Here is a 72,089-nt window from a genome sequence, read left to right on the forward strand (position 1 = left end):
AACATCATACCAGTTCTTCACTGACTACTACAACCTATTCAAATGCCAGGACAACACTTCAAAATACAGATGGTGATCAGTACTACAAACTGTCTACAGGTCACATCAACCGCCAAAACTATACACACAACACAGTCCAGGGCAAAATTAATAGCTATCAAAATACATACAACTTATAAAGTCGATACGACAACACCTATACAACATAAAAACCAGATCTGTTAAAACATCATCCAAATTACAGGGAAAATCACATGCATTCAACTTGTCTGGACTGGATGATGTACCCATTGAGATCTACACACCTAAAATCTGCCGAACCAGATCTGCAAGACACATGAACAAAAATTAGGGATCTGACCTATTTCAGAAACGAAGCACGCCATACAAAGCAAAACTCTTACAAGCAAACACAAAATCTGCCACGGACTCAAGTATCACTATCGCCAACCGCTCATTCAAGAGCAAAGGAACCCTAGCGAATCCATCCCGAGACAGCAATAGAGCAAGAGCTTAGAAATAGAGGGAAAATATGTACATAAGAGGACGCAAGGGAAGTCAATCGCAGACCAAAAGGAGCAAATAGAGCACCGAGACCTCCACCCCTGGGGTTCAACCCGTCGGCCGACGCTCCCGTAGCGAAACAGGAGAAGCAACTTCTCTGTGAGAAGAGGGGAACGAAGAAGGAATCGATTTGAAGAGGGGAGCGGAGCGGAACGGGGGGAGCGGAGGTTAAAAGGTGAGTGGGAGAAAACCGGCGGCTAAAGCCCAGAACCGTGGCGAAGCCCACTATCTCTGGGCAGTTACCAAAGATATTCTCAAATATTCCAGAAAAAAACATATTAAATTTTCAGGGCATTTGGAGAACTTTTATTTTCGAGGTATTTTTTTATTGCACGGAAAACTGATAGAAATTACTATTTTTGCTTTATTTAATATAAATAACAGAAAGTAAAAAGAGGGCACAAAGGGTTGTATTTTCTAAATTCATCCATCTCATGCTCATCAAAAGGAATCCACTAGCAAGGTTGATCAGGTCTTGTTAACAAACTCATTTCGAATAACATGAAACTTGAGAATTTTCGAATAACACTAGGTTACCTCGACGGGGATATGCATATCCCCAATAATAACAATATCATATTTCTTCTTGACAGTAGGAAGAGGAAATTCAAGACCTCCAATAGTGATTGTTGAACTTTTTCCAATAGAATTGATACTGTGGACTTGAGGGTTTCCTTGGAAAGTGTACTGTATGCTCATTCCCATTAACATGAAAAGTGACATTGCCTTTGGTGCAATCAATAACAGCCCCTGCAGTATTCAAAAAGGGTCTTCCAAGAATAATAGACATACTATCATCCTCGGGAATATCAAGAATAACAAAGTCCATTAAAATAGTAACGTTTGCAACCACAACATGCACATCCTCACAAATATCGATAGGTATAGCAGTTGATTTGTCAGCCATTAGCAAAGATACTTCAGTAGGTGTCAACTTATTCAAATCAAGTATACGATATAAAGAGAGAGGCATAACACTAACACCGGCTCCAAGATCACATAAAGCAGTTTTAACATAGTTTCTTTTAATGGAGCATGGTATAGTTGGTACTCCTGGATCTCCAAGTTTCTTTGGTATTCCACCCTTAAAAGTATAATTAGCCAGCATAGTGGAAATTTCAGCTTCTGGTATCTTTCTTTTATTAATAACAATTTCCTTCATATACTTAGCATAAGGATTCATTTTAAGCATATCAGTCAAACGCATACGCAAAAATATAGGTCTAATCATTTCAGCAAATCGCTCAAAATCATCATCATCCTTTTTCTTGGATGGTTTAGAAGGAAAAGGCATGGGTTTCTGAACCCATGGTTCTCTTTATTTACCGTGCTTCCTAGAAACAAAGTCTCTCTTATCATAACGTTCATTCTTTGATTGTGGGTTATCAAGATCAATAGCAGGTTCAATCTCTACATCATTGTTATTGCTAGGTTGAGCATCAACATGAACATCATCATTAACATTATCACTAGGTTCATGTGCATTACCAGATTATGTTTCAGCATCAGAAATAGAAATATCATTGGGATTCTCAGGTGTGTCAACAACGGGTTCACTAGAAGCATGCAAAGTCCTATCATTTTTCTTTTTCTTCCTCTTAGAAGGACTAGGTGTATCTATAGTAGTTCTCTGAGAATCATGCTCAATTCTCTTAGGGTGGCCCTCATGATACAAACGTTCCTGAGTCATTTTAGCACCTCTAGTCATAACTCTAACAACATTATCATTATTCTTATTATTTAATTCATTGAGAAAATCATTCTGAGCTTTAAGTACTTGTTCTACTTGAGTGGTGACCATAGAAGCATGTTCACTAATAAGTCTAAGTTCACCTTTAACATTAGCCATATAATCACCCAAGTGTTCAAGCATATCAGCATTGTGTTTCAATTGTCTACCAACATAAGCATTGAAGTTTTCTTGTTTAACCATAAAGTCATCAAACTCATACAAGCATAAGAATTTACCTTTACTACCTGTCTCGGGTTATCAAGACCATGTATTTCTTCAAAAGGCGGCAAATTAAGACCATGTATTTCTTCAATAGGTGGTAAATTCTTAAGATCTTCAGCTTTAATACCTTTTTCTTTCATAGATTTCTTTGCCTCTTGCATATCTTCAGGACTAAGAAATAGAATACCCCTTTTCTTCGGAGTTGGCTTAGGAGTTGGTTCAGGAAGTGTCCAATTATTTTCATTAGTCAACATATTATTCAATAGTAATTCAGCTTGATCAACAGTTCTTTCCCTGAAAACACAACCAGCACAACTATCCATGTAATCTCTCGAAGCATCGGTTAGTCCATTATAAAAGATATCAAGTATTTCATTTTTCTTGAGAGGATGATTAGGCAAAGCACTAAGTAATCGGAGAAGCCTCCCCCAAGCTTGTGGGAGACTCTCTTCTTCAATTTGCACAAAATTATATATTTCCCTTAAAGCAGCTTGTTTCTTATGAGCGGGGAAATATTTAGCAGAGATGTAATAAATCATATCCTGGGGACTACGCACACAACCAGGATCAAGAGAATTAAACCATGTTTTAGCATCACCCTTTAATGAGAACGGAAACAACTTAAGGACAAAGTAATAGTGAGTTTTCTCATCATTAGTAAATAGGGTGGCTATATCATTTAATTTAGTAAGATGTGCCACAATAGTTTCAGATTCATAGCCATAAAAAGGATCAGATTCAACCAAAGTGATTAACTCAGGATCGACAGAGAAATCATAATCCTTATTAGTAATAAAGATAGGTGAAGTAGCAAAAGCAGGGTAATATTTCATTCTAGCATTCAAAGACTTTTCTTTCAGCTTAGCTAATAATTTCTCGAGATCAGGTCTATCATTGCAAGCTAAGAAGTCTCTAGCAGTTTGTTCATCCATAACATAACCCTCAGGCACAACAGGCAATTCACATCTAGGGGGAGAATCTTCATCATCACTTTCATCAATATTATCAGTTTCAATAATTTCATTCTCTCTAGCCCTAGCAAGTTGTTCATCGAGAAATTCACCTAGTGGTATAGTAGTATCAAGCATAGAAGTAGTTTCATTGTAAGTATCATGCAAAGCAGAAGTGGCATCATCAATAACATGCGACCTATCAGAATCAATAGCATGTGTAGGTGTCGCAAGTTTATTGATAACAGAAGGTGAATCAAGTGCAGAGCTAGAGGCAGTTCCTTACCTCCCCTCGTAGTTGAGGGACAGATCTTGGTTCTTTGATCTTTCAAGTTCTTCATAGTGACCAGCAGATATAAATCCCAAGTGACTTCAAGAATAGAGCTATGCTCCCTGGAAACGACGCCATAAAATAGTCTTGAGAACCCACAAGTATAGGGGATCGCAACAGTTTTCGAGGGTAGAGTATTCAACCCAAATTTATTGATTCGACACAAGGGGAGCCAAACAATATTATCAAGTATTTGCAGCTGAGTTGTCAATTTAACTACACCTGGAAACTTAATATCCGCAGCAAGGTATTTCGTAGCAAAGTAATATGATAGTAGTGGTAATGGTGGCAAAAAGTAATGGTAGCAAAAGTAAATTTTTTTGGGATTTATAGTGATGGTAACAGTAGCAACGGAAAAGTAAATAAGCGAAGAACAATATATTGCTTGGTGTCACTTTACCTCAGTCTCTGCTAGCTTCTCTAGATCGTCCGCCTCGTCCATCCGGAGTTTCAAAGTCAGTGGTTCCACTCGCTACTCCCATAGCTTCCTCATCAGTTCACGAGCGTTTTCTCAAGCGTAGGTAGTCCTTCGTGTAGCGCTTGTGCATCCGCTGTAGTATCATGCTTGTGTGTGTCTGTGTGGAGAAGCTTTGTAGCTTGTTTGATGTGTGCTTTGTTGCAATAAATCTTTTTCTCGTGCTTCTTTATTTTGAATTCTCGGTGTTACCCCCTTATGGAAATTACTCAACCGACACCGGATCAGAAGAAGCCGTGAGCAGTACATATATACACCAAGGAATTCAGTTAAAACCAATGAGATTTTCAGCTGACAACATTGGAGACATCCGTCCGGATACGAATTGTATTTTGATCAGACTTTCAGCAACAAGTACCTGTTAGAGATACACTTTATCGCAGCAAAGATTAAATCAGAAAGAGGACAAAATTGGATCAACAGTGCATTTCAAGTCACAGGTATGGGCTATGCACAATGAATTCAGCAAGGATAGTCAGACAATTCTTGCCATATAAATAATCAGCTGCCGGATTGACAAAAATATATATATGTCATTCCATTCACCAAGAAAATCGGTTCCGTCCATCTCCACAATTTATTGAAGAAGTATACAAAGATATGGTTCCCAATCTGCATCGGTAGGGAATGAATGGATTCCCATGCAAGATATTTAGTCTTCCCGATAAAATGCTGCAAAAGCTTCTGGCATAAGGTACCGAGTCTTCTCTAGCAATGTCTTTAAGGGGGGAGAGCTTATGAGGTATGGTATCCCGTTTTCCTCAATAAGATATCCACCGTAGGTTTTGAGCATAAGCCACCCAGTCTTCCTCAACACGATATCCTAATGGCTCCCAACGCAAGCTACCCAATCTTCTTCTGTACGACGCTGGTACAAGGCATTAAATTATGAATTGTCAGCATATGAAAGTGTTTTCCAAATGACGTATCTGCGAGAATTTGGTCTAAAAAAATCTGTCAGAACAAAGGTATGCCTCGAGAATCAGATATTTGTTCATTCAGTATGCTGCCAAGTCCATGCAAGTCTCTCGCACAAGGAAGAATTCACGGTACACATCCGGCAACCTCACCGGTTATTCAAGAAACAAAAACCAGTGGGTGATGCCATAATCAGCAAGTCTTTAAGGAAAGACAACATTGAGACAATAATCTTGACAGTGATTATCAATATCAGTCTCGCATGTCCAACAATATGATGTTATTAACCCTGTCATTTCCCGGCATAATCCACAACGGTATTGAGATCTGTATAACCACATGTGAGCCGGATAAATATACTGAGGCCCAAAAAAGGAACCAGAACAAGGTATGATTGCCAGATATTGTACGTAACAGTATTCAGGGCCGCGAAAATAATCGAGGATATATAAAAGGCCCCGCTCTTTCAGTTGAGGATCGAGATGAAGAAAGTAATAATGAAGGAGCAAGAACAACAATACAGGTATGTCGGTTATTATCTGAAAAATGTGGATGCCCAAGACCGTCTTATTCCACGACAAACCCAAGCAAAGATCCACCTAAGAGGTATACTCCATTGTGGTAAGGACATCATAGCGAGGCAACCAGCTCAGTCCACGGTATGCTCAGAACTATCAGCATGGAATACCCAAGTCTGTCCGGTCAGACTCATGGACAAATCAATATATTGACCTCAACACCCGCAATGGAGCATCGCACAGACTATTATTCCCAGGCAGATACTGGCAAAAATGAAGAATTAGTGTGAAAACATACACTTTGAGGATTGTTATCTCTCGCATAGGGGAAGTAATTAAAAGAATAGCCTGTGTGGATGGGAGTCTTTGCCAAGATCACCGCCAGTCAAGTCTGCAAATTTTATCATCAGGAGATGGTGCATTTTTCTATCAGTCACGAAAAGTGACAGTCAAAAATTTTGTACAACTTGGATACTCAAGACTGTGAATCTAGTCAAGATAAGTCAGAAACTCCTGCAAGATGTCAGAATCCGTTAGCAAAACAGGCATGATCCACCTCACTGGTTTGAACCTGAAGGCATGTCTATATTCGAGGAATCCGATGCCTAGATAGAAGCGATTCCTTGTTCCACGAGAAGATAGGTTCCCCAACTCCATGGAATATTCTCGATACTCGATAATAGAATAAAATTTCCAGCAAGGATCAATATCAGGAAGGACAAGTATGTCCGTAAAAATAATATTTCGGATGCTAGCTCAGCCAACAGATATGAAAAGAAAATTTGAGTTAGTATAAACAGCAACCTATGAGGTAAGTCCTGTCAGTATGTCCGATCCAGTGAAGCAAACCACACCAGATCAAGACAGTCAGTCAGATCCAATTCAGTCGAAATATTATGAATAAAATAATCCTGAGTTGGAAACGGTTTCTTCAAGTCAAAAAGATTATTTAACCCCGAGCAACCAAATCTCTAGGACGAGATTTCTTTAAGGGGGAAGGTTTGTAATAGCCTGGATTTTGCCCTTTCCTTTTTCCTTTGATTTTCTCGAATTTCCTGTTTGATTTGCTTTTCCGTGGCTATGTGGTTCTGAAACTTGGGAAGATCATGTCTTCCTAGGTTTTATAGTGGCTTGTCACCCTCTTCATCATCCCAATATCATGTCATTTCCATCCTTGACCTAACCCAAAAATTCTTTTGTTGGGAATATTCCTTTTCTGATAAAGGAATAGCCCTTAAAATCCTAGGTTGTGAACCAACCTATATTTTTGTCACTCCTAAAATTCCCAAATAAGACTCAACATTTTTTTGGGTCTTATCTTCCTCAAATATGGTAAAATACTTCATTGCCATGTTGAAAACTAATCCTCCAATAATTCTTTTCCTATTCTGTCCTAAATGGCACTTTGCAAAGGAAGTGCTATTTATATTTGACCATTTCTACCCAAACTTCTTGGACATCTTTTCCTATACAAATAATTGACCTGTGATAAAATTCAACTCAATTTGCCTAGAAAATATTCATGAACAATTTTTCAAAGTTCTTGTGTGAGGGAAGTGATTGTGAAGGAAGTACAAGCTAGACATATCCAAATGAGTTGAAATTTTGCAAGGACCTGCATATGATCAAATCACGACTATCCACCAAATATGAGCTCATGTAAATCATCTATGTGAGCCCAGATCCAAATCTTAGTTTCTGGTTAGATTTTCAATTTGTGAAGCAACTATATTTTATATTGCCTCAGATGAGCTGAAAATTTACCAGGACATGATTCTACCTATATCAACTCCTTCCACCAAGTTTTACTTAAATTGGTTAATCCAATTACCCTGTGTAATTTTTTCAAGTTTCTGTCCAGAATGAAGCTTTGTGAAGCAAGTGCCACTTTGGTATTTCCAAATGGCATGAAACTTTTACATCAGCTTCATATCATCATATAACCCCTCTCTGACAAATTCCAGCTCACAGAGATCAAGTATGTGACTGCATCATCCAAATCCCCAATTCTAGCCAGTATTGCACTTTCTACTGCAACCACCATCTAAACTCCTCCTCTTAGTCTGACTTTTGGTGATCAACATCACCTTAGCATGTGATCATCATCAGACAAACTAGTTACCACGTTACCTAGCTGGTTTAACCACAAAGAGTTACAAACAACTTCTTACTGATTTACTTTTGGAGCTAAGTGCAAATCTCTTCTTTGCCCCTGGACCGATTTATTTCTATAGTTGGACTAAGGGCACCAAGGTCCATCCACTGGACATGGTTGTCCATGCCAAAGAGCGCTGCTTGTGCCAGTGCACGTGGTGATCACGCCAGCATCATGGCTGCAGGCGTGCTCTGGCTTGTTCCGGCCACTATGCTCGTCTCCTACCTCCTCGTCTCGACCTCAAACCTTGTCCAGGAGCTCTCCCGTGATGCCCTGCGTCTCCCTACATCGGTGCCCCGTCGTGGTTTGCCATTAATGAGGCGCAAACACCATGCCCGTTCTATGCCCTGCCTTTGTCCGCCATTAAAGCTTGGTTGGGAGCTCGCCCGTGAGCTCGAGAAGCCTCCCCGTGGCTATATAAGGAGTGACCGAGTCCCTGCGCACCTCACCAGCCTCTCCCCAAGCTTCCTAGCCCACCAGAACCCTCGGCCCGTTCCTCTTTTCGCCAGAGGTCGCCATGGCCGCCTTGGCCTTGGCATGATTCCGGCCAAGCCAAGCCTTCTCTCGCCTCCCCTCCACGTCCACTGTCTCCCCTTCGTTCCACTCAGCCGCCCCACCTACTTGACCCCTCGCCGGAGTGCGTGCTTCGCCGAGAGCCGCTGCCGCACGAAGCTCCTGGCGCCTCCTGTCGCCACAACCGCCCCTCCTCTCCACTCCTCCCTGGCACCGCCTTACCCTCTGAACGGGTGCGCCATGGCCTCCCGCATACGCTGGAGGCCTCGGCTCGGCCGGAGATGACCGGAGCCGGCCGGCCCCCTCGCCTGAGCACTCCTGCCAGGCCTCGTTCCTCCTCTGTTCCTCGCATGAGCGAACAGAGGAAGGAGACGACAGAGCCTGGCCCCTCCCCCTGCATCTGGACCCCACCTGTAAGCCTCTTCTCCCCTGGTCCACGTGTTTAAGTGGAGACGTATTCCCGGAAATATGTTTTCTTCTCTGGAAAGTGTACTCCCATTCTAGTTTAACCCAGAATATGTTTGCTCAGTCTGAAAATGCATTTCTCGTTATGCGCTTTATGTTTTTCCTCCCAGGGACCCGTTGGTGATAAAGTTTTCTCAGATTGGTCCCTGTTCTTCCAACCTTCACCACTTTTCAACTGTAACTCCGATTGAGGTGAAACCAATGCTCACTTCTTCGTATCGTCGAGCTCTATCTTTTCGTAACATTTTCACTAGGTGTTCTCACTGTGATAATTACCATTTTTCCCTTGCGTCTAATCCGTCCCCTCCGAGAACATACCGTCCGACGTTTCGTTCTGCGGCTTCACCGCACTTCTTCCTGGAGTCTCCGTCACACCAGGCAAGCCACAATACCCACTTGCATGATAGTCATGCAGTAGCGATGGTTTTCAACTTGAATATTTATTAAATGTTTGATTGCTAAAGATATGGTTATAGTTGTTTTGATAATGCTTATGGATTCATCCTTACTTTCTTGCTATGTTGTTTTGCACCTAGTTGTCATGCCTTGCTAGTTGCTAGTACTCTTTTCATATGCTTATGCTTTCTAGTAGTACATGTTGATGTTGGTAATGGTCTTCGGTGTATGACTGCCGTCTGTCCCGAGTACCGTTGTTATGCATGTTCCATTGCATCAAGTTTGTTAAATGCTTGCATGATGGCATTGTTGATATGTTCTTGCATGATGTTTATTGTTGATGCTAGTGGTCATGTTATGCTATGAGTAGTGTTGTACTGGTAATATTCATGCTCTTCATTATGCCATGCTCAGTTGGAGATGATTCATTGTTGATATGGTGGATAGTTATGTTGTACCCTCATGACTATGTTGATATCATGCTCATGCTCATGCATTGTAATTGTATCATGTTATTTTATCATGGCTCAGCATATTTGCATTCAAGTTTAACCGGATTAAATTGAACTTGAACACCTGTTGGCTGAGTCATGGTGCCACCATATCAAACTGACCAGTGCAACCACACTTACCTTTATGGGAAGGTCCTAACTGGGTCTATTGTCGTGCCTCTCGCCGGTGCCTCCAACTAGGGAAGGTTATGTGCGTGCGGTACCCTGGCCCGGTAAGCAGACATAACCTTGTGTGCCTGTTGTTGTTATTATGGATCCGGTCCCCGTGAGTGACGGTCCCCATGAGCACTACTAGGAAAATGCTTATACGTAGAACTTTACCAGTAGCGCCTATTTAGGCCCCCACGCTACTGGTAAGTACCAGTAGCGCTTGGTACAAAACACGCTACTAGTATAACTTAGCAGCAGTGTTGGTTTTGCTCGAACGCGCTACTGGTAAGTGTGCCACACTGGACCCCCAGGTCAAGATATATTAACAGCATGGGTTTGCTAGGCCACACTAGCACTAGCAATGTAGTGGTAGCGCGGGTCACTACATTGGGCTATAACTAAGCCCAGCCCACCTCCTTTGTAGACAACGCCTAGAGAAGAGCCTCTGCCACCGCTCAAAAAAAAGAAGCGAACAACCTCTCTGCCTCCCACGAACCTCGCCGCCGCCACCAACGTCGGACGATTCCGGCTACTTCCGGCGGCCCTCGCCGGGGCGCAGCACACCCACGAGCTCTCCTCACGATGGTGCTTCCTTCCCTCCAGCCAGATCCACTCCTCGCGGCCACAAGCGCTCGCGCGTGACCCCTCCCCGTGATTAGGGTTTCGGCTACCTCCAACTCCGGCGCGATGAGCTCTCCTCTTCCCTTGATTCATGCTCTCTCCTCTCACCTTCTTCCTTCTCTCCCCACCCCCTCACTTATTTCTTCAATTCGGTGCAGCAGCCACCCTTCTCCATGGACGAGGACGATCACCATGGCCCGCACATGGTCAAGATCGCCGTCATCTGCTCCGGTGCGGTGCTGAGCCAACAACCTCCACCTCCATGGCTCCTAGCTTGGGTAAGCACCCCCAATCCAGTTTGATAATATTTTATGCCAAGCAGATGGCTATGGAGTAAAAAAATAAGAATATACTTAACGACAACGTCCAGGATTCGATTGGTGTCTGATGATTAATTACTAGTGGTATTTATTGAGCAAGTTCTAGTAGGATCTGAATGAAGTTGCCGTTCTTGTTTTCTTGCTCTATTTGGTTCATGGGTTCAGGAGTAGGAATAAAATGACTGCATTACCTCTTTGCCTGTTGTATAATGCCTGAATATATATGTGCCCGTCTTGAGAAGTAGAATATGAGGATTATTCATGCACTGAACTTGTCTCGTCGCATGATACGTCTCCAACATATCTATAATTTTTGATTGCTCCATGCTATATTATCTACTGTTTTGGACTACATTGGGCTTTATTTTCCACTTTTATATTATTTTTGGGATTAACCTATTAACCGGAGGCCCAACCCAGAATTGATATTTTTTGCCTATTTCAGTATTTCGGAGAAACAGAATATCAGATGGAGTCCAAACGTAATAAAACCTTCGGGAACGTGATTTTCTCTCCGAATGTGATCCAGGAGACTTGGACCCTACTCCAAGGAGTCAAAGAGGTGGTCACGAGGGTGGGGGCGCCCCCCTAGGGCGCGCCCCCTGCCTCGTGGGCCCCTCGGTGCTCCACCGATGTACTCGTTCCTCCTATATATACCTACGTACCGCCAAACGATCAGAACAGGAGCGAAAAACGTAATTCCACCGCCGCAACTTTCTGTATCCACGAGATCCCATCTTGGGTCCTCTTCCGGAGCTCCGCCGGAGAGGGCCGTCATCACGGAGGGCTTCTACATCATCATAGCCTCTCCGATGAAGTGTGAGTAGTTTAGTAGCTAGATGGCTTCTTCTCTCTTTTTGGATCTCAATACAAAGTTCTTCCACTCTCTTGTGGAGATCTATTCGATGTAATCTTCTTTTTGCGGTGTGTTTGTTGAGACCGATGAATTATGGGTTTATGATCAAGTCTATCTATGAATAATATTTGAATCTTCTCTGAATTCTTTTATGTATGATTGGTTATCTTTGCAAGTCTCTTCGAATTATCTGTTTGGTTTGGCCAACTAGATTGGTAGTTCTTGCCATGGGAGAAGTGCTTAGCTTTGGGTTCAATCTTGGGGTGTCCTTTCCCAGTGACAGATGGGGCAGCAAGGCATGTATTATATCATTGCCATCGAGGATAACAAGATGGGGTTTATTTCATATTGCATGAATTTATCTCTCTACATCGTGTCATCTTGCTTAAAGCGTTACTCTGTTTTTAACTTAATACTCTAGATGCATGGTGGATAGCGGTCAATGAGTGGAGTAATAGTAGTAGATGCAGAATTGTTTCGGTCTACTTGTCACGGACGTGATGCCTATATACATGATCATGCCTAGATATTCTCATAACTATGCTCAATTCTGTCAATTGCTCAACAGTAATTTGTTCACCCATCGTAGAATACTTATGCTCTTGAGAGAAGCCACTAGTGAAACCTATGGCCCCCGGATCTATTCTCATCATATCAATATCCATCACTTTAATCTTGTTTTGCTTTTTTACTTTGCCTTTTACTTTTCACTTTGCATCTCTATACCAAAAATACCAAAAATATTATATCTATCAGACCTCACTCTCGTAAGTGACCATGAAGGGATTGACAACCCCTAATCGCGTTGATTGCGAGTAGCTATCGTTTTGTGCAGGTACGAGGTGTTGGGGAACGTAGCATAAATTCAAAATTTTCTACGCATCACCAAGATCAATCTATGGAGTAATCTAGCAACGAGGGAAGGAGAGTGCGTCTACATACCCTTGTAGATCGCTAAGCGGAAGCATTCAAGTGAACGGGGTTGATGGAGTCGTACTCGTCATGATCCAAATCACCGATGATCCTAGTGCCGAACGGACGGCACCTCAGTGTTCAACACACGTACAGCCCGGTGACGTCTCCTACGCCTTGATCCAGCAAGGGGAGAAGGAGAGGTTGGGGAAGACTCCATCCAGCAGCACGATGGCGTGGTGGTGGTGGAGGAGCGTGGTACTCTCGCAGGGCTTTGCCAAGCACCGCAAGAGACGAGGAGGGAGAGGGGTAGGGTTGCGCCAAGATGGAGATGTTCTCGTGTGTATGGCAGCCCAAAACCTGAAGTATATATAGGGGGAGGGGAGGGGCTGCGCCCCCACCTAGGTTTCCACCCCTAGGGGTGGCGGCCAGCCCTAGATCCCATCTAGGGGGGGTGGCCAAGGGGGGAGAGAGGGGGCGCACCACTAGGTGGGCCTTAGGCCCATCTGAGCCTAGGGTTTCCCCCTTTTCCCTTCTCTCTTCGCCTTGGCCCTGGTGGGGGGGCGCACCAGCCCACCTGGGGCTGGTCCCCTCTCACACTTGGCCCACACAACCCTCTGGGGCAGGTAGCCCCACCTGGTGGACCCCCGGGACCCTCCCGGTGGTCCCGGTACGTTACCGATAGCACCCGAAACTTTTCCGGTGACCAAAACAGGACTTCCCATATATAAATCTTTACCTCCGGACCATTCCGGAACTCCTCGTGATGTCCGGGATCTCATCCGGGACTCCGAACAACATTCGGTAACCACGTATATCTATTCGCTATAACCCTAGCATCATCGAACCTTAAGTGTGTAGACCCTACGGGTTTGGGAGTCATGCAGACATGGCCGAGACAACTCTCCGGTCAATAACCAACAGCGGGATCTGGATACCCATGTTGGCTCCCACATGTTCCACGATGATCTCATCGGATGAACCACGATGTCAGGGATTTAATCAATCCCGTATACAATTCCCTTTATCCATCGGTAGGATACTTGCCCGAGATTCGATCGTCGGTATCCCGATACCTTGTTCAATCTCGTTACCGGCAAGTCTCTTTACTCGTGCCGTAACACATCATCCCATGATCAACTCCTTGGTCACATTGTGCACATTATGATGATGTCCTATCGAGTGGGCCCAGAGATACCTCTCCGTTTACACGGAGTGACAAATCCCAGTCTCGATTCGTGCCAACTCAACAGATACTTTCGGAGATACCTGTAGTGTACCTTTATAGCCACCCAGTTACGTTGTGACGTTTGGCACACCCAAAGCACTCCTACGGTATCCGAGAGTTGCACTATCTCATGGTCTAAGGAAATGATACTTGACATTAGAAAAGCTTTAGCATACGAACTACACGATCTTTGTGCTAGGCTTAGGATTGGGTCTTGTCCATCACATCATTCTCCTAATGATGTGATCCCATTATCAACGACATTCAATTTCCATGGTCAGGAAACCGTAACCATCTATTGATCAACGAGCTAGTCAACTAGAGGCTTACTAGGGACATGGTGTTGTCTATGTATCCACACATGTATCTGAGTTTCCTATCAATACAATTCTAGCATGGATAATAAACGATTATCATGAACAAGGAAATATAATAATAACCAATTTATTATTGCCTCTAGGGCATATTTCCAACAGTCTCCCACTTGCACTAGAGTCAATAATCTAGTTCACATCGCCATGTGATTAACACTCACAGGTCACATCGCCATGTGACCAACATCCAAGAGTCTACTAGACTCAATGATCTAGTTCACATCACTATGTGATAAACACTCAAAGAGTTCTGGGTTTGATCATGTTATGCTTTTGACAGAGGTTGTACTCAACGGGTCTTGCCATATTTAGATCCCTATGTATTTCGCAAAACTTTATGTCATATCGTAGATGCTGCTACCACGTTCCACTTGGAGCTATTCCAAATTGTTGCTCCATTATACGTATCCGATATCTCTACTCAGAGCTATCCGGATAGGTGTTAAGCTTGCATCGACGTAACTCTTTACTTCGAACTCTTTATCACCTCCATAACTGAGAAACATTTCCTTATTCTTCTAAGGATAATTTTTGACCGCTATCCGGTGATCTACTCCTAGATCACCTTTGTACCCTCTTGCCAGACATGTGGCAAGGCACACATCAGGTGCGGTACTCAGCATGCCATACCGTATAGAGCCTATGACAAGAGCATAGGGGACGACCTTCGTCCTTCCTCTTTCTTTTGTCGTGGTCAAGCTTTGAGTCTTACTCAACTTCACACCTTACAACTCAGGTAAGAACCCCTTATTTGACTGATCTATTTTGAACTCCTTCAAAAACATGTCAAGGTGTGCGTTCTTTGAAAGTACCATCAGGCGTCTTGATCCATCTCTATAGATCTTGATGCCCAATATGTAAGCCGCTTTATCAAGGTCTTCCTTTGAAAATCACTCTTCAAACAACTGTTTATGCTTTCCAAAAATTCTACATTATTTCGGATCAACAATATGTCATCCACATATACTTATCAGAAATGTTGTAGTGCCCACTCACTTTCTTGTAAATACAAGTTTCTAGCAAACATTGTATAAACCTAAAAGCTTTGATCACTCCATCAAAGCATATATTCCGCTTCCGAGATGCTTGCTCTAGTCCATAGAAGGATTGTTGGAGCCAGCATACCTTTTAGCATCCTTAGGATTGTCAAAACCTTTTATTGTATCACATACAACTTTTCTTACGAAAACTAGTAAGAAAACTTGTTTTGACATCCATCTGTAAGATTTCATAATCGAAAAACACAGCTAATGCTAACATGATTCCGACGGACTTAAGCATCGCTAAGGGTGATAAATTCTCATCGTAGTCAACTCCTTGAACTTGTGAAAAGACTCTTTCCCACAAGTCGAGCTTCATAGAAGGTAACATTACCGCCCACGTCCATCTTCTTCTCAAAGATCCATTTATCTCGATGGCTTGCCGACCAACGGGCAAGTCCACCAAAGTCCATACATGGATCCTATCTCGGATTTTATGGTTTCTAACCATTTGTCGGAATACGGGCCCACCATCGCTTCTCCATAGCTCGTAGGTTCATTGTTGTCTAACAACATGATATCTAAGACAGGATTACCGTACCACTTAGGAGTAGTACATATCCTTGTCGACCTACGAGGTTCAATAGCAACTTGATCCGAAGCTTCATGATCACTATCATTAACTTCCTATTCAACAGACGTAGGCTCCACAGAAAACATCTTTCTATGTTGCATCACTCTCTAGTTGAAATAAAGGTTCGACAACCTCATCAAGTTCTATCTTCCTCCTACTCAATTCTTTCGAGAGAAACTCCTTCTCGAGAAAGGACCCGTTCTTAGTGACAAACAATTTGCCCTCGGATCTGAGATAGAAGGTATACCCTACTGTCACCTTTGGGTATCCTATGAAGATGTGTTTGTCCGCTTTGGGTTCGAGCTTCTCTGGCTGACTTAAGCATTACAGCCCCAAACATTAAGAAACGACAACTTTGGTTTCTTGCCAAACCAATGTTCATACGACGTCGTCTCAATGGACTTAGATGGTGTCCTATCTAAAGTGAATGCAGCTGTCTCTAATGCATGACCTCAAAATGAAAACGGTAGATTGGTAAGAGACATCATAGATCGCACCATATCTCATAGTGTTCAATTACGACGTCCGGATACACCATTACCTTGTGGTGTTCCAGGTGGCTTCAACTGTGAAACAATTCCACAATGTCTTAAGTGATTGGCAAACTCATAACTCAGAAAATCCCCTTTTGATCAGATCGTAGGAACATGATCTTATTGTTATGATGATTCTTAACTTCACTCTGAAATCGCTTGAACTTTTCAAATGTTTCAGACTTGTGCTTCATTAAGTAGATATACCTATATCTACTCAAATCGTCAGTGAAGATGAGAAAATAGCGATATCCACTACACGCTTAAATTCTCATTGGATCACACGCATCAGCATGCATGATCTCCAACAAGTCACTTGCCCGTTTCATTGTACCTGAAAGCGGGGTCTTGGTCATCCTACCCATGAGGCATGGCTCGCATGTGTCAAGCGATTCAAAATCAAGTGACTCCAAACATCCATCGACATGGAGTTTCTTCATGCATCTTACGCCAATATGACCTAGGCGGCAGTGCCACGAGAAATTGGTACTATCATTATTAACTCTACATCTTTTGGCGTGAACATGTGTATTACCACGACCGAGATTCAATGAACCATTCACATAGGGTGCATGACCATGAAATGTATCATTCATGTAAACAGAATAACCATTATTCTCTAACTTAAATGAATGACCGTATTGCAATGAACATGATCTAATCATATTCATGCTCCGTAGACACCTGATAACATTTATCTAGGTTCAATACTAATCCCGAAGGCAAATGGAGCGTGCGATGGTGATCTCATCAACTTTGGAAACACTTCCAACACACATCGTCACCTCGCCCTTAGCCAGTCTCCGTTTAGTCCGTAGCTTTTGCTTCAAGTCACCAGTAATAGCAACTGAACCGGTATCCAATACCCAGGTGCTACCAGGAGTACTAGCGAGGTACACATTAATAACACGTATATACTTTGTTGAAGTTGCCAGCCTTCTTATCTACCATGCATTTGGGGTAATTCCGCTACCAGTGACCGTCCCCTTTGTTGAAGCACTTAGTCTCGGGTTTGGGTTCAACCTTGGGTTCCTTTACTGGAGCGGCAACTCGTTTGCCATCCATGAAGTTTCCCTTCTAGCCCTTGCCCTTGTTGAAACCAGTGGTCTTATTAAACCATCAACACTTGATGCTCCTTCTTGATTTCTACCTTTTGCGGTCTTAAGCACCGCGAACATCTCCGGGATCAACTCCATCCCTTGCATGTCATAGTTCATCACGAAGATCTAGTAGCTTAGTGATAGTGGCTAGAGAACTCTATCAATCACTATCTTATCTGGAAGTTTAACTCCCACTTGATTTAAGTGAATGTAGCACCCAGACATTCTGAGCACATGCTCACTAGTTGAGCTATTCTCCTCCATCTTGTTGGCAAAAGAACTTGTCAGAGGTCTCACACCTCTTAACACGGGCATGATCCTGAAATCCCAATTTCATCTCTTGGAACATCTCATATGTTCTATGGCGTTCAAAACGTCATTGGAATCCCGATTCTATGCCGTAAAGTATGGTGCACTAAACTATCAAGTAGTCATCAGGATGTGTCTGTCAGGTGTTTACAACATCCACAGATGACGTTGTAGGGGTTTGCACATCGAGCGGTGCATCAAAGACGTAAGCCCTCTGTGTAGCAGTGAGGACACTCCTCGGACTACGGACCTAGTTCGCATTAGTGCTTACAATATCTTTCAACTTGGTCTTTCTCTAGGAACGTATTGAAACAGGGAGATACAACATGACCTATTTATCTACAACATATTTGCAAAGACAATTTAGACTATGTTCATGATAATTGAGTTCATTTAATGAAATCCCACTCAGATAGACATCCCTGTAGTCATCTAAGTGAAACATGATCCGAGTCAACTAGGCCATGTCCGATCATCACGTGAGACGGACTAGTCAACATCGGTGAACATCTTCATGTTGATCGTATCTTCTATACGACTCATGCTCGACCTTTCGGTCTTTCGTGTTCCGAGGCCATGTCTGTACATGCTAGGCTCGTCAAGTCAACCTAAGTGTTTTTGCTGTGTAAATCTGGCTTACACCCGTTGTATTCGAACATTACAATCTATCACACCCGATCATCACGTGGTGCTTCGAAACAACGAACCTTTGCAAGGTGCACAGTTAGGGGGAACACCTTTCTTGAAATTTTAGTGAGGCATCATCTTATTTAAGCTACCGTCGTTCTAAGAAAATAAGATGTAAAACATGATAAACATCACATGCAATCAAATAGTGACATGATATGGCCAATATCATTTTGCTCCTTTTGATCTCCATCTTTGGGGCTCCATGATTATCGTTGTCACCGGCATGACACCATGATCTCCATCATCATGATCTCCATCATCGTATCTTCTTGAAGTTGTCACGTCATCTATTACTTCTACTACTATGGCTAACGCTTTAGCAATAAAGTAAAGTAATTACATGACATTTATGTTGACACGCTGGTCATAAATAAATAAAGACAACTCCTATAGCTCCTGCCGGTTGTCATACTCATCGACATGCAAGTCGTGATTCCTATTACAAGAACATGATCATCTAATACATTACATATATCATTCATCACATCCTTTGGCCATATCACGTCACAAAACACTTGCTGCAAAAACAAGTTAGACGTCCTCTAATTGTTGTTGCAAGCTTTTTACGTGGCTGCTATAGGTTTCTAGCAAGAACGTTTCTTACCTACGCCAAAACCACAACGTGATATGCCAATTTCTATTTACCCTTCATAAGGACCCTTTTCATCGAATCCGATCCGACTAAAGTGGGAGAGACAGACACCCGCTAGCCACCTTATGCAACTAGTGCATGTCAGTCGGTGGAACAAGTCTCACGTAAGAGTACGTGTAAGGTCGGTCCGGGCCGCTTCATCCCACGATGCCGCCGAATCAAGATAAGACTAGTAATGGCAAGTAAATTGACAAAATCAATGCCCACAACTACTTTGTGTTCTACTCGTGCATAGAAAGTATGCATAGACCTAGCTCATGATGCCACTGTTGGGGAACGTAGCATAAATTCAAAATTTTCTATGCATCACCAAGATCAATCTATGGAGTAATCTAGCAACGAGGGAAGGAGAGTGCATCTACATACCCTTGTAGATCGCTAAGCGGAAGCGTTCAAGTGAACGGGGTTGATGGAGTCGTACTCGTCGTGATCCAAATCACCGATGATCCTAGTCCCGAACGGACGGCACCTTCGTGTTCAACACACGTACAGCCCGGTGACGTCTCCTACGCCTTGATCCAGCAAGGGGAGAAGGAGAGGTTGGGGAAGACTCCATCCAGCAGCAACACAATGGCGTGGTGGTGGTGGAGGAGCGTGGTACTCCAGCAGGGCTTCGCCAAGCACCGCAAGAGACGAGGAGGGGGAGGGGTAGGGCTGCGCCAAGAAGGAGATGTTCTCGTGTGTATGGCAGCCCAAAAACTGAAGTATATATAGGGGGAGGGGAGGGGCTGCGCCCCCACCTAGGTTTCCACCCCTAGGGGTGGCGGCCAGCCATAGATCCCATCTAGGGGGGGCGGCCAAGGGGGGAGAGAGGGGGGTGCACCACTAGGTGGGCCTTAGGCCCATATGATCCTAGGGTTTCCCCCTTTTCCCCTCTCTCTTTGCCTTGGGCCCTGGTGGGGGGCGCACCAGCCCACCTGGGGCTGGTCCCCTCTCACACTTGGCCCATGCAACCCTATGGGGCAGGTAACCCCACCTGGTGGACCCCCGGGACCCTCCCGGTGGTCCCGGTACGTTACCGATAGCACCCGAAACTTTTTCGGTGACCAAAACAGGACTTCCCATATATAAATCTTTACCTCCGGACCATTCCGGAACTCCTCGTGATGTCTGGGATCTCATCCGGGACTCCGAACAACATTCGGTAACCACGTATATCTATTCCCTATAACCCTAGCGTCATCGAACCTTAAGTGTGTAGACCCTACGGGTTTGGGAGTCATGCAGACATGGCCGAGACAACTCTCCGGTCAATAACCAACAGCGGGATCTGGATACCCATGTTGGCTCCCACATGTTCCACGATGATCTCATCGGATGAACCACGATGTCAAGGATTTAATCAATCCCGTATACAATTCCCTTTGTCCATCGGTACGATACTTGTCCGAGATTCGATCGTCGGTATCCCGATACCTTGTTCAATCTCGTTACCGGCAAGTCTCTTTACTCGTTCCATAACACATCATCCCGTGATCAACTCCTTGGTCACATTGTGCACATTATGATGATGTCCTACCGAGTGGGCCCAGAGATACCTCTCCGTTTACACGGAGTGACAAATCCCAGTCTCGATTCGTGCCAACCCAACAGATACTTTCGGAGATACCTGTAGTGTACCTTTATAGCCACCCAGTTACGTTGTGACGTTTGGCACACCCAAAGCACTCCTACGGTATCAGGGAGTTGCACAATCTCATGGTCTAAGGAAATGATACTTGACATTAGAAAAGCTTTAGCATACGAACTACACGATCTTTGTGCTAGGCTTAGGATTGGGTCTTGTCCATCACATCATTCTCCTAATGATGTGATCCCGTTATCAACGACATCCAATGTCCATGGTCAGGAAACCGTAACCATCTATTGATCAATGAGCTAGTCAACTAGAGGCTTACTAGGGACATGATGTTGTCTATGTATCCACACATGTATCTGAGTTTCCTATCAATACAATTCTAGCATGGATAATAAACGATTATCATGAACAAGGAAATATAATAATAACCAATTTATTATTGCCTCTAGGGCATATTTCCAACACGAGGGACTTGAGTGTGGCCTCCTACTGGATTGATACCTTGGTTCTCAAAAACCGAGGGAAATACTTACGCTACTCTGCTGCATCATCCCTTCCTCTTTGGGGAAATCCAACGCAAGATCAAGAGGTAGCAAGAAGGATTTCTGGCGTCGTTACTGGGGAGTCTACGCAAAAGTCAACATACCAAGTACCCATCACAATCCCTATCTCTCGCATTACAGTATTTCCCATTTGCCTCTCGTTTTCCTCTCCCCCACTTCACCCTTCCCGTTTTATTCACCCTCTCTCTCTCTCTCTATCCTCCCTCTCCTTTTTCGCTTGCCTTTTTGTTTGCTCATGTGTTGGATTGCTTGTTTGTCGCGATGGCTCAAGATACTACCAAATTGTGTGACTTCACCAATACCAACAATAATGATTTCCTTAGCACTCTGATTGCTCCTCTTGCCAATACCGAATCTTGTGAAATCAATACTACTTTGTTGAATCTTGTTATGAAAGATCAATTTACTGGCCTTCCTAGTGAAGATGCCGCTACTCATCTGAATAGCTTCATTGATTTATATGATATGCAAAAGAAAAAAGATGTCGATAATGATGTCGTTAAATTGAAGCTATTTCCTTTTTCGCTTAGAGATCGTGCTAAAGCTTGGTTTTCGTCTTTGCCTAAAAATAGTATTGATTCTTGGAACAAGTGCAAAGATGCTTTTATCTCTAAGTATTTCCCTCCCGCTAAGATCATCTCTCTTAGAAACGATATTATGAACTTTAAGCAACTTGATCATGAACATGTTGCACAAGCTTGGGAGAGAATGAAATTAATGATACTGTCGGAGTAATCGACCACGGGTACCCCGAGGACGACAAGACGATATTTCAAGACATCGGGGCTAGCAAAGCCCCTCAGTCCAACTGTCCAGCCGCTCCTACCGGCTCCCCGTCCGACTGCTCTGCCCGGCCGGCTGCCGACTCCCGGCTACCGACTGCAGCCCGACCTGACACCGACAAGACATCGACGAGACGGTCATACCGCGACGTCATCTACAGTGTATCTGTCCCTTGGCACTATTTTGTAAAGTGCCCCAGGGACAAGGAGACATGCACGTCACATACACATCTCTCATGGGCATGGTGTCCCATGACCACTTGTCCCCCACGCCACTACCTAGCTTAGGTAGTAAGCTAGCTCACCTATATATATATGCCACCCATCCATCCATCCACCACATGCTCACACTCATGCATGGACACACATGCCCTCACGGCAATGCATGCCATGAGACTAGCCGGCCACAAGGCACTCAGGCTACACATATATACGAGATCAGATGCCTTTGGCACTGATCTCAGATACAGCTCCAGGAGCACTTTGTACTGCCCGATGTACACCCCACCAATATACTCAGACATGCAGGAGTAGGGGTATTATCTCTCCGGAGAGCCCCGAACCTGGGTAACTAGCGTGTGCTACTCGCATACCCGCTCCCGGGCCTATCAGCAGCAGTCTTACCCTCACACTAAGCCCTTGTGGCATCTGTCGACTCGCAAGCCCCCCGTGAGAAATACCACGACAGTTGGCGCCCACCGTGGGGCGGTACTATGCTACCACGCTGCTGCTGGTTTCGCAGTCTGGGCGGGACCATCTTCGTCATCTCCGCCGCAACATCGCCATCGTCTCTCCGTTAGCGCTCGGGGGCCCGACATCGACACGCCCCCAGAGCAGTCGCGAGGGGCGGTGCGTCCTCACCATCGGCCTCGCCATATTCATCATCACTGCGACGTCTCCACCTCCCCCGCGCCGGTTGAGGGCTCGACATCAGCACGCCCTCAGCGCGTCCGTGCTGGGCGGTGCATCTTCATCACCACCGTTCCAACGCCGACAGTTCGTCCGCACGCGCGCCGTGCGCGGGCTCACTTCGGTCGGCCGTGTCCATCCACACGTCGTTCGCATCTGCTCCCCTCCGCGCTGCGCCTTGCTTCCGACCGGAACACGCGTTTGCCACTCCATATCCCATCTATACGAGCTAGCTAGATTCAAGTCAACAATGGTCAAACCATTAGCCAACACGCATCAAACCATAGCCATGAGCATCCCAGACTATGGCCATACCCAAGCCAGATAATCACCGTATAATCCCTGGACAGTGGCCGTACAATGGTCGTGCACTAGGCCTGCTACGCAGCTCGTCTGGCTTCACCTGCTGACCACGGGCAACTTCTGCGCCCGCTCGTTGCCAGCGCACGAGCCGCCGGCCTCCCGGTCTGCTGCCGCTCCCCCGTCCGCGTCCACATCGCCCGCGGCTACGCTAGCTCGCCTCTGCTCTGCGCGTGTGCGCGCGGCTATCCGGCCTGACTCCACCCCACCGCGCCGGGCCGCTCGCCCCGACCCCCGCTGCGTTGCGCGGACGCTGCTTGGGGCCTCTCGTGCGCGCTCGGCTGTGGCCGGCTGCCCATGCGCCTTCGTCCCCACGCGCCGCTCCGGCTCCCGCGGCTACGCGCGCGCCGGCTGCTGGCTGGCCGGTCCCCCACCGCCGTGTCACCTCTGGCTGCGCCCGTGTGCCGGCCCATATCCGCGTCGCGGGGCTGCCTCTTCCTTCGCACACGGCCTCCGTGCCCGGCCGACTACCGGCTCTCGCGCCGCTGCAGAGCCCCGCGTCGGCCTCGCTCTCCCTTGCGCCGACCCGCGGTCGGGTGCCCCTCGCCGGCTTGCCGCGGCCGGCTCCGGCTCGTGCCTTGATCAGTCCGGCTGGCTCCACTTCCGTAAGACGGCGGCCAGGTTCTCCGCCCCCGTGCCGACTTCTCCATGCGCGTTGGCGGTGCCACGCCTCCGCTCTCGTCGGCTGCCGGGTACGGCTCCTCCCGCATCGCCGCACCAGGTCCCGGCTCCTGCGTCGCCTCGCCCTCCCGCATGTCGACTCTGCCCCGCGCGCCGCGCCTCCCGTGCTCGGTCGGGTCGTCGTGCACCCGCTAGCCGGCTCCTCCAGGTCGCCTCCCCGCGCTAGGCCCGGGCCGGGCTCCGGGTGGCCGGATCGCCGCCTCCGCCTCCCCTCGGCTGCGCCTCGCGCGCTCGGCTTGGTGCGCCCGCGACCCGCCCCTGGCCGACTCCGCCACTCAGCCCCGCCTCGCCGGCTATAGCTCCCGCTGCGAGCGCCGTGGCCGGCTGTGCCCCGCCAGGTCCCCGCTCCGGCCGTCTGCTGTGAGCGACACCTAAAAAAAGATGTTGAAGAAAGAAAGGGGCTGGGTGCCCATCCGGCTAGAGAAAAGAAAGAAGAGGCCGGCTGCTGCGCTCCCACTATGGCCGGCTGCTACGGTTGCGTGCCCGAAGAAGAAAAGAAAAAGAAAAGCCAGATGAGGTCGGGTGCTCGGGGAAAATAGAAGAGGCTGAGTGCCCAATCCGGCTGGGAAGAGGCCGAGTGCCCAATCTAGCTGAGAAGGGCCGACTGCAAAAAAAACAGCTGTGTCCGATTGTTCTCAGCCGACGCAAATGAAGAAAAAAGAAGAAGACGAAGTAGTTGCCGGGAGATCCGGCCCGACTGCTCAGCAGTCGGCCCGAATCTCGGGGGCTACACCCAGCGGGTGCGCTGACGCACCCCCGCGAAGAAGAAGACAAAGTAGTTGCCGGAAGATCCGGCCCGACTGCTCAGCAGTCGGCCCAGATCTCGGGGGCTACACCCAGCGGATGCGCTGACGCGTCCCCGCGCGAGAGAGAAGACAAAGTAGTCGTCGGGAGATCCGGCCCGACTACTCAGCAGTCGGCCCGAATCTCGGGGGCTACACCCAGCGGGTGCACTGACGCGCTCCCGCGAAGATGAAGACAAAGTAGTTGCCGGAAGATCCGGCCCGATTGCTCAGCAGTCGGCCCGAATCTCGGGGGCTACACCCAGCGGGTGCGCTGACGCACCCCCGCGAAGAAGAAGACAAAGTAGTTGCCGGAAGATCCGGCCCGACTGCTCAGCAGTCGGCCCAGATCTCGAGGGCTACACCCAGCGGGTGCGCTGACACGCCCCCACGAGAGAGAGAAGACAAAGTAGTCGTCGGGAGATCCGGCCCGACTGCTCAGCAGTTGGCCCGAATCTCGGGGGCTACACCCAGCGGGTGCGCTGGCGCGCCCCCACGAAGATTGTAGACAAGAGAAGAGTTCTGTCCGGCTACCAGCAGCCGGAAGAAGAGGAAAAGAAGAAAAAGGGCGTTGCAAGACGCCTCGCCGCCCGGCCGGTCGAGCCTAACCGGCCGGGACCCCCCTTTGAGAACCCGGGGGCTCGAAGGCTACACCCAGCGAGTGCGCCGACGCGCTCCGCGAGCGCCGAGTCGCGCCGGCTGTTTTCAGCGACCGCGACTACACAAAAATCAATGTGAGCTCCTCGCCCGCATATTTTTGCATCACGCAAGCACGGATAACCCCGAGCGATGCTCGGGTGCTATCTCCGCATTTTTTATTACAGTTGCATCACTGTTTGCCCCGGCGCCAGCCAGAGTTGGCCCGAGGCTGGCCGCTTGGCCTGAGATGTTAGTTCCCGCAGACGGCTTAGTAGCGTGCATAGTACCAAAGGCTCACTCTTAGTCACAGACCGCAGAGCGGCTGTCCGGCTAGCAAGGGTGAATGCTGGAGGCCACCCACGCGAAAAACGTCTGGGAAGAAAAACGGTTTGGGCGACCCGGCCGTTTTCCTTTACAAGTATCTACTCGGTTGAATCTGCTCCTAGACTCTAAGTACTGTACACTCCACTTCGCGGCCCACTCTTAGCCACAGACCGCAGAGCGACTGTTCGGCAAGCAAGAGCACAAGCCAAAAAGCGGAGGGAACACAAAAAAGATTAAGGGGGCTCGGACGAAACCGAGTCGGCACCCTCCGCATAAAACTTGCAATGCTAAAAGCAAACATTTGATATATCTCCATGGACTAACTTTGTCTTTTTTCTTGACAATTTCCATGAACACTCGCCAAAAAAACCTCCGCCCAACTTTGCCAAGTTGCCCGGAGGCTTGGGGGCTACTGTCGGAGTAATCGACCACGGGTACCCCGAGGACGGCAAGACGATATTTCAAGACATCGGGGCTAGCAAAGCCCCTCAGTCCGACTGTCCGGCCGCTCCTGCCGGCTCCCCGCCCGACTGCTCTGCCCGGCCGGCTGCCGACTACGCCAACCAGCCGGCTGCCGACTGCACCAACCAGCCGGCTCCCGACTGCAGCCCGACCTGACACCGACAAGACATCGATGAGACGGTCATACCGCGACGTCATCTACAGTGTATCTGTCCCTGGGCACTGTTTTATAAAGTGCCCCAGGGACAAGGAGGCATGCACGTCACATACACATGTCTCATGGGCATGGTGTCCCATGCCCACTTGTCCCCCACGCCATTACCTAGCTTAGGTAGTAAGCTAGCTCACCTATATATATGCCACCCGTCCATCCATCCACCACATGCTCACACTCACGCATGGACACACATGCCCTCACGACCATGCATGCCATGAGACTAGCCGGCCACAAGGCACTCAGGCTACACATATACGAGATCAGATGCCTTTGGCACTGATCTCAGATACAGCTCCAGGAACACTTTGTACTGCCCGATGTACACCCCACATATATACTCAGACATGCAGAAGTAGGGGTATTATCTCTCCGGAGAGCCCCGAACCTGGGTAACTAGCGCGTGCTACTCGCATACCCGCTCCCGGGCCTATCAGCAGCAGTCTTACCCTCACACTAAGACCTTGTGGCATCTGTCGACTCGCAAGCCCCCCGTGAGAAATACCACGACAGAGACGTAATTGCCCTACTCATGGTTTGAATTTGTGGATGATTATACAAAAATTTTATGCCGGATTGAATTTCGCTTCTAGCAATCTTTTAGATTCGGCCGCGGGAGGCACTTTTATGGAAATCACTTTAGGAGATGCTACTAAATTCCTAGATAATATTATGGTTAATTATTCTCAATGGCATACTAAAAGATATTCTAATAAAAAAGTGCATGCGATAGAAGAAATCAATGTTTTGAGTGGAAAGATGGATGAACTTATGAAATTATTTGCTACTAAGAGTGTTTTGTCTGATCCTAATGATATGCCTTTGTCTACTTTGATTGAGAATAACAATGAATCTATGGATGTGAATTTTGTTGGTAGGAATAATTTTGGTAACAACGCTTATAGAGGGAATTTTAATTCTAGGCCATATCCTAGTAATCCTTCTAATAATTATGGGAATTGCTACAACAACTCTTATGGAAATTATAATAAGATGCCCTCTGAATTTGAGAATAGTGTTAAAGAGTTTATGAATTCACAAAAGAATTTTAATGCTTTGCTTGAAGAGAAATTGCTTAAAGTTGATGATTTGGCTAGGAACGTTGATAGAATTTCTCTTGAGATTGATTCTTTAAAGCTTAGATCTATTCCTCCTAAGCATGATATCAATGAGTCTCTCAAATCCATGAGAATTTCCATTGATGAGTGCAAGGAAAGAACCGCTAGGTTGCGTGCTTCCAAAGATGCCTTTATTAAAGCATGTTCTTCCAATTCCTATGAAAATCAAGATGAAGATCTAAAAGTTATTGATGTGTCTCCTATTAAATCTTTGTTTTGCAATATGAATCTTGATGAAACTGAATATGATCTTCCTTTACCTAGAAGGCATTCTAAAAATACGGAGTATTTAGATCTTTATGATGAAATTGATGAAAGTGGGATTGAAAGGAATAAAAATCTAGATGTTGCTAAACCCACTATATTGGATTTCAAGGAATTTAATTATGAATGTTGCTCTTTAATTGATTTTATTTCCTTGTTGCAATCCGTGCTAAATCCTCCACATGCTTATAGTCAAAAGAAAGCCTTCACTGAACATATTGTTGATGCCTTGATGCAATCTTATGAAGAAAAACTTGAGTTGAAAGTTTCTATCTCTAGAAAACTCTATGATGAGTGGGAACCAACTATTAAAATTAAAATTAAAGATCATGAGTTTTATGCTTTGTGTGATTTGGGTGCTACTGTCTCTACTATTCCCAAGACTTTGTGTGATTTGCTACATTTCCGTAATTTTGATGATTGCTCTCTAAACTTGCATCTTGCAAATTCTACTATTAAGAAACATATGGGAAGGATTAATGATGTTATTATTGTTGCAAATAGGAATTATGTGCCCGTAGATTTCATTGTTCTTGATATAGATTGCAATCCTTCTTGCCCTATTATTCTTGGTAGACCTTTCCTTAGAACGGTTGGTGCGATTATTGATATGAAGGAAGGGAATATTAGATTCCAATTTCCATTAAAAAAGGGCATGGAACACTTTCCTAGAAAGAAAATAAAATTTCCATATGAAACTATCATGACAGCCACTTATGGATTGCCTACTAAAGATGGCAATACCTAGATCTATCCTCACTTTTATGCCTAGCTAGGGGCGTTAAACGATAGCGCTTGTTGGGAGGCAACCCAATTTTATTTTTATTCCTTGATTTTTGCTCCTGTTTAGTAATAAATAAATTATTTATCCTCTGTTTTGGTTGTGTTTTTTGTGTTTAATTAGTGTTTGTGCCAAGTAGAACCGTTGGGAAGACTTGGGGAAAGTCTTGCTGAACTTGCTGTAAAAAACAGAAACTTTAGCGCTCACGAGAACTGCTGTCATTTTTATTTGAAGAGTGATATTTAGTTAATTCTTTTTCAAGATGATTAATAGATAAATTCCTCACTTCCAGAAATTTATTTTAGAATTTTTGGGGTTACATATATTGCGCTAGCTACAGATTACTACAGACTGTTCTGTTTTTGACAGATTCTGTTTTTCGTGTGTTGTTTGCTTATTTTGATGAATCTATGGTTAGTAAAATAGTTTATAATCCATAGAGAAGTTGGAATACAGTAGGTTTAACACCCATATAAATAAATAATGAGTTCATTACAGTACCTTGAAGTGGTTTTTTGTTTTCTTTCGCTAACGGAGCTCACGTGTTTTCTACTTTAAGTATTGTGTTGTGAAGTTTTCAAGTTTTGGGTGAATTCTTTTGATGGATTATGGAACAAGGAGTGGCAAGACCCTAAGCTTGGGGATGCCCATGGCACACCCAATATAATACAAGGACACCAAAAAGTCAAAGCTTGGGGATGCCCCGGAAGGCATCCCCTCTTTCGTCCACTTCCATCGGTAATTTACTTGGAGCTATATTTTTTATTCACCAACATGATATGTGTTTTGCTTGGAGCGTCTTGTATTATTTGTGTCTTTGTGTTTTAGTATGCCACAATAATCCTTGCTGTACACACCTTTTGAGAGAGCCATACATGAATTAAAATTTGATAGAATACTCTATGTGCTTCACTTATATCTATTAAGCTAAGTAGTTTTGCTCTATGTGCTTCACTTATATATTTTGAGCGTTATAATTTTGCTCTATGTGCTTCACTTAGATCTTTTAGAGCACGGTGGTGGATTTGTTTTAAAGAAACTATTGATCACTCATGCTTCACTTAAATTATTTTGAGAGTCTCTTAATAGCATGGTAATTTGCTTAATAATAATATGCTTGGTATTCAAGATTTGTGAAACTTTCTTTTGAGTGTGTTGAATACTAAGAAAAGATTGAAGCATGATAATTGTTTTGAGATATGGAGGTGATAATATTAGAGTCATGCTAGTTGAGTAGTTGTGAATTTAAAGAATACTTGTGTTAAAGTTTGTGATTCCCGTAGCATGCACGTATGGTGAACCGTTATGTGATGAAGTCGGAGCAAGATTTATTTATTGATTGTCTTCCTTATGAGTGGCAGTCGGGGACGAGCAATGGTCTTTTCCTACCAATATATCCCCCTAGGAGCATGCGCGTAATACTTTGCTTTGATAACTTCTAGATTTTTGCAATAAGTATACGAGTTCTTTATGACTAATGTTGATTCCATGGATTATACACACTCTCACCCTTCCACCTTTGCTAGCCTCTCTAATACTGCGCACCTTTCGCCGGTATCATACACCCACCATATACCTTCCTCAAAACAGCCACCATACCTACCTATCCATGGCATTTCCATAGCCATTCCAAAATATATTACCATGCAACTTTCCACCGTTCCGTTCATGACACATTCATCATTGTCATATTGCATATCCCGGTACACCGCCGGAGGCATTCATATAGAGTCATATTTTGTTCTAAGTATCGAGTTGTAATTGTTGAGTTGTAAGAAAAATAAAAGTGTGATGATCATCATTATTAGAGCATTGTCCCAAGTGAGGAAAGAATGATGGAGACTATGATCCCCCCATAAGTCGGGATGAAACTCCGGACGAAAAAAGAGAGGCCAAAGAAGCCCAAAAAAAGAGGCCATAAAAAAGAGAAGGCCCGAATAAAAAAATAAAAATAAAAAAATGAGAGAAAAAGAGAGAAGGGACAATGTTACTATCCTTTTACCACACTTGTGCTTCAAAGTAGCACCATGATCTTCATAGTAGAGAGTCTCTCATGTTATCACTTTCATATACTAGTGGGAATCTTTCATTATAGAACTTGGCTTGTATATTCCAATGATGGGCTTCCTCAAATTGCCCTAGGTCTTCATGAGCAAGCAAGTTGGATGCACACCCACTTAGTTTCTTTTTGAGCTTTCATATACTTATAGCTCTAGTGCATCGATCCGTTGCATGGCAATCCCTACTCACTCACATTGATATCTATTGATGGGCATTTCCATAGCCCGTTGATACGCCTAGTTGATGTGAGACTATCTTCTCCTTTTTTTCTTCTCCACAACCACCATTCTATTCCACCTATAGTGCTATATCCATGGCTCACGCTCATGTATTGCGTGAAGATTGAAAAAGTTTTGAAAAAGCTAGAGTATGAAACAATTGCTTGGCTTGTCATCGGGGTTGTGCATGATTTAAATACTTTGTGTGGTGAAGATAGAGCATAGCCAGAATATATGATTTTGTAGGGATAACTTTCTTTGGCCATGATATTTTGAGAAGACATAATTGCTTTGTTAGTATGCTTGAAGTATTATTATTTTTATGTCAATATAAACTTTTGTCTTGAATCTTTCGAATCTGAATATTCATATCACAATTAAGAAGATTTACATTGAAATTATGCCATGTAGCACTCCGCATCAAAAATTCTCTTTTTATCATTTACCTACTCGAGGACGAGCAGAATTAAGCTTGGGGATGCCTGATACGTCTCCAACATATCTATAATTTTTGATTGCTCCATGCTATATTATCTACTGTTTTGGACTATATTGGGCTTTATTTTCCACTTTTATATTATTTTTGGGACTAACCTATTAACTGGAGGCCTAGCCCAGAATTGTTGTTTTTTGCCTATTTCAGTATTTTGGAGAAACAGAATATCAGACGGAGTCCAAATGGAATAGAACCTTCGGGAACATGATTTTCTCACCGAACGTGATCGAGGAGACTTGGACCCTACTCCAAGGAGTCAAAGAGGCGACCACGAGGGTGGGGGGCGCGCCCCCCTAGGGCGCGCCCCCTGCCTCGTGGGCCCCTCGGTGCTCCACCGACGTACTCCTTCCTCCTATATATACCTACGTACCCCCAAATGATTAGAACAGGAGCCAAAAACCTAATTCCACTGCCGCAACTTTCTATATCCATGAGATCCCATCTTGGGGCCTGTTCCGGAGCTCCGCCAGAGAGGGTCGTCATCACGGAGGGATTCTACATCATCATAGCCTCTCCGATGAAGTGTGAGTAGTTTACCTCAGACCTTGAGGTCCATAGTTAGTAGCTAGATGGCTTCTTCTCTCTTTTTGGATCTCAATACAAAGTTCTCCCCCTCTCTTGTGGAGATCTATTCGATGTAATCTTCTTTTTGTGGTGTGTTTATTGAGACCGATGAATTGTGGGTTTATGATCAAGTCTATCTATGAATAATATTTGAATCTTCTCTGAATTATTTTATGTATGATTGGTTATCTTTGCAAGTCTCTTCGAATTATCCGTTTGGTTTGGCCAACTGGATTGGTAGTTCTTGCCATGGGAGAAGTGCTTAGCTTTGGGTTCGATCTTGCGGTGTCCTTTCCCAGTGACAAAAGGGGCAGGAAGGCACGTATTGTATCGTTGCCATCGAGGATAACAAGATGAGGTTTATTTCATATTGGATGAATTTATCTCTCTACATCATGTCATCTTGCTTAAAGCGTTACTCTGTTTTTAACTTAATACCCTAGATGCATGCTGGATAGCGGTCGTTGACTGGAGTAATAGTAGTAGATGCAGAATCGTTTCGGTCTACTTGTCACGGACGTGATGCCTATATACATGATCATGCCTAGATATTCTCATAACTATGCTCAATTCTGTCAATTGCTCAACAGTAATTTGTTCACCCACCATAGAATACTTATGCTGTTGAGAGAAGCCACTAGTGAAACCTATGGCCCCGGGGTCTATTCTCATCATATCAATCTCCATCACTTTAATCTTGTTTTCTTTTTTACTTTGCCTTTTACTTTTCACTTTGCATCTCTATACCAAAAATACCAAAAATATTATATCTATCAGATCTCACTCTCGTCAGTGACTGTGAAGGGATTAACAACCCCTAATCGCGTTGGTCGCGAGTAGCTATCGTTTTGTGCAGGTACGAGGGACTTGAGCATGGACTCCTACTGGATTGATACCTTGGTTCTCAAAATCCGAGGGAAATACTTACGCTACTTTGCTGCATCATCCCTTCCTCTTCCGAGAAATCCAACGCAAGCTCAAGAGGTAGCATCGCGGGATGTGGGCAAACAAAACAGGGATACTTAGGATATCGTAACACCACTTTCCTCTCCCTCCATCGAGTTTGCACTTTAGCATATGCAACCTAACGGTGTATGACACACAACAGTACCTGCCGGTGTTTAGCAAAGTGTTTCAGTTTCAGTTGTGCAAGTTGTAGCCTCTAATTCTGAAATTTCCTGAACATAGGGGTTGGCCATCAAGTAACCAATATGCAGCTACATCACAGTTCCAAGGTTCTCATGCGCCCGGGTCTCCAGAACGACCTTGTACAACAGTTACATAGTTCATCCATCGTCGCAACTAGCTATCTGAATTGTGCTACCTACAACTATTTGAAGCTTCCATGGCTCCTAGCTTGGGTAAGCACCCCGATCCCCATGGCCATCTGCTTGGCAGAAAATAGCATGCACTGTTATTTAAGCCAAATCGACTTCTTGGTGCATTCTTTAGCCCTTATGGTGTAACAGAACAAATATTTGCATCATGGCCCTTTACTCTACCCAATTCTAATCATGTCTCCTTTGTCTAACTGCTAGAACTCGGACCGGCTCGCCATGTGTTTGAGATAATATTGAAAGGAATAATTATGCAATGGATATTTCTTTCCATATCATTATGGGGATTTATAGTTGATAAATGATTATTTTATATACAGAGCCTAACATCATATTGTCCGGAGCAAGGCTGAAGATAGTGAATTTAGGAAACACAATACATCACATATTATACACTCCCAGTAGCAGTAGCTACTGTTTTGTGCAGTTTCTTTTTTGAATAGGATAAGATGCTACATGCAAGTATTTTTGAATCTCTGGGATTATTGTATAGTTTTGAAGTAATAGTAGTGTTGTTGTATGTCTGCAGATTATTTTCTAAATATGCTATATACAAATCCTTTCTCTGCAATTTTCTGTCTCTACACATCTTTGATCATTTTCATAGAAATGCCCTAGGCCAGTACAACTAATTCATTCCAGCAGGTTCGTCCTGCACACACGAGCACAGTCCAATTTATTTGCATGTATAAGATGGCCGCAAGTACATCTGGCTGCCGGATAAGAAATAGTTTATCCGTCGCTAGCATTGGCATTATCCACCATTTGTTGATGTGTCTAATAATTACAGCAGGTACTCCCTCATGCTCTCACCGAATATATAGTTTTATTTTTGTAGAATTTTATGGATGAAATTGGGGATTACATATTGAAAGCATGACTCATAGATATGTATAGTTTTTCTCTACAAACGGTGTGTTGGACTACTATAATGAATTTTTTAAATTTTTCGCACAAATATTGCATCAAGAAATGTTTAAAAAAGTTGAACCTATGTACATCTATCTAAAATTGGCTAGCCCGTGTGGAAATATATGTAGCAAAACTTAATTATGTTTTATGCAAACACGCATTGTAGATATGTTGAACAAACATAGGTAGAGAAAACTTCCCAAAAAGGAAATATAGGAATTCTAGCCGCGCAAATGTGACGGTCACCTCGCTAGTTCTTTGAAGATGATACAAGTAATTGTTTCTATTTGGGTGTACCTATATATGTGTGTGTAACTGTGTACATTGCCACCTATACTTTTACAAGTGTCTGCACTCTGCCTATTTTCCATGCATATTTTGCAGTCAAATTTGATTACGTAATTAGCAAGTTGTGTTTGTGAACAGAGTTTAGGAAGAAACATCACCTTCATCAAACAATGGTCCTTCTGTTGATAATACAAGGTAATATGAATTTCTTTACAAAACATCAGTCTTTTTTTAGTGCTTTCAGAAATGAACTTGCTACTCTGTTGTCTTGTAGTACTAATGGATCACAGGCCACACAATACTTCACCACCAGCAATCCTAAACACTCGGATCCTTTCTCTACCAAAGAGAAGTTTATTCATGCCAAGGTGCTTGCGAGTTGTTCTTTTGCAATTGCTTCTCTGCACTTCTCCCATTATTAGCAAATAAGTGTTGAGGACAAAGTTGTCTCCAAATATCCCAATGGGAAACTGATTGGGTAAATGATTCATGGTAGTTTATAACTCGAACATTTCTTAGGCTAAATATAGTTGTTGCCCGTCACGATTAGTTGCCATATGGTACTTGTGCGATCCACGGATCATTTTAAGCCCTTGCAAATATTTTTGTTCTTTATAGTTGCAACCTCAGAGTTCCAGAAAAATTGTCTGTAGGTTGTATCCACATTTACAAAGTTGCTTCAAGTGCTTTTATTTAGCTTTCGTGGTCTACAAACTACATCAGGATTGACTTGTTATGTAAACTCACTTCATGCAGTTCATTTATACTACAGATGCTATATGTGAACTATCGAAGTTGACTTCTTCCATGATGCCCATGAAGCTAAGTGAGCATTATAATGCATGGACTAGAATTTATATAGCCTGTTAGCTGGTTTAGAATGCATTTCGTAGTTTAGAATGCATTTTGTAAAGTCAATATCTATCCTTCAGTTTCATGTATCATATTGTCATATATTGAGCTCTTTAGTAGTAAATGTATCATCTTAAGAGTGTACTGAAGCTAGATTTGGATGCTGACGCGTACTAACAAGTTTTCACTTTCCCGACGTGGGCGCAGGGGTGATCGACGCGGACTATCGTGGCCCGGTGGGCCTCGTGCTCTTCAACCACTCTGAGGTGGACTTTGCCGTGAAGCCCGGCGGCCACATATTGCACAGATGATCGTCCAGGTGATTGCGACGCCGAAGGTCGTCGAGGTGGAGGACCTCGACACTACCGTCCGGGGGGAGGAAGGATTCGGGTCCACCTGCGTGTGAACTCCGAGCCTTGGTAGATACATCTAGAGTTTTTTGTTTAGGTTGGTGGTGAACACTAGGGAAGGTACCCACGTTTCTGATTATTGTGTGCGTCTGTTAAATGGATTCTTGTGATCTCTTTCAGTTGAGATGGTTCTGTGACCTTAGTTTATTTTGCACTGGATGTGTCTCTAATTTCCATCCATTGAGTACTGCATCTAATTTTTATTTTTTTAATTCCTAATTAGCTAGTAGTAGCGTGGGGGAAAAGGTGCACGCTACTAGTCCTAATTGGCTAGTAGTAGTGTGGGGGAAAAGTGCACGCTACTAGTACATAGGATAGTAGTAGCGTGGGTTACTAAAAAGCGCTATTGCTATCTTCAGTTACCAGTAGCACTGGGACAAACAAGCGCTACTGCTAAAAAATAGCTGTAGCGCCGTAGCAGTAGCGCGTTTGCCAGCGCTACTGGTAGCAAAAAACCAACGCTACTAGTAAGCATTTTCCTAGTAGTGGAGGGACGTTTTGCCATGACGGTGGTCGTTGTGTCTTTGGTAGACACGGGGCCACCCAGGACTAGCCCAGTTGGGAGTGGGTCGGAGTGGCCAGGAGAGTGTCATGGCAGTAGATCGGTTTTGTCGGAACGCCGTTGGTCCACCCGAATGGGAGCGCAAGGCCATGGGTTCCATGGTGTGGGTACAGTGTACTAACCTCTGCAGAGTGTATATTAAATCTACCGATAGCCGCGCTCACGGATAAGGGCCCAGTTCGTAGTTGGTCACACTATGAGTCAACAGTAATAATAATAATAATAATAATGAGCTTAATAACAACCACGGGTTGATGAGGAGATAAGTTGGTTGTGATCGCCGGAAGGATCACGGTTTGAGACGAAGTGTTGGTCGTGGTTGTGATCACCGGAATGATCATCGTGGTATCGAGGATACCGAGTGGTTGGATATTCGTGATGTTGTGCGAGAATCATGGGTAAAGATCAAGCTCCTTGTGGTCATTTGATGATTACTACGGTATTGTTTATACTAAGCTTGATTCGATCCTAAGATGATCGTGTAATGTCCTAAGTTGGTATGTGATGCATGTGATGGTTACGAGGTAACCCGAGCAGAATAAATGGTGCATGTAGTGTCATCATGTTGCATGCTAGTGTCATCAGATTTATATGGTCATGTCATGATCATATTGTTCTAGCAGTATTATGTTCATGTTGTTCATGCCATGTTATCCTGATGATCTCATGATTATTCCTGCTTAACATGTAATTGCCATGCTGTTGTTTGTCTTGAATGTTTCTGGTTATTGTGAGCTTGCAAGTACATTCAATGTTCTGACTTGGCGTGTCATCCCAGCTTGCAGGTCGTGCCTAGATTGCTTGCTTGTTTGGTGTTGTTCCTGTGTTCGCAAGCTAGGATAAACGTTCCAGCCAGAGTCCCTACGGATTGGAGTCCATCATCGCCGTTCGTTGTTCCGCTGCCAGTAGTTGTTCCGCTGCTTCGAGTTGTTACACTGCTTGTTTAGAGCAACCGTGGTTGGCGTAATGTTGCCATGCCGATGTTATTCATTGTAATATCAGAACACTGGTATTCATATTTGTGTTGTAATAGAGAGCTGGTTTGTTCTATACTAAGCAGTGCCGTATTTCAGAAGACTTCACCTCGATCTCTGGGCTGGAATACGGGGCGTTCCGGTTTTCTCTGATCCGGGGTGCCACAGGCTTGGTATCAGAGCAGGTTTGGCTGCAGAGCTTCCTAGTCTGCTGGAACGTTAGAAAACGGTAGTATAGGGTATGGTTGTTTCCCTTGCTTGCTGCATTTGGTTGTTGCATTTGTTTGCTGCATATAGTCTTATTTCTGAGTTATTCCGAGATGCCATTTGAGCCAGGAGATAGCTTGTTGTCACTTTACCTTAGTGTCCGCTAGCTTCTCTAGATCGTCCGCCTCGTCCATCCGGAGTTTTAGAGTTAGCGGTTCCACTCGCTACTCTCGTAGCTTCCTCGTCAGTTCCCGAGCATTTTCTCAAGCATAGGATGTAGTCCTTCATGTAGCGCTTGTTCATCCGCTGTAGTATCGTGCTTGTGTGTGTCTGTGTGGAGAAGCTTTGTAGCTTGTTTGCTGTGTGCTTTGTTGCAATAAATCATTTTCTCGTGCTTCTTTGTTTTGAATCCTTGGTGTTACCCCCTTATGGAAATTACTCCTCGAACGACACCGGATCAGAAGAAGCCGTGAGCAGTATAGATATACACCAAGGAATTTAGTTAAAACCAATGAGATTTTCAGCTGACAGCATTCGAGACATCCGTCCGGATGCAAATTGTATTTTGATCAGACTTTCAGCAACAAGTACCTGTCAGAGATACACTTTATCGCAGCAAAGATTAAATCAGAAAGAGGACAAAATTGGATCAACATTGCATTTCAAGTTAGAGGTATGGGTATGCACAATGAATTCAGCAAGGATAGTCAGACAATTCTTGCCATATAAATAATCAACTGCCGGATTGACAAAAATATATATATGTCATTTCATTCACCAAGAAAATCAGTTCCGTCCATCTCCACAATTTATTGATGAAGTATACAAAGATAAGGTTCCTAGTCTGCATCGGTAGGCAATGAACGGATTCCCATGCATGATATTCAGTCTTCCCAATAAAATACTGCAAAAGCTTCTGGCATAAGGTACCGAGTCTTCCCTAGCAAAGTCTTTAAGGGGCGAGCTTATGAGGTAGGATATCCCGTTTTCTTCAATAACATATCCACCGAAGGTTTCGAGCATAAGCCACCCAGTCTTCCTCAGCACGGTACCCCGACGGCTCCCAACGCAAGCTGCCCAATCTTCTTCTGTACGACGCTGGTACAAGGCATTAAATTATGAATTGTCAGCATATGGAAGTGTTTTCCAAATGGCAGATCTACGACAATTTGGTCTTTAAAAAATCTGTTAGAACAAAGGTATGCCTCGAGAATCAGATATTTGTTCATTCAGTATGCTGCCATGTCCATGCAAGTCTCTCGCACAAGGAAGAATTCATGGTACACATCCGGCAACCTCACCAGTTATTCAAGAAACAAAAACTAGTGGGTGATGCCATAGTCAGTAAGTCTTGAAGGAAAGACAACATTGAGACAATAATCTTGGCAGTGATTATCAATATCAATCCTGCACATCCAACAATATGATGTTATTAACCCTGTCACTGCCCGGCATAATCCACAACAGTATTGAGATCTGTATAACCACACGCGAGCCGGATAAATATACTAAGGCCCAAAACAGGAACCAGACCAAGGTATGACTGCCAGATATTGTACGTAACAGTATTCAGGGCCGCCAAAATAATCAAGGATATATAAAAGGCCCTGCTCTTTCAGTTGAGGATCCAGATGAAGAATGTAATAATGAAGGCGCAAGACCCACAATACAGGTATGCCAGTTATTATGTGAAAAATGTGGATGCCTAAGACCGTCTTATTCCACGGCAAACCCAAGCAAAGATCCACCTAAGAGGTATACACCATTGTGGTAAGAACCTCATAGCGAGGCAACCAGCTCAGTCCACAGTATGCTCAGAACTGTCAGCATGGAATACCCAAGTCTGTCCGGTCAGACTCATGGACAACTCAATATATTGACCTCAACACCTGCGATGGAGCATCACACAGACTATTATTCCCAGGCAGATACTGGCAAAAATGAAGAATCAGTGTGAAAACATACACTTTGAGGATTGTTATCTCGCATGGGGGAAGTAATTAAAAGAATAACCTGTGTGGATGGGAGTCTTTGCCAAGATCACCGCTAGTCAAGTCTGCAAATCTTATCATCAGGAGATGCTGCATTTTTCTATCAGTCACGACAAGCGACAGTCAAACCTTTGGTACTACTTGGATACTCAAGACTGTGAAGCCAGTCAAGATAAGTCAGAAACTCCAGCAAGATGTCAGAATCCGTTAGCAAAACATGTATGATCCACCTCACTGTTTTGAAACCAAAGGCATGTCTATATTCGAGGAATCCGATGCCTAGATAGAAGCGATTCCTTGTTCCACGGGAAGATAGGTTCCCCAACTCCGTGGAATATTATCAGTACTCGATAATATAATAACATTTCCAGCAAGGATCAATATCAGGAAGGACAAGTATGTCCGTAAAAATAATATTTCGGATGCTAGCTCAGCCAACATATATGAAAAGAAAATTTGAGTTAGTATAAACAGCAACCTTTGAGGTAAGTCCTGTCAGTATGTCCGATCCAGTGAAGCAAACCACCCCAGATCAAGACAGTCAGTCAGATCCAATTCAGTGGAAATATTATGAATAAAAGAAACCTGAGTTCAAACGGTTTCTTCAAGTCAGAAAGATTATTTAACCCTGAGCAAGCAAATCTCGAGGATGAGATTTCTTTAATGGGGGAAGGTTTGTAACAACCGGGATTTTTGCCCTTTTCTTTTTTCCTTTGATTTTCTTGAATTTCCTGTTTGATTTGCTTTTCCGTGGCTATGTGGTTCTGAAACTTGGGAAGATAATGTCTTCCTAGGTTTTATAGTGGCTTGTCACCCTCTTCATCATCCCAATGTCATGTCATTTCCATCCTTGACCTAACCCAAAAATTCTTTTGTTGGGAATATTCCTTTTCTGGTAAAGGAATAACCCTTAAAACCCTAGGTTATGAAGAAACCTATATTTGTGTCACTCCTACAATTCTCAAATAATTCTCATAAATTGTTTGGGTCCTATCTTCCTCAAATATGGCAAAATATTTCATTGCCATGTTCAAAAATAATCCTCCAATAATTCTTTTCCTGTTCTGTCCTAAATGGCACTTTGCAAAGGAAGTGCTATTTATCTTTGCCCATTTGAACCCAAACTTCTTGGACATCTTTTCCTGTTCAAATAACTGATCTGTACCAAAATTCAACTCAATTTGCCTAGAAAATATTCCTGAACAAGTTTTCAAAGTTCATGTCTAAGGGAAGTGATTGTGAAGGAAGTACAAGCTAGACCTATCCAAATGAGTTGAAATTTTGCAAGGCCATGCATATGATCAAATCATGACTCTCCACCGAATATGAGCTCATATAACTCATCTATGTGAGCCCAGCTCCAAATCTTAGTTTCTGGTCAGATTTTCAGTTTGTGAAGCAACTATATTTTATATTGCTTCAATTGAGCTGAAAATTTACCAGGATATGCTTACCTTTATCAACTCCTTCAACCATGTTTTACCTCAATTGGTTAATCCAATTACCCTGTGTAATTTTTCCAAATGTATGTCCAGAATGAAGCTTTGTGAAGTAAGCGCCACTTTGGTATTTCCAAATGGCATGAAACTTTTAAAGCAGCTTCATATCATCATATAACCCCTCTCTAACAAATTTCAGCTCACAGCGATCAAGTATGTGTGTGCATCATCCAAATCCCCAATTCTGACCAGTATTGCACTTTCTACTGCAACCACCATCTAAACTCCTCCTCTTAGTCTGAGTTTTGGTTATCAGCATCACCTTAGCATGTTATCATCATCAGACAAACTATTTACCATGTTACCTAGCTGGTATAACCACAGAGAGTTACAAACACCTTCTTACTGATTTACTTTTGGAGCTAAGTGCAAATCTCTTCTTTGCCCTTGGACCAATTTATTTCTTCAGTTGGACTAAGGGCACCAAGGTCCATCCACAGGACATGGTTGGCCATGCCAAAGAGTGCCTCTTGCACCAGTGAGCGTGGTGATCACGCTGGCGTCGTGGCTGCAGGCGTGCTCTGGCTTGTTCCGGCCACTATGCTCATCTCCTCCCTCCTCGTGTCGACCTCAAACCTTGTCCAGGAGCTCCCCCGTGATGCCTTGCATCGCCCTACATCGGTGCCCCGTCATGATTCGCCATTAATGAGTCGCAAACGCCATGCCCGTGCCATGCCATGCCTTTGCCCGCCATTAAAGCTTGGTCCGGAGCTCGCCCGTGAGCTCGAGAAGCCTCCCCGCGGCTATATAAGGAGTGCCCGAGTCCCTCCGCACCTCACCAGCCTCTCCCCAAGCCTCCTCGCCCACCAGAACCCTCGCCCTGCTCCTCTTTTCGCCGTAGGTCGCCATAGCCGCCTCGGCCTCTGCATGATTCCGACCAAGCCAAGCCTCCTCTCGCCTCCCCTCCACATCCACTGTCTCCCCTTCGTTCCACTCAGCCGCCCCACCTACTTTCCCCCTCGCCAGAGTGCGTGCTTCGCCAAGAGCCGCCGCCGCCCGAAGCTCCTGGCGCCTCCCATCGCCGCGACCTCCCCTCCTCTCCACTCCTACCCGGTGGCGCCTTACCCTTTGAACGGATGCGCCATGGCCTCCCGCACCAGCTGGTGGCCTCGGCTCGGCCGGAGCCGGCCGCCCCCCTCGCCTTAGCTCTCCTGCCTGGCCTCGTTCCTCCTCTATTCCTCTCGTGAGCGAACAGAGGAAGGAGACGACCGAGCCTGGCCCCTCCCCCTGCGCTTGGACCCCACCTGTAAGCCTCTTCTCCCCTTGTCCATGTGTTTAAGTGGAGACGTATTTCAGAAATACGTTTTCTTCTCCGTAAAGCGTACTTTCATTCTACTTCAACAAAGAATATGTTTGCTCAGTGTGAAAACGTAGTTCTCTTTATGCGCTTTCTGTTTTTCCTCCCAGAGACCCGTTGGTGATAAATTTTTCACAGATTGGTCCCTGTTCTTCCAACCTTCACCACTTTTCAACCGTAACTCCGATTGAGGTGAAACCAACACTCACTTCTTCGTATTGTTGAGCTCTATCTTTTGGTAACATTTTCACTAGGTGTTCTCACAGTGAAAATGACCATTTTGCCCTTGCCTCTAATCAGCCCCCTCCGAGAACATACCGTCCGACTTGCATGATAGTCTCCGTCACCCCAGGCAAGCCACAATACCCACTTGCATGATAGTCATGCAGTAGCCATGGTTTTCAACTTGAATATTTATTAAATGTTTGCTTGCTTAAGATATGTTATAGTTGTTTTGATAATGCTTATGGATTCATGCTTACTTTCTTGCTATGTTGTTATGCATCTAGTTGTCATGCCCTGCTAGTTGCTACTACTCTTTTCATATGCTTATGCTTGCTAGTAGTACATGCTGATGTTGGTAATGGTCTTCGGTGTATGACTGCCGTCTGTCCCGAGTACCGTTGTTATTCATGTTCCATTGCATCCAGTTGGTTAAATGCTTGCATGATGGCATTGTTGATATGTTCTTGCATGATGTTTATTGTTGATGCTAGTGGTCATGTTATGCTATGAGTAATGTTGTACTGGTAATATTCATGCTCTTCATTATGCCATGCTCAGTTGGAAATGATTCATTGTTGATATGGTGGATAGTTATGTGATACCCTCATGACTATGTTGATATCATGCTCATGCATTGTAATTGTATCATGTTATTTTATCATGGCTCAGCATATTTGAATTCAAGTTTAACCGGATTAAATTAAACTAGAACACCTGTTGGCTGAGTCATGGTGCCACCATATCGAACTGACCAGTGCAACCACGCTTACCTTTACGAGAAGGTCCTAACTGGGTCTATTGTCGTGCCTCTCGCCGGTGCCTCCAACTAGGGAAGGTTATGGGCGTGCGGTACCCTGGCCCGGTAAGCAGCATAACCTTGTGTGCCCGTTGTTGTAATTATGGACCCGGTCCCCATGAGGGACGGTCCCCGTGAGGGACGTTTGGCCACAACGATGGTCATTGTGTCTTTGGTAGACACGGGGCCACCCAGGACTAGCCTAGTTTTGAGTGGGTCGGAGTGGCCGGGAGAGTGTCATGGCAGTAGATCGGTTTTTTCGGAACGCCGTTGGTCCACCCGAATGGGAGTGCGAGGCCATGGGTTCCGTGGTGTGGGTACAATGTACTAACCTCTGAAGAGTGTATATTAAATCTATCGATAGCCGCACCCGCGGATAAGGGCCCAGTTCGTAGTTGGTCACACTATGAGTCAACAGTGATAATAATAATGACCTTAATAACAACCACGGTTTGATGAGGAGATAAGTTGGTTGTGATCGCCGGAAGGATAACGGTTTGAGACCAAGTGTTGGTCGTGGTTCTGATCGCCGGAATGATCACCGTGGTATCGAGGATACCGAGTGGTTGCATATTCGTGATGTTGTGCGAGAATCATGGGTAAAGATCAAGCTCCTTATGGTCATTTGATGATTACTACGGTATTGTTTATACCAAGCTTGATTTGATCCTAATATGATCATGTAATGTCCGAAGTTGGTAAGTGATGCATGTGATGGTTACGAGGTAACCCGAGCAGAATAAATGGTGCATGTAGTGTCATCATGTTGCATGCTAGTGTCATTAGATTTATATGTTCATGTCATGATCATATTGTTCTAGCAGTATTATGTTCATGTTGTTCATGCCATGTTATCCTGATGATCTCATGATTATTCCTGCTTAACATGTAATTGCATGTTGTTTGTCTTGAATGCTTCTGGTTATTGTGAGCTTGCATGTACATTCAATGTACTGACCTGGCGTGTCATGCCAGCTTGCAGGTTGTGCCTGGATTGCTTGCTTGTTTGGTGTTGTTCCTGTGTTCGCGAGCTAGGATAAATGTTCCAGCTAGAGTCCCTGCGGATTGGAGTCCATCATTACCGTTCGTTGTTCCGCTGCTAGTAGTTGTTCCACTGCTTCGAGTTGTTATGCTGCTTGTATAGAGCAACCGTGGTTGGCGTAATGTCGCCGTGTCGATGTTATTCATTGTAATATCGGAACACTGGTATTCTTATTCGTGTTGTAATAGAAAGCTGGTTTGTTCCATATTAAGCAGTGCTATATTCCAGAAGACTTCACCTCGATCTCTGGGCTGGAATACGGGGCGTTCCGGTTTTCTTTGAGCCGGGGTGCCACAAAGCCCATATCTTTCTCTGTCTCCGATTAAAACTTCATACCCATAAGTATTCTTTGAGTGTTAGCAATTGTGAAAGACTAAATGATAGTTGAGTATGTGGACTTGCTGAAAAGCTCTTATATTGAATCTTTCCGATGTTATGATAAATTGCAATTGCTTCAATGAGTGAGATTATAGTTTGTTAGTTTTCAATGAAGTTTCTGATTCATACTTTACATTGTGAATAAGATTGTTACTTTAGAATAAGAAATCATATGACAATATATATATATGTTGCTGTTATAAGAATGATCATGATGCCATCATATCTGTATTTTATTTTATCGACACCTCTATCTCTAAACATGTGGACATATTTTTCGATATCGGCTTCCGTTTTAGGACAAACGAGGTCTATACTTGGGGGAGATGATACGTCAATTTTGCATCATGCTTTTATAATCGATATTTACTGCATTATGGGCTGTTATTACACATTATGTCACAGTACTTATGCCTATTCTCTCTTATTTTACAAGGTTTACACGAAGAGGGAGAATGCTGGCATGTGGAATTCTGGGCTGGAAAAGGACCAAATATCAGAGACCTATTCTGCACAACTCCAATTGCCTGAAACTCCACGGAAGTCAGTTTTAGAATATATAAAAAATATTGGGCGAAGAAAGCACCAGAGGGCGGCCACCCACCATCCACGAGGGCGGGGGATGCGCCCTACCCCCTGGGCGCGCCCCTGTCTCGTGGGCCCCCTGGCAAGTCTCCGGTGCCCATCTTTGGCTATATGAAGTCTTTTGCCCTGGAAAAAATCAGAAGAAAGCTTTCGGGACGAAACACCACCGCCACGAGGCGGAACCTTGGCGGAACCAATCTAGGGCTCTGGCGGAGCTGTTCTGCCGGGGAAGCATCGCTCCCATCATCATCACCATCGATCATCTCATCGGGAGAGGGTCAATCTCCATCAACATCTTCACCAGCACCATCTCATCTCAAACCCTAGTTCATCTCTTTTATCAAATCTTTGTCTCAAAACCTCAGATTGGTACCTGTGGGTTGCTTGTGGTGTTGATTACTCCTTGTAGTTGATGCTAGTTGGTTCTTTTTGGGGAAGATCGTATGTTCAGATCCTTTATGCATATTAATAACATTATGATTATGAACACGAATATGATTTCTGAGTAGTTGCGCTTGTTCCTGAGGACATGGAGAAGTATTGCCATAAGTAGTCATGTGAATTTGGTATTCGTTTGATATTTTGATGAGATGTATGTTGTCTCTCCTCTAGTGGTGTCATGTGAACGTCAACTACATGAAACTTCACCATTCTTTGGGCCTAGGGGGAAGGCATTGGGAGGTAATAAGTAGATGATAGGTTGCTAGAGTGACAGAAGCTTAAACCCTAGTTTATGCGTTGCTTCGTAAGGGGCTGACTTGGATCCATATGTTTCATGCTATGGTTAGGTTTACCTTAATACTTATTTTGTAGTTGTGGATGCTTGCAAGAGGGGTTAATCATAAGTGGGATGCTTGTCCAAGTAAGGGAAGTACCCAAGCACCGGTCCACCCACATATCAAATTATCAAAGTACCGAACGCGAATCATATGAGCGTGATGAAAACTAGCTTGACGATAATTCCCTTGTGTCCTCGGGAGCGTTTTCCTTTATATAAGAGTTTGTCCAGGCTTGTCCTTTGCTACAAAAAGGATTGGGCCATCTTGCTTCACCTTATTAACTTTTATTACTTGTTACCCGTTACAAATTACCTTATCACAAAACTATCTGATACTGATAATTTCAATGCTTGCAGAGAATACCTTACTGAAAACTGCTTATCATTTCCTTATGCTCCTCATTGGGTTCGACACTCTTACTTATCGAAAGGACTACGATAGATCCCCTATACTTGTGGGTCATCAGCACTGTCTAGAGTTCTACTAGCATATTGGATAACATTTAATTTCTTATCAACTCTTTGTACTAAAACAACACCTACTGCATACTCACTAGCATCACACATAATTTTAAAGGGTAAATTCCAATCAGGTGGTTGAACAATAGGTGCAGAAATCAAGGCTTTCTTAAGTATTTCAAATGCTTCTACACAATCATCATCAAAGACAAAAGGAACATCTTTATGTAAGAGATTAGTCAGAGGCCAAGAAATTTTTGAGAAGTCTTTAATGAACCTCCTATAAAAATCGGCATGACCAAGGAAACTTCTTATACCTTTAACTTCCTTAGGACACGGCATCTTTTCAATAGCATCAACTTTAGCTTTATGAACTTCATGACCTCTTTTAGAAATTTTATGCCCCAAGACAATACCTTCATTATCCATAAAGTGGCACTTCTCCCAATTCAAGACAAGATTAGTTTCTTCACATCTCTGCAAAACTCGATCAAGGTTGCTTAAGCAATCATCAAAAGAATTTCCATACACAGAGAAATCATCCATGAAAACCTCAACAATCTTTTCACAGAAGTCAGAGAATATAGCAGTCATACATTTTTGAAAGGTAGGAGGTGCATTACATAAACCAAAAGGCATACATATATAAGCAAAGGTACCAAAAGGGCAATAAAAGTGGTCTTTTCCTGATCCTCTTTTGACACAGGTATTTGAGAGAAACCAGAATAACCGTCTAGAAAGAAAAAATGTGTATGTTTGGATAATCTTTCTAGCATTTGATCAATAAAAGGTCAAGGGTAATGATCCTTTCTAATAGCTTTATTTAATTTGTGGAAGTCAATTACCATTCTATAACCTATAACAATTCTTTGTGGGATCAATTCATGTTTATCATTAGGAACAACAGTAATACCTCCCTTCTTAGGGACACAATGGGCAGGACTTACCCAATGACTATCAGCAACAAGATAAATTATACCTGCCTCCAGAAACTTTAGTATTTCATTTCTTACCACTTCTTTCATCTTAGTATTTAACCGTCGTTGGTGATCAACAACCGGTTTAGCGTCTTTCTCCAATTTTATTTTGTGCTGGCATAGAGTGGGACTAATGCCCTTAAGATCGTCAAGAGTATATCCAATAGCAACACGGTGCTTCTTCAGAGTTTTCAATAATTTCTCTTCTTCCTGCTCTGAAAGGTTAGCACTAATAATAACATGATATATCTTCTTTTTATCAAGATAAGCATATTTAAGAGTATCAGGTAAAGGTTTAAGCTCAAACACAGCATCACCCTTGGGTGGAGGAGGATCCCCTAGAATTTCAACAAGAAAGTTGTGCTTCAAAATAGGTCCCTGTTTAAAGAATACTTCACCTATTTCCCTTCTTTCATTCATAAACATATCATTTTCATGGTCTAGCAAATATTGTTCTAAAGGATCATTAGGAGGCACGACAATAGAAGCAAGAAAAATAATTTCATCTTTACTAGGAAATTCTTTATCACGGGGTTGTCTACGAAATTTAGCAAAATTAAAATCATGAGACATATTCCCTAAACCAACAGTAACAATATCCTTTTCACAGTGTATCTTAGCATTAACAGTATTCAAGAAGGGTCTACCAAATATAATGGGACAAAAGTCATCTTGTGGGGAAGCAAGAACAAGAAGATCAGTAGGATATTTAATTGTCCCACACAAGACTTCAAAATCTCTAACAATCCCAACTTCTGAAATAGTATCTCTATTGGCAAACTTAATAGTAACTTCAATATCTTCTATCTCAGCAGGTGCAATATCTTGCATAATTTCTTTATATAAAGTATGAGGTATTGCATTGACACTAGCACCCATATCACATAAGCCATGATAACAATGATCTCCTAGTTTAACAGAAACAACATGCATGCCAACAACAGGTCTATGTTTATTTTTAATATCGGGTCTAGCAATTCTAGCAGCTTCAACACAGAAGTAAATAACATGCCCATCAATATTATCGACCAATATATCCTTAACGATAGCAATACTAGGTTCAACTTTAATTTTCTCAGAGGGTGTAGGTGTTCTAGAATTACTCTTACGGACCACAGTTGAAGCTTTAGCATGATCCTTTATTCTAACAGGGAAAGTTGGTTTCTCAATATAAGCGGTAGGAACAATAGGATCAACATTATAAGTGATAGTCTTTTCTTCAACTTTAATAGGTTCAACTACTTTTAATTCATTGGGAGGATGATATTTAAACCACTTCTCCTTAGGGAGATTAACACAAGTAGCAAATGATTCACATAAAGAAGCTACTATCTCAGAGTCAAGTCCATATTTAGTGCTAAATTCATGAAAAGCATCGGTATCCATAAAAGATTTAACACAATCAAACTTAGGTGTTATACCTAACTCCTTACCTTCATCAAGTTCCCAATGTTCAGAGTTGCGTTTAATTCTTTCCAATAAATCCAATCTGAATTCAATAGTCTTCAACATAAAAGAACTAGTACAAGAAGTATCGAGCATGGAGGGATTATTGAGAGAAAGCCGAGCATAAAAATTTTGAATGATAATTTCTCTTGAGAGCTCATGATTGGGGCATGAATATAACACTGACTTAAGCCTCCCCCAAGCTTGAGCAATACTTTCTCCTTCGTGAGGCCAAAAATTATATATATATAATTACGATCACGATGAACCAGATGCATAGGATAAAACTTCTGATGAAATTCCAATTTCAATTGGTTGTAGTTCCATGATCCAATATCATCACATAGCCTAAACCATGTCAATGCCTTTCCCTTCAAAGATAAATGGAAGACCTTCTTCTTGATAACATCCTCGGGTATACATGCAAGCTTAAATAATCCACAAACTTCATCCAGATAGATTTGGTGCATATCTGGATGTAATGTTCGATCTCCTGTAAAAGGGTTAGCTAGCAGTTTCTCTATCATGCCCGAAGGAATTTCAAAGTAAACATTTTCAGCAGGTTCAGTAGGTTGAGGAGCAACTCTATGCTCTACTGGTTGGGGTGAAGATACCCCGAACATGCACCTCAAAGGATTATTTTTTCCATAGTAGCAAGTGACAGTAGATTTCATCACACTATATAATTTTTTCCTTACCAAATTCCACCTACCAACGGCACTTCACTCCTCGGCAACGATGCCAGAAAAGAGTCTTGATGACCCACAAGTATAGGGGATCTACCATAGTCCTTTCGATAAGTAAGAGTGTCGAACCCAATGAGGAGCAGAAGGAAATGACAAGCAGTTTTCAGTAAGGTATTCTCTTCAAGCACTGAAATTATTGGTAACAGATAGTTTTGTGATAAGGTAATTCGTAATGGGTAACAAGTAACAAAAGTAAACAAGGTGCAGAAAGGTAGCCCAATCCTTTTTGTAGCAAAGGACAAGCCTAGACAAACTCTTATATAAAGGAAAGCACTCCCGAGGACACATGGGAATTATCATCAAGCTAGTTTTCATCATGCTCATATGATTCGCGTTCGTTACTTTGATAATTTTTTATGTGGGTGGACCGGTGCTTGGGTACTGCCCTTCCTTGTACAAGCATCCCACTTATGATTAACCCCCTCGCAAGCATCTGCAACTATGAAAGAAGAATTAAGGTCGACCTAACCATAGAATGAAACATATGGATCCAAATCAGCCCCTTACGAAGCAATGCATAAACTAGGGTTTAAGCTTCTGTCACTCTAGCAGCCCGTCATCTACTTATTACTTCCGAATGAAATCCCCTAGGACCAAACAATGGTGAAGGTTCATGTAGTCGACGTTCACATAACACCACTAGAGGAAAGACAAAAAACATCTCATCAAAATATCGAACGAATACCAAATTCACATGACTACATATAACAAGACTTCTCCAATGTCCTCAGGAACAAACATAACTACTCACAAATCATATTCATGTTCATAATCAGAGGGGTATTAATGTGCATAAAGGATCTGAACATATAATCTTCCACCGAATAAACAAACTAGCATCAACTACAAGAAGTAATCAACACTACTAGCAACCCACAGGTACCAATCTGAGGTTTTGAGACAAAGATCAGATACAAGAGATGAACTAGGGTTTGAGAGGGGATGGTGCTAGTGAATATGTTGATGGAGATTGATACCTCCATGTAAGAGGATCGATGGTGATGACGATGGTGACGATTTCCCCCTCCCGGAGTGATGTTTCCCCGGCAGAACAGCTCCACCAGAGCCCTATATTGGTTCCGCCAAGGATCCGCCTCGAGACGGCAGCGCTTCTCCCGAAAGATTCCTTCTTAGTTTTCCAAGGGCAAAAGACACCTTATACGAGAAGATGGGCATCGGGGGGCTTCCAGGTGGCCCATGAGGCAGGGGGCACGCCCAGGGGGGTAGGACGCGCCCTCCACCCTCGTGGATAGTGGGTGGCCCCCTCTGGTGCTTTCTTCGCCAAATATTTTTAATATATTCCAAAACTGACTTTCATGTAGTTTCAGGACTTTTGGAGTTGTGCATAATTGGTCTCTAATATTTGCTCCTTTTCCAGCCCAGAATTCCAGCTGCCGGCATTCTCCCTCTTCATGTAAACCTTGTAAAATAAGAGAGAAGGCATAAGTATTGTGACATAATGTGTAATAACATCCCATAATGCAATAAATATCGATATAAAGGCATGATGCAAAATGGACGTATCAGGGCACACAAAGAATGACAACGAAGGAAATGTTCTTCAATTCAGAAAGTCCGACGAGGTATATATATATATGTGTGTGTGTGTGTGTATAGGGTGGGTCTATTCTAATAACACCCCTTAAGACCTTATTCTGCTAACACCTGGCTTATTCTGCTAACACCCCATCCATGACCCGGACCGCACAGCCACTAGAGAAAACTATAGGAACAAAATGCGAGCCCACAAACTTATCCATTCGTCATATCCCCACCCCATCCCACGACGGTAAATTTGACAATTTTGACCTAGGGACGAAATCAAATCACAGAATGAACTACCCGCAAAACTAATTCACACATCTGACCTTTTTGTGTGGTGCCCGACACGCTGACGCCACACCCTACGGTGCAGCGCCTAGCTCTAGGCGTTGCACATCTGTCCACCGTGGTAGCCCCTGGGCCCGCACCCAGCAGTGCAGCGCCTACGAGCTAGGCACCACACATGTAAAGTGCAGCGCCTAACCCTTAGGCGCTGCACTGTCTGTTACTAGTTGGCTGGCCCCCTCTCCCACTCCCCTACCCCACACACCCCTACCCCCATAGCATTCGACCCGAGATTTGCCTCCTCTCCCCCTCTCTGCCCCTCTCAAATCCTGTCCCAAATCTTGCAATTTTGAAGATTTTGTTTGTGGATTTTGAACTCAAACCCCCGCTCAAGGTAATCTTCTCCGATCCCCTTGTTTTGATCAAAGTAATGTTAACAAATTGCTCATTTGTTGCTAGTTTGGGGAAACCCTAGTTTTGTATGGATCTAGAGATTTGCATGGAGATGTGAGATGTTTATTTTCCAATTTCCTATGATTAGGCTTGTTAGTATGTTAGGGTTATTCTTATGGGTGTTCTTATGTTGGTGCTAGGGTTAGGGTTAGGGTTGTTGTTTCATATGTTTTTTAGGGTTTGTATTCTGTGTTAATCCTTGGACTATTACTCATGGAAGCAATTTTACATTGTGTTGTTTGAATGCTTATAGGGATGGGAAGAACATGTGTGTTTGGTCATCATGGGGACAAAGACGCCTTCTTGAAAGGCAATATTGAACCAGACCCGGATGAGCTTGACATGGTGTTTGATAGTAGTCCTAGCTATGCGGAGCTCTTACAACAAGTTAGGAAAGAGTTGAATTGGATGGACCCTAGTGATATCGTTGAGTTGGAGGGAAGGCATAATGTTGGTTTTGGAATGCACATTCGTTGGAAGACAATGCGTGTCAACTCGGAGCAACGCTGGGTTGCATACAAGAAGACGGTGGCCGAATCACTAGACAAGGCTCTTGAGTTATTTGCAACGAAGAAGGTTGATTCAATTTTGCATTCGGACTTGAACCAAAACCCCTCCCCTTTGGTTGCTAGTAGCCCCCCACCCTTGAAGCGAGATGAAATTGTTGAACCTCTTTTGACCCAAGAAGTGAGGCCAACATTGAGCATGTTTCCAAACAACCAAAATGAAGTTTTGCAAGAGGAGAATGATGAGTATGAGGGCGATGACAACGAAGTTGATCTCCATTACCACAATGTGGGTGATCTCGACAAATATCATTTGCAAGAGACAATGGACCATCCCATCCCTTATTCCCGTGGCTATGCATCGGATTCGGATGACGAAGGTCCCGATGAACAAGTTGATGAGGAGGGATTCACGGTGAAGGAGTGATTGTGGCAAACTAAAAAGCAAAGACTCAAATCATACAAGACGCTCCAAGCAAAACACATATTATGTGGTGAATAAAAATATAGCCTCAAGTAAAGTTACCGATAGAAGAAGATGAAAGAGGGGATGCCTTCCGGGGCATCCCCAAGCTTAGGCTTTTGGTTGTCCTTGAATTTTACCTTGGGGTGCCTTGGGCATCCCCAAGCTTAGGCTCTTGCCACTCCTTATTCCATAATCCATCAAATCATTACCCAAAACTTGAAAACTTCACAACACAAAACTTAAACAGAAAATCTCATGAGCTCCGTTAGTATAAGAAAACAAACCACCACTTAAGGTACTGTAATGAACTCATTATTTATTTATTTTGGTGTTAAACTTACCGTATTCCAATTTCTCAATGGTTCATAACCTCCGATACTAGCCATAGATGCATCAAAATAAGCAAACAACACATGAAAAACAGAATCTATAAAAAACAGAACAGTCTATAGTAATCTGTAGGTTTTGGATACTTATGTAACCCCGAAAATTCTTAAATAAATTGCTGGACGTGAGTAATTTATCTATTAATCATTTTAAAAAATAAACAACCTAATCGCACTCTCCAGTAAAAAATGGCAGCAAATCTCGTGAGTGTTGATGTTTCTATTTTTTATAGCAAGATCTCTAAAACTCCCCCCAAGTCTTCCCAAAGGTTCTACTTGGCACAAACACTAATTAAAAGCATAAAACCACATCTAAACAGAGGCTATATGAATTATTTGTTACTAAACAGAATCAAAAAGCAAGAAACAAAAATAAAATTGGGTTGCCTCCCAATAAGCGCTATCGTTTAACGCCCCTAGCTAGGCATAAAAGCAAGAATAGATCTTAGTATTATCATCTTTGGTATGAAATCCATAAGTAGCTCTCATAATAGACTCATAAGGTAATTTAATTTTCTTTCTAGGAAAGTGTTCCATGCCCTTCCTTAACGGAAATTGAAATCTAATATTCCCTTCTTTCATATCAATTATTGTACCAATCGTTCTAAGGAAAGGTCTACCAAGAATAATAGGACATGTAGGATTGAAATCAATATCAAGAGCAATGAAATCTATGGGCACGTAATTCCAATGTGCAACAATAAGAACATCATTAATCCTTCCCATGGGTTTCTTAATATTGGAATCCGCAAGATGCAAATTTAAAGAACAATCATCAAAGTCACGGAAACCTAACACATCACACAAAGTTTTTGGAATTGTGGAAACGCTAGCACCCAAATCACATAAAGCATAGCATTAATTATCTTTAATTTTCATTTTAATAGTAGGTTCCCACTCATCATTAAGTTTTCTAGGGATAGAAACTTCTAATTCAAGCCAATTCATCAATCATAGACAATTTTTCTTCAATCAAAGCATTGAAACTCGTTTGTGAACTAATAAATTCTTTAATTCTAGATTCAAAATCAGAGGGCATCTTATTATAATTTCCATAAGAATTGTTGTTGGAATTACCATAATTATTAGAGGAATTACTAGGATACGACCTAGGATTAAAGTTTCCTCTATATGCATTGTTACCAAAATTGTTCCTACCAACATAATTCACATCCATAGATTCATTATTATTCTCAATCAAAGTAGACAAAGGCATATCATTAGCATCAGAAGAAACACTCCTATTAGCAAACAATTTCATAAGTTCATCTATCTTTCCACTCAAAACATTGATTTCTTCTATAGCATGAACTTTTTTACTAGTAGATCTTTCAGTGTGCCATTGAGAATAATTAACCATAATATTATCTAGGAGTTTGGTAGCTTCTCCCAAAGTGATTTCCATAAAAGTGCCTCCCGCAGCCGAATCTAAAATATTTCTAGAAGAAAAATTCAATCCAGCATAAAAATTTTGTATGATCATCCACAAATTCAAATCATGTGTAGGGCAATTACGAATCATTAATTTCATCCTCTCCCATGCTTGTGCAACATGCCCATGATCTAGTTCCTTAAAGTTCATAATATAGTTTCTAAGAGAGATGATCTTAGCGGGAGGAAAATACTTAGAGATAAAAGCATCTTTGCACTTATTCCATGAATCAATACAATTTATAGGCAAAGGAGAAAACCAAGTTTTAGCACGATCTCTAAGCGAAAACAGAAATGGCTTCAATTTAACAATATCATTATCCACATCTTTCTTCTTTTGCATATCGCACAAATCAACAAAGCTATTTAGATGGGTAGCGGCATCTTCACTAGGAAGGCCAGAGAACGGATCCTTCATGACAAGATTCAGCAAAGCAGTATTAATTTCACAAGATTCAGCATCGGTAAGAGGAGCAATTGGAGTGCTAATAAAATCATTATTGTTGGTATTGGAAAAATCACACAATTTAGTATTATCTTGAGCCATCATGACAAACAATCAAACACACAAGCAAGCAAGAGGTAAACAAAAAGAGGAGAACGAAAAAAGAGGGTGAATAAAACGGCAAGGGTGAAGTCGGGGAGAGGAAAACAAGATGCAAATGGCAAATAATTTAATGCGAGGGATAAGAGTTTGCTATAGGTACTTGGTATGTCTTGACTTGTGCGTAGGTCTCCCCGGCAACGGCACCACAAAGCCTGCTTGCTACCTCTTGAGCATTGCGTTGGTTTTCCATTGAAGAGGAAAGGGTGATGCAGCAAAGTAGCATAAGTATTTCCCTCAGTTTTTGAGAACCAAGGTATCAATCCAGTAGGAGACTACACGGAAGTCTCTCGTACCTACACAAACAAATAAGAACCTCGCAGCCAACACGATAAAGGGGTTGTCAATCCCTTCAGGGTCACATACGAGAGTGAGATATGATAGAGATAATAATAATAAGATAAATATATTTGGTATTTTTATGATATAGATTGAAAGTAAAGATTGCAAAATAAAATAGATTGGGAACTTATATGATAAAGGATAGACCCAGGGGGCATAGGTTTCACTAGTGGCTTCTCTTAAGATAGCATAAGTATTACGGTGGGTGCACAAATTGCTGTCGGGCAATTGATAGAAAAGTGCATAATTATGAGAATATCTAGGCATGATCATGTATATAGGCATCACGTCCATGACAAGTAGACCAAAACGATTATGCGTCTACTACTATTACTCCACACATCGACCGCTATCCAGCATGCATCTAGAGTATTAAGTTCATAAGAATAGAGTAACACATTAGGCAAGATGACATGATGTAGAGGGATAAACTCAAGCAATATGATATAAACCCCATCTTTTTATCCTCGATGGCAACAATACAATACGTGCCTTGCTGCCCCTGCTGTCACTGGGAAAGGACACCGCAAGATTGAACCCAGAGCTAAGCACTTCTCCCATTGCAAGAAAGATCAATCTAGTAGGCCAAACCAAACTGATAATTCAAAGAGACTTGCATAGATAACCAATCATACATAAAAGTTTTTAGAGAAGAATTAAATATTGTTCATAGATAAACTTGATCATAAACCCACAATTCATCGGATCTCGACAAACACATCGCAAAAAGAGTTACATCAAATAGATCTTCAAGAAGATCGAGGAGAACATTGTATTGAGATCCAAAGACAGAGAAGAAGCCATCTAGCTAATAACTATGGACCCGAAGGTCTATGGTAAACTACTCACACGTCAGCGGAGAGGCTATGGTGTTGATGTAGAAGCCCTCCATGATCGATTCCCCCTCCGGCGGAGCTCCAGAAAAGGCCCCCAAGATGGGATCTCTTGGGTAAAGAAGGTTGCGGCGGTGGAAATAGGGTTTCGTGGTGTTCCTGGATGTTTTTGGGGTATATGGACATATATAGGAGGAAGAAGTAGGTCGATGGAGCCACGAGGGTGGGGGCATGCCTAGGGGGCAGGCGCGCCTCCCTGCCTCGTGGCCTCCTCGTTGATTTCTTGATGTCCTCTCCAAGTCCTCTGGATCACGTTTGTTCCAAAAATAACTCTCCCGAAGGTTTCATTCCGTTTGGATTCCGTTTGATATTCCTTTTCTACGAAACACTGAAATAGGCAAAAAAACAACAATTTGCACTGGGCCTTGGCTTAGTAGGTTAGTCCCAAAAATAATATAAAAGTGTATAAATAAGCCCATTAACATCCAAAACAGATAATATAATAGCATGCAACAATCAAAAATTATAGATACGTTGGAGATGTATCAAGGAGGCCGAAGCTTTCGAGAAGGTATTCGGTCGTGATAATCGGACTACCTTGTTCAAGGATGTTAGTCTCGTGGATGAAGCCGTGGTAGATGGTGGCCAAGGTATATCTCTTGGGGTTAGGCAAAGATCTCACCGTGATTTGGATGACAGAAGGAATGGGATTGCTAAAGGGTCTAAGTTCGATACCTTCTTGGAATTGAAGATGTGATTGGACAACTACTTGGTTACGCATTATCTTCCACACAAGGTGGTGAACTCAGACGTCAATGTGCGCTACATGGTTGCATGTGCATGTGAAGATGAAATATGTCATGGATTGTGCGTGCAAGACCATGGAAAGGAGGTCCCACTTGGCACGTAGTGACTTGTGTGCCAACTCACATGTGGCGAGGCAAAAGGGTGGATGGCAAGATTGTGTCCCAAGACCATAGACAACTCACGTCCGAGTTCATCTCTTACAGGCTCTTCAAATCAATATCCACACTTCCAATGATGAGCATGCAACATGTCATTAACCTTGTAAAAGCCACCTTTCATTACAAGGTGAAGTACGGCAAGGCATGGAAGGCGAAGCAAGCCGCATTTAAGATGTTGTATGGTACTTGGGAGGAAGCATACAACCGAATCCCTAGGTTGTTGTTAGCCATGGCCGCCACAAACCTGGGCATGGTTCATGTGGTCAAGCCTGATAGGGAAAAACAATGGTTCATGAAGGAAGGAAAGTCTGAGTATTTGGCCGTGCTTTTTGGGCGTTCGAGCAATGTGTGAGGGATTTTGAACACTATAGGCCAGTCATCACGATTGATCTCACGTTCTTGATCGGACAATACAAGGGCACCCTGTTGGTTGCGATAGCAAGTGATGCCAATAACCGCGTGTTGCCATTGGAATTTGGTATGGTTGAGGTGGAGAACAATGACAACTGGGAGTGGTTTTGATGTCTTTTGAGTACGAAGGTGTTACCCGCTCAAAGGGAAATTTGTGTCATATCGGATCGGCATCAAGGAATTCTTACTGCGGTGGAGATTGACATTCCCGGGCATGCTCCGTTGCACCATCGATGGTGCATGAGGCACTTTTGTTATAACTTCTATAGGCCATGTCGCCTTAAGGAGTTGGCTGATGATCTTCAAGATCGTTGTCTCGCTTTCTCCGATAAGCAGTTTGCCACTTTGTACAACAAATTGCTCGCACACAAAACTTGATCCCGACTGTCAAGACTTTCTCAATAGGCACATTCAATACCGGAACAAGTGGGCACGTGCTTTTGATTAAGATAGCCGGAGATATGGTCAAATGACAAGCAATATGGCCGAATGCTTCTATAGGGTTCTCAAAGGTGCACGTGGATTACCCGTGAGGGCAATAGTTCAATACACATTTGACAAGATGAATACGTACTTTCCAAAGTACTCGATGGAAACAGATGCATAGATAGCGGGTGAGAACAATCGCAAGTACAAGTACAAGTTGCCACCCAAGGTTGATGAATGGTTGGAATTTCAATCATGGAAGGCAGAATCACAAGAAGCTATACTATATGACAACGAAGAGTGGAAGTACGAAGTGAAAGAGCCAGGAGGAACCACAAACGATGGCCGCCAACATGGAGGTCGGGCTTTCAAGGTTTCGCTAACAAGTTGTGATCGCTCTTGCGGGAGGCCATGCTGACACTTGTATACCGCCGGTCACGTTAGGAATGTGGACGTCAATAACCCACTCACCGCGAGGGAGTCGGAGTTCTCAATCATGACGGTCAAGAAAACATGGGCTCCCCGCTTTCACCCATACTTTGACCAATCACAATCACCCATACTTTGACAAATCACACATACTTACATCCACATCCTCATCCTCCAAAGGATCACCATGTCCAGAAAGTGGGATCTGATGGTGTCGCCGACCTAGACCGTTCTGGTGATACATACTCGGGGTGACGACAACCGACAAGCTTTAATAGCCGCCTTAACCTTTGGCCCTGGCGCTGCAACATGTACAAGTGAGTGAGATAACAAACGTAGCAAGACATGTTAAGTGGTAGTTTGAAGGAGATGTGAACCTTAATGAATGCTCGAAGTGCACCTCCCCCCTCGCTTTTCCCAACCGGGGTTGTCTCCAGAATAGTCTCGGTCTCATTAGCTACTTTCTTGATCTGCATGCGCTACGAACAGAAACGACATTAACGTGTTAGGCAAGCGCAGATGTGAATAGTGCGAATGGAAAAGCAAAAAGGGGGAATACCACAAAGTTCATCATTGGAGCTGAAGGGACTAAGGTGCCTTTCTTGACTAATGTGTTGTACTGGTTCTGGGTTAGCTCATAGAAAACGGTGGGATCTTCCAAAATCTCCTCATCATATGCCGGCTTGCATAACTCCACACGGGTACTTGCAAGAAACTATGTGAGATAGTTGTTGAACGTGATCAGGCAGTGCACACGAAGCTGGGCTCGTTTTCCAGCTTTAGCTTGCTCCATACTAAGTGCGAACTGTACGGCATACTTCCTGTGATGCTTGGCCCAATCATTGACCTTCCGGTACCTTCTCCTATCCATCCTGCAAGTTAGAAACAGAATATTAGCACCATCCAAACCATCGAGAAGCTGTTAAGTACTCAAGGCTAATTATATCTTACGCGTGTAGCAACTTGTCCGTGTCCTCCCACTCCGTCGGGTGTGGCTGGAACAAACCAAACTGGCGGTACACCCGATGTGGCAGGTGAAGCTCAACCGCCTAGTTGCATATGAGTGGGCACCGCATATGCCAAAGATTCCTATCCCTAGTGCACATCGGATTCAGCCTGGACTCTATAGGGTTACCAAAACTATCCCCTCTTCCATACGACAACCATTCCACCTAAAAAATAGCATAAAATGCAAAATTTATTTCGAGTTACGATAGAAGCATGAGAATCACTTATGCAATGTCGAGTCACCTGCTCAGTCGTGATCGTGTCTAGCTCGCTCTTGTACAACTTGTACATGACCGAGGGATCATCCGTCGTCTCATTTAACACATCCCACTTGTAAGCCCAAGTGGGGAGCCGTAGTGGGTCTTCTTTGTCGTCCCAATTCTCGTACTTCATGGTCTTCGGTCGTCCAATCGGCAAACGCTCCCAGCTCCATACGGAAAGTGCAAGCATACAACCACCAATACCTCCATATGGCCTACAACAGGCGTCGTCCAATTGCACATAAAAGAGAACATGGTCAAATTAACAGGAAGATCACATTGATAATGTAGCAATGAAGTGAAAAAAAAACAACTTTATACCTGTCTATACAAGTAAGCTAGTGTCGCTGAACCCCAACTCCATTTGCTACCGAAGACGTTCAACGCCTTCAGCCACATCCATGGAGCATTCTTGCCCGTGCCATCAGCAAACATAGTCCTGGATATAACGTACCACATGTAGACACGAGCATATGTCTTGGCCTCATCCTCATTAGCTTCCTCAGGGCAAGTACCAAAGTTCCATGCAATCCACGTGAAAGGAGCACCGACTGCGTCTCTTTCCTTCTTCTTGTCTTCTGCTTGTGGTTCCCGAGGCTCCGGAGGAACCATACCGATAAGGGCATGCATGTGCTCCTGCCACCCATCAGGATCGGTGTTCATACATAGAGGATCCCCCTTGATAGGAAGACTGGCGATCATAGCAATATCCTGGAGCATCACGGTCATCTCCCCGGTCCAAAGATGGAAACTGTGTGTCTCCAGCCTCCAACGATCAATAAGCGCGGTGATTGCTGCAGCATTCTGGGGTGGCATTGACCGACTGGCCAACTGAATGAAAGGGAGAAGTACTATCTCCCTTACATATAGTGTGTATCGCTCATCATAGCGCATCCCCCCAAGGTTGACCCCTGTGAGACCGAAGCTTCAGATGTGCAAGCTCCTACAAACAAACAAATCATAACATTACATATGGGGCATTTGTGTTTGAAATAAACATGAAATTCATAACATCGGCCATTTTAATTATTACCCGCTGCTCCATCGACATGTCGTACGACCGGTGTTGATGGTCCCAGTGATCATGCATCGAGAAGCTAAACCATCCTAACAATTTCAAACAAAGCTTTCTTGTCAACATGATTATCTTTTGAATACAAATAAACTAAAGTACACCTACTATATGCAAAATTCAAAGCATATGTATCCAAAGCATTCTTGTCAATACGAATATAATTTCAATACAAATAAACTAAACTAGGCCTACTTCATGCAAGATTCAATACAAATATCTTTTCCATAAATATAACATGTCAACCTATGTATCCAAACCATATCTTTTCAATAAAATCAACTAAACTAGGGTTGTAAAATTAGATATCTAATACATGCAAGATTCTAATCTAATCAAATCAAACAAGGGTTTCCCAAAATCTTCAAAATTGCATACATTATATGGATAGAAAGAAGGGGATCGGAGGAGAGTACCTTCTAGGCTGGATTGGAGAAGGAATCCACGAACCAAATCATCAGATCTGAAGGATTTGGGAGAGGGGATTGAGAGGTGGAGAGGAGAGGGCCGCCACCGTGGCTTTTTCTATTTCTGTAACTGGTGCAATGGGGTGGCTGGGGGAGGAGAGGGCCGCCGCGACTGCATTAAGTCACAGTGCAACGCCTAAGGTCTAGGCGCTGCACATTACATGTGTGGCGCCTAGCGGGCCTTGGGGCTGCCACGAGGGACAGAGGTGCAACACCCCAGAGCTAAGCGCTGCACCGTAGGGTGTGGTGCCTGTGTGTCGAGCGCCACACAAAAAGGTCAGTCGCGTGAAATAGTTCTACGGGTAGTTCATTCTGTGATTTGATTTTGTCCCCAGGTCAAAATTTTCAAATTTGCCTCCCACGACCTCCTCTCTCTCCCCGACCAACTCCCCCACCGCCGCCCCGCCCTGCGCCGCCGTAGCCCAGAAGCATCACGCCGCTGGCTGCCCCTACCTCGCCTCGCGGCTCCGAGACTCCTCCTCCTACCTTCCCTCGCGCCCCCACCGCCTACCTCATTCCACTGCCACTGGCAGTGCTGCCATCACTCCTCTCCCCCAGGCCGCCACGCCTCCTCTCACCCCGGCCGGTGCTCCACCCACCCCGCCCTAGCCCAACGGCCACCGCGCCTCCTCTGCCCCCATCGCCCCACCATCCCGCAACCCACCTCTACTGCGACCATGGCGTGAGCCGCTGCCAAGGAGCGACTGATCTCTGACGCCCCCGCCAGCCCCCCACGACCCACCTTCTTCTTTGAAGGCACCTCCGCACCCTCACCTTCTACCTGCTGGGCTCCCGCACCCCATGCATTGGCCATCGTTGACTTCCCTGACGACGACGCCCGATGAGCAGTGGTGCAGTCCGGCTCCATGAGGTATGCAGCGCAGAGGCGGCGCTCCCTGCCTTCCCAATTATCATGCGGCTCCCTCGAATCTCCTCGTCTATTTTGGAATGGCCCCCCTCTCCGTCCTTATCTCTGCGCGCGCATGGCCTGTTCGATGTTGTTCCCCAATTCATCTCCATGAAAAAGAGAGAGAGCTGGATTAGGCGATCGCGCTTCCTGAACCTGTATTTTCTCCCTGCAGGGAAATGCCCTAGTGTCACCCAGGCCCTGCTTTGATCATTCCTCATTTCATTCTGATATACTACTATATTTTCTCACTCTTTTCATTCTTCTTCTTGCTGTAACTACAAGTTGTAGCATTTTTTCACCATTGTAGTCATCCATGCATTTGCAGGAGCCGTCCTGAGCTGCGCGGCCGCTCCAGGGAAGGTCCTGGTGCCTGGCGGTGAGAACGATGACTTGGCAGCCACTCTAGCGCAACCTGAAGAATTACAGGTACACACCGTCATGCCGGAAAATCTTCGTACAGCCGTTATTCACTTACCAAATGTCGGATGAAGCCAAGCCACAGAGGCATTAGGCTTCAAGCTTCTTCTATCAACATTGTGCAGTATTGCACTGCCTTGTGCATTTTGTTAGCCGTGGCCCCATGCTAGCTCTTGGGCCACTAAAAACTCAGATGGATGTGCATTCTAGCAAGAACTTCACAAAATAATGCACTGTTTGTGGTTTCCTTAGTCTGCTCTAAACTTACTATTTTCGTTTTGGTATTACTTATGTTTGTTGCGGTTTTGGCTGGATCAGTTTGCAGATCTCCCTCCCGCTGCAGTTCTCTGCTGTCTTTTTTCTTCAGTTTGGATGACTGTGTCTCTGTACTACTGAAAGTTTATGCTCGCAGGTGGAATTCCCTGTTTGAAAATCATGGGTGCTATGCCTTAGTTCACCTCGATCAGCAATGCAGCTCAGCCAGGTTGCAGCCGCTGATTCAACAAACTCTGACGGCCACTGGCTGTTCAACCTCACGCCCTAACGACCTCCTGCAAGCACGCACAAGGAAGAGAAATAATCCGGTGTTCACACTACCCTCTCCTGTAGTTTACCATTTGGTGTTTTTTCTGACGAAAAATCAAATTGTAAATGCAGTCCACTAAGGTTTGCTCTTAGGTTCATTTGCTTGTTATTGTAGGAAAAAAGAATTAAGTGGTGCTGGCGAGCATCCAATTCCCGTTCGGCATGGGTGGTTCTCTTGTACATTGTGCAACGGTGCATTTGTTTGTGCACGGCGGCTTGTCCTATTTTATTTGATGTAGAAGAAGTGAACACACAAACAACTAGCAGTTTGTGGTTTGTGTTTTATTTTTCATGGTATGTACTTTGAGAAAAAAATGATGTGATTCATTTTGTGCTGGTTGGTGATTCACTTTGTCAAGAACAAAGAGAAAAAAATTCCCAGGAGAGGCTCTTTTCTTTTTGTAATGCACTTTTTTTAGTTTGTCGGACAAGTGAAAGAAAAGGTTTTGAAGTTCATTAGCAAAAAACAATGTGGTTCACTTTCGGGAGTGTTCTTCTAGTGAACCTTTTTTTCTAAAAATTAATGTTGTACATTAGCCTCGACCGTTCAGTACAGACATGTTTCTAAAAAAAAGTTAAGTAGACTACAAAAGTAGTTCACTCTATTGTGTAGTAGCTCATTATCCCTTTGTACGAAGTGCAATTTATTTTGTGTGTTGCAAAATTCAGTCGACTAAATCAACACCTGTAGTGCATTTGGTCTTCGGATGTGCTTCACTTTTGAGAGTGAGGTTGTTCACTTGCGCCCAACATGAAAAGTGCGAAAATTTTAGTGAAACAACAAGATATTAATGTGGTTCACTTTGATATATGTCGCGGTTCACTTGCCCTCCTCTCTGTGGTCCACTCTCGTTCACAAAAAATATTGAAAAAAACTTGTCTAAGAAAAATTACGTCCGACAAAGGAAACCATGAAGTTCACTTGACTATCTAATGCAGTGCGATTTTTCAATCTAAAGCAGTGTGTTCTTCTGTCTGATGCAGTTCCTTCGTCGATTTTGGTGCCGCAAAAAATGGAGTGTCCGCATTTTGGTAATTTCAAAACTGCTCTTAAACCATAAGGAATTAGAGAAAGCGTTCTACATGAAAAAGTTGCATATCGGTGTCATCTTTCCAATGGCGTATCGTTTGGATCATTCCAACAAGCGGTTTGAAAATAATTATGAAAAAACGGTTGTTTCCACTGGTCACCCACCGCACGATTTTCAAAATTAACTTAAAACCGTAAGGAATCTCAAAAAAAATTCAACATATGAAAGTTGTGCCTCGCCCATTGCTTTTCAACGGTATATTACACGCCTCGTTTCGACAAACGTTTAAAAAACTAGGGCGAAAAGAGTACCGAAAAATTGATTTTTTAAAAACAAAATTCCGCGATTTTGTAAATTTGAAATTTCTCTTAAACCGTAATGAATTAGAGAAAATAATAGATATAAAAAAGATGCGCCTCGACAATATCTTTCCAACGGTGTATAATTTGCTTCATTCCGACGAGCAATTTAGAAAAAACGCTCGCTGCCACTCGTCATGCGCCGCGCCATTTTCGAAACTGCTCTTAAACCGTGATGAATCTCGAAAAAAATTCAACATGGAGAAGTTGCGCCTAATCCATAGATTTTCAATAGTATATTACACACCTCGTTCCGACAAACGGTTTAAAAACTGGATCGAAAATAGTACCGAGAAAACACCACGTGCAGTTTTTTCCGTCAATAAGTCCGCTAGTCTTTGTATTGCAGTGCCTTTGCTACAGAAAGTGCAGTGCGGAAGTGTTATCAGAATAACTATTCTGCTAATATTAGCAGAATAGACCAGCTATATATAAGGCCTCTGGTGATCATTACATAAAGTACAAGGAAAAGAGGCCAAAAAGTTGCCCGCTAGCATGAAGTACAACATCTATGAAATCAAAGCAGATGGGGAACCTATTGCTCCTGCAAACAATGCTAGCAAATTTACGTCAATGCGGAGTTATTGTTAGGGACCAAATCCCGATCACCGTTCAAGAATGGAATAAGCCAAAGGAAGATCGAGGAGTTAGTTGTGGCGACGAAAGAGCAAAAAACTGCTTTGGGATACACTCATGTCACATTTCAACCTACCAGAGGGTTTCACAAATCGCGATCAGGAGAAAGTCAAGAAGTGTGCTCTTAATAAGATGGCCACACAATTCTATACTTGGAAGAAAAGATTATGGGCCGACTATGTCAATGCAGAAAAGAAGACTCGAGAATTCACCAGACCACTAGAGAAGGTAAAATATCAATGGGACTTATTTGTGCAGTTCAAGGAGTCGGAAGCAACTAAGGAACTGTCGAGAATAAATAAGACTACAAATGCCGACAAAATAAGTTTCACCATGTTCTGGGGCCAGGTGGCTACAAGACTTGCCTGCCTAAGTGGGAAGCATTTGAGGCCAAGATGATTGCTACAGGGGTCACTCCAAAAAACAGTGGGTTGTTCCGATAGGTGCAGGACTTGGTTTCATGCGCATGGAGGAAAATTGGACCCAAAGATAGGGGAGATTATCAAACAGGCAACTCTTAAAGAAGCCTTAGACGCTTTAATTTAAGCAATACAAGATGCTCGAACGGGGGCGTTCCAGCCCGAGAGAGAGAACGACAAGCTTAAACGCGCCCTCAAGAATCATGAACACCCGGGAAGAACATGACACTAAAAAAAGACACATCCATGACATTTTGGGCCAAATGATATTTTTTCTGTTATACTTATGACACTTCTATGCCAATAATTGTGACAATACCCGGTATCATCATAGATGTGGTGGTGTCCTACTTTTATGACAAAAAATCATGACAGAAAATGGTCTTTTCGTCTTGGGCGGGTTAGAGACATAGCTGCATGACATTCTTTGGGCCGTCCATGACGGAATAAACTGTGGTAGAAGCAAGGGTGAGGAAATTATCAGGGAGTTCCCGGTTATGGTGGCTGGTCAGGGGCCGAGGGATGCGCGTTTCTCTCGTACGTACGCACATGTGTGAGAGGCGTTGCGCTCTAACTGAACCCGAGCGAGGTGTTGGGCTCTAACTAAACCCGAGCGATTGCACTTCAGGCTACGCGTTACTGAAACGAGCGATCGATCGATGGTTGTTAACTGAACCCGATCGAGTGATTCCTTCGCTACTGCTGCAAACTGAAGTCGATCGATGCTTCCTCTGGATGAACAGTGAGTGTTGTTGGGGAGTTTGGATGAACATTTCCCGGTGGGGATTGGATGAACAGGAACCCGTGGTAGTAGAAGTCGTTGCCGCTGGATGAACAGTACCCCGATCAATCAAGCCGGTGGATGAACAGGACCCCATGGAGGGCTGGATGAACAGGACCCCGTGGAGGGATGGTAGAACAGTAGCCGATGGAGGGCCGGTTGAACAGTAGCTGGTGGAGGGCTAGGTGAACAGTAGCCCGTGGAGGGGTGGTTAAACAGGACCCCCGTGGAGAGGGCTGATTGAATAGTAGCCAATGGAGGAGCGCATGGCGGAGGCTGGATGAACAGGAGCCCGTGGATGAACAGTCGCAGGTGGAGGCTGGAGGAGGTCGACGGTGGATAAATAGTACCCCGTGGAGGCTAGAGGAGGTCGACGGTAGAGATGAACAGTATCCCGTGGAGTCCCTTTTGCGGTACGCCACACCCCTCCCAATGAACAGGACCGCCGTTTCGACCATAGCGCTCCAACACAAGTCAGTTACCTTCGTTTTGCGGTATGCCACACCCCTCCCGGTCAAAAGGACCCTGTTTCGACCGTAGGAGGTCCAACATAAGTCCGTTTCCTCCGTTTTGCGGTATGCCAGACCCCTCCCGATGAACACGATTCCGTTTCGACCGTGGCCGGTCAAACACAAGGCCGTTTTCTCTGTTCTGCGGTATGCCAGGCCTCGTTTCCATCGGCTGTTCCATCCAAGCCAGTTGGCTCCCGATGAACAACATGTGTTCCGTTGCCTCCCGATGAACAAGACGGATTCCGTTGCCTCCCCATGAAGACGAAGGCGGCGCAGCTTCTACGTTCCGACCCAGCCATGTACATGAGCCCTGGCCATACGTATGCACGAGTAGGCATTCGCGACCCCGCCCGTATATACATACGTGACCATATTTTCTTTCTTGCACCCTAGCCGCTGTACGTACATGTACATGCTACATGCGCGCCTCTACTACGACATGTGCGCGCCTCTACATCGACCAGTATGTACGTACACGTTAGCGACCAGAATGACAATGCTACGTATGCTTCGACTAGGTGGGTCCCGACTGTCAGGCACTTCCTTGCGTGCGAAGATGTAGCTGGTGGGTCCCAGAAGTCAGGGGGCGAATCATTTTTTGCTCGTAATATGGACGCACTTCCTTGCGAGCGAAGATGTAGCTGGTGGGTCCCAGCAGTCGGGGGGGAGGAGGGAACTTTTTGTTTCACGAAATACGGTGGCCCGTTCGGTGGGTCCCTGCTGTCAGGTGGAGGAATATTTATTTTGCACGTAATAAGGAGGCACTTCCTTGCTGCGGCGGTGGACCCAGCTATCAGCCTCTCCACATACAGTACTCTTCCGATGGAAGTCGTTTGTTGACCACATTGACCATGCCGCGCTGAGAGCACCATGGCGGTGGACGACGGTGAGGCCTAGGAAGGAGACGACGCGGAGCCGGGGAAGACGCGACAGTGGATGCCCACGCGGAGGGGAGTACGTGGGTTGACTGCTTCGGCTGCGATGTGAGGCTACCGTCGCCGAAGAATAACAGGAGATCTGTGTGAGTATAGAGGGAAGGCATGGCCAGCGGTGGCAGCACAGCTGGACACGGGAGGCAGGAGTAGGCGACACGGCTGACGCTTGTTTGGGCGGCTGGAGCAAGAAGACCAGAGGTTGAAGAAGCACTATGGCCGTTGGATGGACATCGTACGGTCACTGGAGCTACAATCATTCATATTGACTAAGTTGACAAAGCCCTCCTTGACCGTCATCTTAGTAGGCCCACAAGTCAGCCTCCCACTACGGTGGGTCCCAGCTAGCAGGGGGTATTCATTTTTTGGGCGTAATAACGAGGCACTTCCTTGCATGCGATGATATAGCTGACGGGTCCGACCTGTCAGCGGGGGAACGTTTTTTCGCGAAATACAGAGGCCCTTCCGGTAGGTCCTAGCTGTTAGGTGGAGGAATCATTATTTTGCGCGTAATAAGGAGGCATTTCCTTGTGTGCGGCCGTGGACCCAGCTGTCAGCCTCTCCGCGTACAGTCCACTTCCGATGCATGTCGTTCGTTCACCATGTTGACCACGCCGCGCTGAGAGCACCAGGGTGGTGGACGACGGCGAGCAGTGGCGAAGCTACAGCAAGGCTGAGTGGGCCATGGCCCGCCCAGTCCATGAGTTTTTTCTATTGCATACCTACTGTTGGGCCATGCAAAATAAGCCCAGATACGTATTTCCTTCAGTCGACCCGCCCAACTAATTGGGCCAAGCTCTGCCACTGATGGCGAGGCCTAGGAAGGGAACGACACGGAACCAGGGAAAACTCGGTAGTTGTTTCCCACGCGCAGGGGAGTGCGAGAGTTTACTGGTACGTCTGCCATCGTCGGAGAATAACAGTAGGTGTGGGTGAGTAGAGGGATGGCTAGGCCAGCGATGGGAGAACGATGGGGTGGTGAGGCCTGTGCGGCAGCATAGCCGGCCGCGGGAGGAGGGAGTAGGCAGTCCCGCTGGCGCTTGTTTGAGCGGCTGGAGCAGGAAGAGCAGAGATTGAAGAAGCACGACGATCATTGGATGGACATCCAACAGTCACTGCTCTCGTGTGTTGACTAAGTTGACACGGCGTTTTGTGTGCATCAACCTTATTTTTTAGGAAAGCATACGCGTCAACCTGTAGTAGGAACACAAGTTAACCTCAAATATGTGGAAAACAGCATACAACCCATCAGCCATTACTTCGAATAATGTACAGCCCATTTGCTAATTCTTAAGAAATTTTTTGGAGCCCATCTTCTTTTTGTTAGCATTACACCCCATATTGTGGCCACGGTTAAAAAGTATACGGAATTTTGCTTATTTCGGTGCGGTCAACTGTTTTTAATCCCGAAATATCTAGTCACATTAAAACTATTTTGAAAAATAATTTATATAAATATAAAATCCAAATAATTGTCCAGGCATACAAATCAATGTAATTTAAAATCTTGTAATTAAAAAAATGAAACTAATTCCTGGTTGGATGTGTTTTAAAAATGTACATCCCATTTCTGGGCAAACCGAATGAAACTCTCTCCTTGTCTTGAAAGATTTGCAGCTCAATAGGGCTGATAAAGCAAGTAGGCCTCGTTTGGTATTTCTTTTAAAAAATAGAACTAGGCTAGCGATTTTCAACAAGAAAAAAACACAAGTAGGCTCATGATGTGGTAAATATAAATAAAACCCTGGCTAGACGGGCCACAGCCCCCGCACAGCCCCGTTGTTGCCCAGATCCATAGCTAAAACTAGTATAAATAACAACTGCTTGTTCCTCAAAAAAGTAAATAACAACTGCGCGACCTGTTGGATCCCTCGTGTCAACCGCTCGTTTTGTAATTCTCTCGTTTATTGACTACGTTGACAATGGCGTGAGCCCCAGATGTCCAACCATTAGGAGGAACCACTTTTTGGGGATTGTAATAACGAAGCACTTGCTTGCATACAGCCATGACGCTGGTGGGTCCCTACTGTCATACTCTCCACGTACATTCATATCCTTGTTCCTTTCGGTTGTTGACGGCGTTCACAACACAAGAGGGCGGCACACCACGCACGGCGAGCGAACCAAGGCCTCAAACGACGGCGAGGCCTCAGACGGAACGAACAGGAGCCGTGGAAGATGCACTGGTCCATTCGCAGGTGGAGGGGAGTACGAGGGTGGACTGGTTCGGGTGCGTGTGCGTGTTGGGGCTGACATCGTAAGAGAATAACATGACGTGTGGGGGAATAGAGGGAGGCACTGTCCAACATTGGAGGGTACGGTAGAGAGGCGGAGGCGCAGCCAGCCATCGAAGGTAGGAGCAGGCGGAGCCGACGGGGTGGTTTGGTTTGGGCGGCTGGAGGAAGAAGACCAGAGATAGAAGATACACGACGGATGTTGGATGTCAATCCAACGACTGGTAGATAGAAACGTTTGTTGACTAGCTAGTAAGTCGACACCACCTTGGATAGGCTATTTCCTTGTGGGTCCCAAATATCAGAATCCAAATCTTTCACGGTCATGCAACCATTCCTATGAAAATTTATAGCCCATTTGGTGTGCTAGTTCGAAATAAGTTTGTGGGTGCTGGTGGGGGCTAATCACTTGGCTTCTGTAATGCACATCGAGCTCAAGCAGCCGGCGAGAGTGATGTTATTTCCCTTGGTTGGGATTTGTTACAATATTTCACTCTAAATTACATGAATGGCAAGCCATTTGCCTTCTTTCAAAGAAAATATGATAGTCACAGACGAGTTGAAAAGGGCAAGGACATCTAACTCCGGCTTACAAACTGTACAAAAGCACGAGGGTTAATTGTTCATCAGGTTTAGACAAAACCCAGGTTGAAAAGGGCAACAACATCTAACTCCAGCACTGTTTTTGGCAGTCACAGTCAAATGGATCGGTCAGGTCCATAGAATGAACATCATGGCTCGTAAAATTTACTAGATTATGACCACAATATGTTGTAAATAGAAGCCCGGCATGTACAGAAGATCTTTTGCCCACCTGAAACTCCTTTTTTTCCTCTTCGACATACCCATCCGCCAAAACCATGCTTCTGATAAACTTAAGCCTGATGGACAATAGTAACCTCGCATTCAGCAGGAAGAATGTGACAAATCTAGTGTTTGTATGGTTGGCTACATATCGTTCTAGTGTTATTGTCTTCAATCAAATGTCATGAGAAGTGAGAAAATCCCGGTGCTTACGAATCCATTGATTGGTTATAACTTTCTTACCCCGTCCTGTTCCCTAAATAGAAAGAATTACTACTAGTAAAGTGGAGGCACTCTATAGGTACCAGAAAAACAATTACTTATATTACTAGTACAGTGGATACACTACCGCTTCTGGCTCCTCCTAGGTCATTGAAACGTCTCCCTCTACTGAATGCCATTTTACTTTTGTTCATCGACATGTGGGCCATCCAGCGCGTGAGCCCAAATGCCATCCACCAAATTAGAAGTCAGTATGCAGGCGGAGAGTCACCCCGGTCGTAGTGTGGCAGTAACGAGCCGTCGTATCACAAAACCCCACCTCCCCGCAGTCTAAGTTTGACGGACGAAGCAACCATCATTTCACTCTTCGTTGAATCCCCTTATCCCTCACCGTCTTCAAGAAAGCCAACACTCGCATCTGCCACTATTCTTCTCTCCCAACGAAGGGAAGGTAAGCGGATCCGTGATATTGGTATATTGTTGTCCAGAGAAAAAAAGAACTTTTGCAAAGCAGTAACCGATCCTCACTCCCTTTTTGTATCATTGTCATTGCGATTGTGTTTTCCTTTCAGTGGCCTCCTAGTGTTCGTCAGTTTCATGATGGACCAAGGAGAACTAGGCAAAGATTTGCCGATATTGGAGCAGACATGGGAGGCTGATCCCCACAAGACAAAGAGATCCAAGAAAATGGAG

At 44.2% G+C, this 72,089-nt stretch overlaps 1 protein-coding gene across 1 annotated transcript; it reads left to right on the forward strand.

Annotated features, from left to right (window-relative positions):
* The first annotated feature begins 10,695 nt into the window (after nucleotides 1–10,695).
* LOC125554845 lies at nucleotides 10,696–35,607 on the forward strand. Its single transcript, XM_048718245.1, has 6 exons — nucleotides 10,696–10,800; nucleotides 16,672–16,681; nucleotides 34,594–34,639; nucleotides 35,063–35,093; nucleotides 35,201–35,270; nucleotides 35,504–35,607. The coding sequence occupies exons 1-6, from the start codon at nucleotides 10,696–10,698 to the stop codon at nucleotides 35,605–35,607; spliced, it is 366 nt and encodes a 121-aa protein (XP_048574202.1).
* The last annotated feature ends 36,482 nt before the right edge of the window (nucleotides 35,608–72,089 follow it).

The sequence above is a fragment of the Triticum urartu genome, chromosome 4, assembly GCF_003073215.2.
Source record: "Triticum urartu cultivar G1812 chromosome 4, Tu2.1, whole genome shotgun sequence".
Taxonomy (NCBI): Eukaryota; Viridiplantae; Streptophyta; class Magnoliopsida; order Poales; family Poaceae; genus Triticum; species Triticum urartu.

Excerpts from the sequence above, each read along its gene's own strand:
- LOC125554845 (XM_048718245.1), top strand. The coding sequence starts at position 10,696 with ATGGACGAGGACGATCACCATGGCCCGCACATGGTCAAGATCGCCGTC. Across the intron at positions 34,640-35,062 it reads CCTTCTGTTGATAATACAAG|TTGCAACCTCAGAGTTCCAG; the intron begins GTAATATGAATT and ends TGTTCTTTATAG. Across the intron at positions 35,094-35,200 it reads GAGTTCCAGAAAAATTGTCT|TTCATTTATACTACAGATGC; the intron begins GTAGGTTGTATC and ends CACTTCATGCAG.